Source organism: Myotis davidii, unplaced genomic scaffold, assembly GCF_000327345.1.
Source record: "Myotis davidii unplaced genomic scaffold, ASM32734v1 scaffold167, whole genome shotgun sequence".
NCBI classification, from domain to species: domain Eukaryota; kingdom Metazoa; phylum Chordata; class Mammalia; order Chiroptera; family Vespertilionidae; genus Myotis; species Myotis davidii.
This window is the reverse complement of record NW_006300048.1, coordinates 2,672,080-2,738,324: the sequence shown is the minus strand read 5'-3', so window position 1 is coordinate 2,738,324 and position 66,245 is coordinate 2,672,080. Positions and strand designations below refer to the sequence as shown.

The 66,245-nt window shown below is 52.8% G+C and overlaps 1 protein-coding gene and 1 long non-coding RNA gene across 3 annotated transcripts; one reads left to right on the top strand and one right to left on the bottom strand.

Moving 5' to 3' along the window:
• Nucleotides 1-6,257: 6,257 nt before the first annotated feature.
• Nucleotides 6,258-35,317, bottom strand: PTK7 (protein tyrosine kinase 7 (inactive)). 2 transcript variants are annotated; one of them, XM_015572240.1, is made up of 19 exons: nucleotides 34,232-35,313; nucleotides 33,664-33,766; nucleotides 33,098-33,288; nucleotides 32,852-33,002; nucleotides 31,266-31,414; nucleotides 30,760-31,026; nucleotides 26,627-26,760; nucleotides 26,357-26,492; nucleotides 26,107-26,226; nucleotides 24,684-24,833; nucleotides 24,415-24,565; nucleotides 24,190-24,317; nucleotides 22,639-22,842; nucleotides 21,741-21,896; nucleotides 20,878-21,110; nucleotides 19,875-19,955; nucleotides 8,641-8,792; nucleotides 7,670-7,848; nucleotides 6,258-7,216 (listed from the first exon to the last, which is right to left on the bottom strand). In XM_015572240.1, the coding sequence occupies exons 1-19, from the start codon at nucleotides 34,941-34,943 to the stop codon at nucleotides 7,056-7,058; spliced, it is 3,558 nt and encodes a 1,185-aa protein (XP_015427726.1). In that variant the 5' UTR covers nucleotides 34,944-35,313; the 3' UTR covers nucleotides 6,258-7,055. The 2 variants fall into 2 exon arrangements, with proteins under 2 accessions (XP_015427726.1, XP_015427727.1); XM_015572241.1 differs by lacking the exons at nucleotides 6,258-7,216; nucleotides 7,670-7,848; nucleotides 8,641-8,792 and adding an exon at nucleotides 16,393-16,952 and having other exon boundaries at nucleotides 34,232-35,317.
• LOC107185082 lies at nucleotides 32,953-39,077 on the top strand. The gene is made up of 2 exons (XR_001516003.1): nucleotides 32,953-33,040; nucleotides 38,445-39,077. It is a non-coding gene; the product is annotated as an uncharacterized LOC107185082 (long non-coding RNA).
• The last annotated feature ends 27,168 nt before the right edge of the window (nucleotides 39,078-66,245 follow it).

Below are 66,245 nucleotides of genomic sequence, written 5' to 3'. Positions count from 1 at the left end.
CCCCGCGCAGGCGGCGAGGGATCCCCCGACCCTTCCCCCCCATATAAAGAGATACAATGTTTCCTTTTATGGCGAGGCCGCTCCTTATATGGTGAGCCCCTAAGCCCCCGCCCCATTGGTCCATCGTTCCGGCACCTCCGCTCTCCATTGGTCCACAGGGGGCGCCTATTTGCATAAACATCCCGAACTCGCTGCAGTCCTCGGGCGTCAGACCGCGACTCCGAAAGGGGCGGAGCCGACGCCTCTTAAAGGAAAGGGAGAGGCGGTGCGACTCCACCCCCAGGACACAGTGTGGTAGGAGACTGGGCGGGGCCTGCGGAGAGGAGCCCTAGCAGGGACTGGAGCGCGGTCCTGCGGCGGAGCGGGAGCACGCTGGGAGCCCGGCCCTGGAAAGGCTGGGGACAAGCCCCGGGGTAGTTCCTGAGTGCATTGTGCGGGCCGCAGTAAAGGCTATAACAGCCCAAATTCCGCCGGGGTGCAGGGACTGGAGCATTTACCCCGCCTTCCTCAGGGAGGCAAAGGAACTGGCCGAGTAGCGGGGACTTGGGTCCCTAGTGTCCAGACTGGTCGCCCCATGGCCACTCCGTTCCAACTCTTCCCCCCCACCCTCCGACTTCCTTTTTCTTTCTCTTTTCAAGGCGACACTTTCCCACCAGGCCGGCTCTCCAGTCCTCATTCATCATCATCTATACTGGGGGAGGTCTTTGGCAGACGTACATCTGGAAAAGACCGGGGAGATAGTCTGCCTCCCCGATGGGGGCAGGGAGGAGAGATGGAGATCAGTGAAGACTTCCAGCTGCGGGATGGGATGGGGAGGGGGTGGTCCCAGGAAAAAGCCCACCCCTCAGCCAGTGCAGAGGCCTGGGAAAAAGAGTAGCCGAGAAGAAAGTTTAAGCCAGACACACACACACACACACACACACTCACGCCCTTCTCTGCAAAGCCCATAGGAGAAGAAAAGTTAGAACTAGGGTGCTGCAAGGCCAGGTCCAGGGTCTCGTTCTGGGCCTTAGCTCCAAAGAGCCGTGAAAATAGCTTCAGCTTTGCTGTTATATAAATTTTTCAAATCTGGAATCTTTCTCTTCTTAGCCGTGTGCCAGAAACAAGTGTCTGGCCTCTCCAAGCTTCCTAGTCCTCATTGTTGGTCCCCATCCCATGAGGTTCTTACTCCAGATTAAATGAGATAAAGACTAAAGCACAAAGGAAGGGGTAGTTAATAGGCGCTACCTGGGACAATCCCGGCATCCCTGAGGTGAACATCCTCTGTGTGCCATAGGGTGGGAGAGGGTGATGATTCCCACCTTAAGAAGCTGTGAGGATTAAGAGGTGATGAATGAAACCAGTTTAGTGTGCTGCAACCAGCATTTAAAGTAAATGAGTATCACAAGCAGCAAGGGTAAGATATTGCTGCATGAAACTTTTGTTCCCATTATTTGGGGGTTGAACCATATAAAATTTCCCTTTTATAGGTCAAGAAAGCGGGATAGCATCATTCATATGGTTCAACACGTGTGTGCTGGATGACGTCAACAGCTTATCTTACTGTGTCCCAGTCCCAAAATTGAGAAATACTGAGATAAGTATGTTCAAGTGTTTTTGTGAGCTATGTGTGTATATACATATACATACACACCTATTTTAAAAACATGGACTCGTTCATCGAACCTCTAAATAAAGGAATTAAGAGCCCTCCTGTTTCCCTTTTCCCAGTAGTTTTAAAGAGCGCTTTTTTCTTTTCTTAGTTTAGTCTACACAACAGGCAGTTAAACATATGGAATGTGTTAGTTCAAGAGGAAGAACAGGTCAAATAGATAAATAGGTTACAGAAGGGCTTCAGAGCCACAGATGGTGCTTGGGACTGCGATGTGAGCAACAGTTCTACAATCACAGCCCTGTGGTCCAATCCTGCCTGACTTCTAGACTGTTCTGTGTGAGACCCCTAGTTTCAACACAGCAGTGGCAGCGGCACCCCAGAAGACAACCGCTGCCGGCCATCTCCACTGGGTAGCCCACACCCACACTCTGTTGGCTTATTGCGGGTTCAGAAACTAAAACTGTTGATGTAGATGAAGTCAGTAAAAAGACTGATTCAGCCCTAGCAGGTTTGGCTCAGTGGATGGAGCGTCAGCCTGCAGATCAGGCCAAAGGGTCCCAGGTTTAATTCCGGTCAAGGGCACGTGCCCAGGTTTTAGGCTTCTCCTCAGCCCGGGGCCTGGTCAGTGCTCATGCAGGAGGCAACCAATCTATGTGTTTCTCTCATATCGATGTTTCTCTCTGTCTTTCCCTCTCTCTTTCACTCTCCTTAAAAATCAAGGGAAAAACATCCTTGGGTGAGGCTTAAACACAAACACAAACACACACTCACACACACACACACACACACACACTGGTTCATAGACGTATTTTACTTTATTTTTTAAACTAGAGGCGTGGTGCATGAAATTAATGCATGGGTAGGGTTCCTGGGCCTGGCTGGCATCAGGGCTGATCAGATTCCCCGCCTTCCCTTGCCACCCTCAGGCGGTTGTGTTCCACGCCACCCCCTGGTGGCCAGCGCACATCATAGTGTGCACTCAAACTCCCTATCTTCCGGTCGAACTCCCAAGGGGACACTTTGCATATTAGCTTTTTATATATACTAGTATAGATTACAACTTACTTTCAGTATTACTTTGTGTTAGTTTCAGGTGTACAACATAGTAGTTAGACAATCACCTACTTTACATAGTGGTCACGCCACCCCCTGGTGGCCAGCGCACATCATAGTGTGCACTCAAACTCCCTATCTTCCGGTCGAACTCCCAAGGGGACACTTTGCATATTAGCTTTTTATATATACTAGTATAGATTACAACTTACTTTCAGTATTACTTTGTGTTAGTTTCAGGTGTACAACATAGTAGTTAGACAATCACCTACTTTACATAGTGGTCCTCCCGAATCCATGTGTTTTGTTTGGGTTACATAATATTTTTAAATCAGATTTTATATAAAAATCTGAATATCCAACCTCACACAAAGATTGGAATTTTTAGCAACTCCAGGCTGACATGCCCACAGGAGCACTACAGCCTAGAGCTGAGTTGAATGGTGGCCATGGAAGAGGCATCTGCTCTCAGGCTCACTATAGACTCCATACAGCCCCCCGAGCTCAGATAAGTCCCCTCTGGCCTCTCTGGAATGTGAGTTTGGTGCTTCTCTGATAAGGTCGGAATCACAGCAGTCCCCTGGAAGGTGGGAGCTTACATCCACCCCAGACCTTGAAGTACCCCCAGAAGGGCATCAGAATTCCAGCCAGATCCCCTCATACCACACCATTCCCACCCTGCTCTTTCCTTCTCCTGATTTTTATCATTCAGATAAAAAACTAAAGAGTACTTTTAAAAATTAGTCACACAAAAAATTACTAACACTCTAAAGCTTTCCATTTGGAGTTAACCTTTACGCGTGGATTCTTCACACTGAAGAAAAGAGGTCTCAATTGTAATGGCAGCGTTAGAGGGAATGGAAACAAAAGGAGGTCATGGACAGTGTGCCTAGGAGAAGTCTGGAAAGCCATGCTCCACACACGAATGTTTACCACTGGAGAGGACGAGAGGGACTAGCAAAGCAGGCCCCTTGCTTTACACACGTCTGCACCGTTTGACTTCTTCCATGACCAATATTACTTTTATACAAATTCTTTTTTCTCTTAAAATGAAACAACAATAGAAACAGGGAAAGGGTAGAAGGAGTGGATCTTGGGGACAGGCTGCATAGGGAGGGGGGTACACAGAGAGGAGACTCATAATAGATTAAGATTGTGAATAAAATCCTCACACAGTGGTACCATTAATGGAAAGAGAACTTGGCTAGAGGACCAGGTTTGGGAGAGAGAAATTTGGTTTGGGCCCAGGGAAACAAGCAGAGGAAAATGTCCTGTAAGAAACGGGGCATGAACCCTAGCTGGTTTGGCTCAGTGTCGGCCTGTTTGACTGAAGGGTCTTGGGTTTGATTCCTGTCAAGGGCACATACCCAGGTTCTGGGCTCGATCCCCAGTAGGGGGCGGGCAGGAGGCAGCCAGTCAATAATTCTCTCTTATTGAAGTTTCTATCTCCCTCTCCCTTCCTCTCTGAAATCAATACAAATACATACATTTTTTAAATGTTAAAAAGATAGGAAATGGGTAGGTGTGTCTGAAGCTTGAGGAAGAGGCTGGAATTGCAGCTAATGCTTTGAGAACTGTCCACACTAAAGGGCCAATGAAAGCCACTTGGTGTGAGATCCTGCAGGAGAAAACAGAGAGGACGGCTAGGAACAGAATTCAGGAAAACAGTAACCTCCCGGGCAGGCAGAAGAAGGAAGCCTCAGCCAGAGCTGGAGAAGGCCGAGTCAGAAAAAGATGGCGAAGGCATGCCATCACCACAGTCGAGAGAGGGAAGTTTGGAAAGGCCATGTGGCCGACAATGTTAGCCGCTGCTGAATGGTCAAGGAAGACCAGGAGGGAGGAAAGGATTAGTGGTGAATGACCTTCAAGAGTACTTCTGAGTGTAACCCATGCTAAGAAATCATTTTCACAGCACAATCAGCAGGGAATTAGGTTTTTGCTCCCAATTTTCCACGCCCTGTGTGGGAGTTAGATAGCCCCATCCTTTGCCATGCAACTTTGCAGAACCTATTACTGCTGTTGGGTTTTGACATGTGACGTGCTTTGGCCAATAACATGTTAACAGACTTGTGGTTTCACATGCATGTGCTTGCGTGATCTGGCTTGATCTCGTGTGCTCCTGCTACTTACTACACGAGAGCATGCTCTAGGACCAGCAGATTAGACCCAAACCCGTCCTACAGCCTACAACCACGTGCAACTGAACTTAGCTAGACCCAACCAAGATGAGCTGAACCTTACCGACCTTCAGGTCTATGAGGGAGAAAAACAAATTGTTGTGACTCAGACTTGTTGTGACTGTTATTATGCAGGATCACCACCCAGTAGCTGACTAATAACATAACCCAGTATACACAAACGTCTATCAAATATTACAAACAAAATTTTGTAAAAGATAGTTTCTATCATGTTCTATATTTTTAAAATGTTAATTGTAGCCCACAGCTTGAAAAACACTGCTCCAGAGCCCAGCCGTATTGCTCAGTTGGTTGAGTGTCACCGTCCCAGGCACCAAAAAGTCACTGGTTTGATTCCGGATCAGGGGACATGCCTGGTTTCCAGTTTGCAAGCTCGATTCCCAGTCAGGGGTGTGCAAGAGCCAAGTGATCGATGTTTCTATCTCCCTCTCCCTCCCTTTCCCTAAAATCAATAAAAACATGGTGTTTTTTTAAAGGAACATGGAACAGAGTTCATGTTTTACCAAAACAAACAAACAACAAAAAAAACCCCAAAACAACAATACTGCTCTAGAGAAACTGTTCTTGGTTTTTTTTTCCCATTTCTACACATCTGTGGGATGTAACACACTGTATATCAATAAGCAAGTGGCTCAATTACCAGCCGTGTGACCTGGGGAAACTATCTGGCCTCCCTGAGCGTTTTCTAATCTGTGAAATGGGAACAGTAAGATCGGGCTAACAAAGCAGTCACAGAGATTACGTGAGATAATGCATGTTAAGTGCTTAGCCAAGTGACTGGTACAGAGCAAGTATTCAATAAATATTAGCTGTTATTCTCATTACTGAGAAGTATGGTGAGGAACAGAATGAACTAGAGCAATTTCAGAGTTAAGGACTCATTTCTTTAGGATGGGCACAGGCGAAGTCACTGGAATAAGGAAGAAAATAACTGATGACACGGGTCTATGTAAAGAAGAGGCAGGATCAAATCAGCTGAGGGCTCTGGAGCTTCGGGGCATCAAGCATCATCTTTGCTCAATACTCTCCACCCCATCTCCCTCCTAAAGCCTTAGAGGTATTGAGATACTTGAATCTGTCATTAACTCCTCCTCCAAACCACTCTAACTGTCCGCCCTCACTCTTCCACCACACCCCCCCGCCCCCGCCGCCCACCACCACCTAAACATGAGTGGTAGGCTAGCCGGCAGAGAACAGGTGGTTGGCAGTCAGAGGAGCCCACGGACAGAGGTGGTCTTGCCTCCTAAGCCCACATTCTTAACTGCTCCACGAAGATCAGCAAGAAGGACCAGTGTCTGCCAGTTATTCCCGTCCGAGCCTCACTAGGCTCCACAAAGGCACACGGCCCTGCCGAGAAGCCAGGGAAGATGGGACACGATTCACGGGCAGCGGCAGAGAACGAGCGTCAGAAACAGGCTGTAAAAAAGGCTTCTTTATTGAGAACAGTGAGTGTAAAAAAACAACAAACACACAACAACAACAAAAGTGTGAGGCAGGGGTGGTCCCCGTCCCCATCTCCTCCAAGGCGCACCCCTCCCTCCCATGCCCACCCACCCTACGCTGCGAGTACGGTACATACAAAAGCCGCCCGTGGTGCATACAAAAAGGGCGGGTTATATAATGTCAAAAGCTCCTGAAACTCCTTCATCTGCCAGGCACTTAGGATGAGGAAAGGAGAGAAGGGTGGGGAGGAGACACAGGTCAGGGTCGGCGTGCACAAGTCCATGTGGGAGGACGCACTGGCTGTGTCCACCCCGATTCTGGCGCAGACCCCAAGGTGGGCCCTGAGGGCCCGAACTACCCAGGAATTTGAGTATATTAAGGAACGGCCCTCCAAGCCTCGCCTGCCCTGGGCAACGTTAGCAGGTGAGTGGCAGAATTGCACCTGGCCAAGGGGCAGAGACCCAGGCCAGAAATGGGTGTTACCTGAGGCACCCACACTGCCCCTGATGGGGGAAGGGGTTGCGGAAAAAGCTGCCCAGCCCAAGGTCCTAGTCACCAGTCAGGGTCCGAGTCAACCCCCCCAAGGGCTGAGGGTAAGAGAGGAGGAAATCGCAGGCCCAGCCCAAACCTCAGCAGTGCCTGTGGTGCCAGGTGGGGCCCGTAGGGCCGAGGAGGACAGGGATCTTGCCCATCATGCTGCAGGCACCTGTCAGGGGGTCCTCCCGTGCCCACGCCGGCCTGAGGCACAGCCTGCCTGGGCTCCCTCCTCATGGCTTGCTGTCTGCGGGGCTGTCTCCCAGGGCGTTGGCAATCTCGCTGAAGGAGGGCCTGTCCTTGGGGCTGAGGGCCCAGCAGCGCTGCATCAGCCGGTAGAGCTTGGAAGGGCAGCCCTCAGGCTGTGGGAGTCTGGTCTTCCCAGCCTGCAAGTCTGCAGGAAAATGAGAGTTAGGCAAACTTTTAACCTCCTGTCCAACACTCTGTGGAGCCGGCAGTACCCACAAGCAGCCACTGGAGGGCGACCTGGGGTGGGGGCCACTGGCCAGTGGCTGGTGGGCACTGACTCAAGGAGTACAGGGGAAGTATCTTGCAACCAAAGGGGTAACTCCCCTGGCCCCAGCTCTGCCGGGCTGGTGGGTCAGGGTCCACACAGCACAGGAGGCAACCAATGCATGGGGGCAGGTGTCAGTGGCTGGAGTGGTCACTGTGGGCGAGGGCTGTTACCAGCCAACATGAAGGTATTTCAACACCTGGAGTGGCCCTATCTGTGTACCTGCTATGACCACCGCTGAGGGGAGGCAGGCTGAGCTGCCCCCAGGATCCTGAGCAAACTCTCCACCTGGAAAAACCTGTGGAATGGTCCCTTGGAAACACAGCTGCCTACCTGCTAGCACCTCGTCGTCGGCCTGCCCACCATGGGGCATCTCTCCATGGGTGAACACTTCCCACATCAGCACACCAAAGGCCCAGACATCAGACTTGGTGGAGAAGTCACCCTCCAGGATGGCCTCGGGGGACATCCAGCGCAGAGGCACCCAAGCCTGGCGGAAGTGGTAGTACTCGCTGCAGAAGAAAACCACACGTGGGGGTGGGGGAGGGGCCTCCGTGGCTCACAGCGTCGGTGGGTTGTGGTGAGGGACGACAGATCCCTCATCCCAGGTCTGAGTCTCATACGCAAGCTAGAACCCAACTCTTCTACCTCAAGGCACTCAAGAGAAACTGGCAACATAGGGGTACACGGAATGAAATCTGGGGGCATCCACATGGGGTTGATGGTTAAAAATTCCTTTAAAACCAAATTTTGCCTACATTTTAATATAAAAAGCTAATAATCATACATACTTTTGGCACTGGTCTTAAAACTGTGAAAAAGGAGAACATGTTAAGTGGAAAGAACATTTAAGAAGCTTTAATGACTAAAGCATGACTGATGTATGACTGGGCACTGGGGTGACGGGAGGGGAGTCCCCAGGCGCCCCTGGGCGCTCTGCAGTGTGGATGGGTGTCCCAGAGCACCTCTGGCCCTGGCGCTGAGCTCCAAGTCTTAGGATTCAAAACAGTAATTGGTGAATTCAGGAAGGTACGGAGGGAACCGTACAAACAGTTAAGTTACATACACACTGTTATAAAACCTGCTAGGTACTTTTTAAAGGTCTGTAGTATTTTATCACTAGAGAAAAATCTATGAGCGACAGGGACCTGTGTCCCAATGGCGAAGACGCCTGCTGCACCCTTGGAGAGAGGATAGGAAGCCACTGTCCCTTCCTGGGCTCTCCGCTTTAGACTAAGCAGCCCTCCCCCACACCTCCCACACCTCCCCTCTACCCCTCACCCCACCCACCCACGTCCTTCTACCTGTTGTACACGTCCTTGCTGAGCCCCAGGGCCGACACCTTCACCTGTCTCTGGGCGCTGACCAGGCAGTTCCGAGCGGCCAGGTCCTTGTGCACAAAGCGGTTGTTGGACAGGTGCTCCATGCCCAGGGCCACCTGGGTGCACAGGGCCACCTGGAGCAAGAAAGGGACTCACTCATCAAAGCGCCCATGTCTCGGGGATCCAAGTGACCACGCCCCACACAACCCTTGGTGGGTCTCCATGCCATCGGTGTGACGCTCAGGAGGCCCGAGGCAAAGCCACACCCGCTTAGCTTCCTTCTCTGTTAACCGGGATAACAGTGCCCGCCTCGCGGGGCTGCTGGAAGAACAGAACCCAATGAGATGAGCACTGGGACCACCTGGACACGCAGCAGGTGCTGGACAGGTGAGCAGCACGTGGGTGGGGAGAGCACATAGTAACCACGTGAGAAAAATAACTGGCAGTGAGCATAGCTCACATCCTAATGGGTTGTTTCTTTTCCTTTGAACTTCAAAATTACGTATTTTCTACTAGTTGTATATAAAAAACAAAACAAAGGATATATATTTTGACACATACACAAAACACATATGCCTCCAAGGCGGGGAGCTGGGGACTAGAGAGGAGAAAGGTAGAAAAACTTTCTGATTTGTATCTTTTAAGTGGTAAACTATATCTAGAAAAGCTCATCAAATACATGTGCACTTCCACAAATAATTATAAAGCTCAGACCCAGGTCACGATCACTAAGTGAAAAACACAAAACCAACAATGCTAGCACCCCAGAGCGTACACACTCGGTATGCTTCCAGCCTTATCTGGTTCCAAAAGGGGAAACTGAACTGTATTGTTTAGGAACGTTGTGAGTAAAGGTAAAACCAGAAAGAACAGCCAAGAAATTAGGACCATAAAGGCAGGACAGCGGTTACCTCTGGAGGGGAGGGAGAGAGCATGATGAGGAAGGAGCCCTTAGGTTTTACCATTACACACACGTTCCTAAGCAATATAATTCAGTTTTCCCGTTTTGGAACCAGATAAGGCTGGAAGCATACAAAGTGTGTATGTTTTTTTGCCTGATTTGTTCACTCAGCATTGTGAGGGTCATCCTTTGGGATGTGATGCAGGGACTAGTTTACTGCGTTTTCATCCTTGAATATCCTATATTTAATCATTTTAATGCCAATGGATATTTGGATCCCCCCCCCCCAGCGTTGTGCTATTAAGAACAGTGCTGCTATGACCGTTCTTATGGGTGCGCACACATGAATTTCTTTAAGATATCTAGGTATGAGTCAAGGACTATGAGTAGCTCTACAAAATAAGAACAAACTCTTTTCCAAAGGGTAGGAGTTAAAAATATATTTCACTAATTCCCTTTTAAAATTGTTGAGCCATGTGACTGTATTATATAGAACTAGTGCCCCCGTGCATGGATTCATGCACATTGAAAGGAAATTAATTAGAAGGTGGACGGTGGGGCAGGACTGGGTGAGACGGGCTGGACACACCCTGGAGCCAACCTCCCACGGTCCCTCTCTGGCTGACTAAACCTGGGGTGGCACCGCAGCTCGAAGGTGGTCTGCGGAGTGAGCAGGGTCCCTCCACAGGTGGGGTCCCTCGGCCTGGCCTGTGGGGATTGGGCTGAAACTGGCTCTCCAACATCCGGAGGGGTCCCGGATTGCGAGACTGTGGTCCTCAGGTGACGCACCCCGAAATCGAGCTCCCTCCTCTCCAGTTCTGGGTATGTAACCCGAGAACCTCTGCTGCCAAGTCACCGCAGCTCGGCAGCTCCTGTGTTGAGCATCTGTCCCCTGGTGGTCAGTGTGCATCATACCTACCAGCTGGTCAGATGGTCGCTTAGCCTTTTATACTAGTGGCCTGGTGCAGGAAATTCGTGCACAGGAGCAGGGGGAGGGGCGGGAGGAGGGCTGTCCCTCAGCCCAGCCTGCACCCTCTCCAATCTGGGATCCCTCTCACAATCCGGGACCACTGGCTCCTAACTGCTCACCTGCCTGCCTGCCTAATCGCCCCTAACCACTCTGCCTGCCGGCCTGATTGCCCCCAACTGCTCTCCCTTCTGGCCTGATCACCCTTAACTGCCTCTGCCTCAGCCCCGCCACCATGGCTTTGTCCGGCAGGACGTCCAGAAGGTCTCCTGGTCTAATTAACGTATTACCCTTTTATAAGTACAGATAAATACCTTATAGAACATTCTAAATAGAACTATATTGTTATATTAACATTTTAAAAGTATATGCCAATAGACTGAACAAATATTAATTGAGCATCTACTGTACACCATACACAGCTGGGTGCTGGTGGAATACAACAGAAATGGCAAGACAGGGCTCCGGGTGAGAGGACAGTCTAGAAGGCAGACAAACACTATCCCCGCAGAAGGCTGCCACCCCCGGGAGAAGGTGCTCCACGCCGAACAGAGCGCCAGGTCAGCGTCTGTAAAGACCCATGGCGCCTAGGCCTCTGTCACCTTATCCAAACCTTGGGAGCACCACTGAGGGACACGTGGCCCCTGTAGTGTTTCTCTGCATATAAAAACAAGGAAACAGAAATGCACAGAGATCCCTGTGGAATATTACTGAACAAGTTACAGCCAGCCATGTGGTTCTGCCATACAGACTCATTCTCTCAGGATCCACAAGGGGGGAGTCACCCATCACATAAATGCAGTCATGGAGGGATGAAGGTAAGAATGGGGCCAAAAGCCACGATCATTGGTGATCAAGGAAATATAAGCCACATCCCAATGAGATGCCATTTTATACACGTCTGATGTCAAAAAGTCAAAAGTCTGCCTCCAGCTTATCGCTAATGATAAAAACACATAATTCACATACATATTAAGAGAATGAGAAAGCAAATATGAACAAACAAATCTGGGTAAAGGGTCTGTAGGAGTTCCTTGAACTTTTCTTAACACTCTTTTAAAAAAATATATTTTAATTGATTTCAGAAAGAGGAAGGAAGAGAAACATCCATGATGAGAGAGAATCACTGATCGGCTGCCTCCTGCACACCCTCTACTGAGGATTGCGTCACCAACCCGGGCATGTGCCCTTGACTGGAATCAAATATGGGACCCTTTAGTCTGCAGACGCTCTATCCACTGAGCCAAACCAGCGAGGGCCTTAACACTCTTTTAAGTTCAAAATATCAAAATAAAAATTTACCAAACACACACACACACACACACACACACACACTCACTCATGCACATTAAAAAATAACTAAATAAAAGCAGCCCATGTATGGACCAATAATGAGTATGTCATAAATTATCCAAAGATGATGGTTCATGTAATTCTGTGTTCCTGAAATTCAAAGAGGAATGAAGTGAATGGGAGTGACAGAGGGGCTGTTGCCAATTTACCTAGTGCGAGAAGACCACCCAATCTGAGAGGAGACAGGAACACTTGTGAGTACCTACTGTGCGCTGGCCCCTGAGCGAGGTGGCTGCCCCTCTTATTTGCACTGTGAGGCGGGCTCATCCTCAGCCCGGCCCAGGGTCCCATCTGAAGCTTTCCCCCTGGCTCTTGCCTCAGTACCACAGCTGCCTCTCTGGTCACATCAGTGGTGCTGGGGGCACGGGAGGGGCCATCTGCTCAGCAGTGAGCCCAGAGGTGGGGTGCTGGCTTCAGCCTGGCCCTTCAGCAGCTCCCCCAGCCTGGCTTCCAGAGGAGCTGACCAGACGCTGGCAGAGGGGTCACTCCACAGACAAATCCCGGCCGGTGTGCACTGGCCAGTGACATCCTGAGGGCCAACTGCCTCCAATGGTGGTTTGCTAACTGTGGGTACAACCTATTAGTATGTCTTGAAACCAACTTAGTTCATCTTAAGCAGCGTTAAAAAAACTGAGCATCGCCGAAACCGGTTTGGCTCAGTGGATAGAGCATCGGCCTGCGGACTGAAAGGTCCCAGGTTCGATTCCGGTCAAGGGCATGTACCTGGGTTGCGGGCACATCCCCAGTAGGAGATGTGCAGGAGGCAGCTGATCGATGTTTCTCTCTCATCGATGTTTCTAGCTCTCTATCTCTTTCCGTTCCTCTCTGTAAAAAATCAATAAAATATATTTTAAAAAAACAACAAAAAAACTGAGCATTGCCCTGACCATGTGGCTCAGTTGGTTGAGCGTCATCCCATGCACCGAAAGTTTGCCAGTTTGATTCCTGATCAGGGCAAATGCCCAGGTTGTGAGTTCAGTCTCCGTTGGGGTAGAGGAGGCAACTGATGGATGTTTCTCTCTCACATCTAGGCAATGTTTTTCTCGCTCTCTCCCCCCGTCCCTTTCTCTCTCTCTCTCTCAAAACCAATAAAAACATATTTTTTTAAATCAGAACAGAAAATATGAGAGTGCATTACTTAGTAAGAGTATCATTCATAACATTTTTCATTTTTAAAATATATAACCATGCCAATGTTGTTGGGTTGTGATGCAAAATGTACCTTTTTTTGCTACTGTGGGTTTCAGTCAAAACAGTTTAAGAAACAACAGTCTAAATCTGTGCTGTCCGAAACAGTCATCCCGAGCCCTGCGTGACTATGTTAACTAAAACCTAATAAACATTAAAAACTCGGCTTCTCTGTGGCCTTAGCCACATTCTCTGGGCTCAGTAGCCACCTGGGGCGAGTGACTACCGCACTGCACAGCAGCAGATACGGGATGTTTCCACCCCTGCAGGGAGTTCTGTGAGCACCGATCCAAACCACCACCAAGCAGGCCCATCGACACAGCCAACATACTGACAGACGCCGCATACGCAGAGGCGCTCACCGAACAAGCACCATCAAGCGCTGGGGAGAGTCTCATCTTCTTGGTGCATTTTCTTTACAAAAGTGAAGACACAGCCCTGGCCGGTGTCTCAGCCGTTAGAGCGCCGGCCCGTGCCCCAGAGGGTCACAAGTTTGCTCCCTGCCCCACGTCTGGGCATGCGCGGAGGCAACCAGTCAACAGTCAATGTATGTCTCTCTCTCCTGTTAATGTTTTCTCCCTCCTCCCTCCCACTCTCTCAAAAGCAATGGAAAAAAATATCCTCGGGTGAGGATGAAAGAAAAAAAAAGTAATGACACAAAATCTCTGGGTAGCTTCCAACCAAACGGGTGTGCCAGTGAGGAGGGTTGAGAAGAGATCCCAGGATCACTGGGCTCTCCCTGGGCACAGAGCCTGCACTGCATCTCCACAGAAAACCAGAGGCCACATGCCCCAAACAGTCCCCAGACTGCCGTCCTCAGAACACCCCAAGTGCCACTGGTGCTAAAAGGGCCAGATGACCACTGACGTGGGCATCGTAAGTGAACGGACTCCACTTCAGGCTTCAAAACCCCAGGGCATTGCTCAGCCTTGCCTGGCCATCTGTAAGGGGCAGACAAAGGCTTCTGTGATGTGCCCGCATCACACCTGCCCTTCCCCCAGTCTGCTCTCAATCTGCTGCTCAAGAGAAACAAGAGAGTGGGCTTGGCATGGCGACTAACTTGCTATCTTCCCAGAGAGGCAGTGCTTCGGGAAACGCTGGCTACGTGAGGACGGCAAAAGGGAATTCTGTTAGACCCAAGCCAATGAAGTGTTTCCTTACTGCTGGGCAAGCCGCCACCAGAAGGCCACAGGATCAATGTTCAAATGCTGTTATAAAGACCAGACCCACCCCTTCCTTTCCAAGGTTCAACAGGTCCCAGCTAACCCACTGTGACTCCACTGTGCTCGCCTCACAACAGGCTTTCTGTGTACACCACAGGTCCTGGCATCTGGCTGCATAAGGCTCTGTCCACCAGGTGCTAAGCGACCCTACATCTCGTCCTGTCATTGGCTTGAAGGTGATGCATAGAGAAACCACAGGTTACAGTTCTCCAACTTTTTTTTTTTTTAAATATATATTTTATTGATTTTTCACAGAGAAGATGGGAGAGAGAGATAGAGAGTTAGAAACATCGATGAGAGAGAGACATCGATCAGCTGCTTCCTGCACATCTCCTACTGGGGATGTGCCCGCAACCAAGGCACATGCCCTTGACCGGAATCGAACCTGGGACCTTTCAGTCTGCAGGCCAATGCTCTATCCACTGAGCCAAACCGGTTTCGGCAGTTCTCCAACTTTAAAATCCCCATCATCTTATCAGCTACTTAACAAGCATTATCTACAATTTTGCCACCACCCAAGGCCAGGGTCTTTGACCTTTTTTCTTTTAATCTTTATTGTTGAAAGTATTACATATGCCCCCTTCCCCCCACATGGCCCCCTCCAGCTTGCCCCCACCTCCCTGACTTCTATCACTATCCCACTGCTATCCTGAAATCCTCCTGGGGACCCCACCACCACCACCACCACCACCCATACCACGTATGGCACCCTGGTTCCAGCTCTGGCTGGCCAGGGAGCAGCCTGCCTACCTCTCCAGCTCCCCTTAAAAACACAACTCTTGCCCAGCCAGTGTTGCTCAGTGGTTGAGTGTCGACCTATGAACCAGGTCATGGTTCGATTTCCGGTCAGGGCACATGCCCCGGTTGCAGCCTCAATCCCAAGTGGGAGGTGTGCAGGAGGCAGCCAATCAATGACTCTCTCATCGTTGATGTTTCTATCTCTCTATTCCTCTCCCTTTCTCTCTGAAATTAATAAAAATAATTTTTAAAAAAACTTAACTCTTTCTGCTTCCATTCCCAGGACTCCTGGGCATATGAAGTTAACAGAGTAACTCACTAAATTACTAGCACAAGGAAGTATCTACAGGTTTTAATACGTATTTTCTAAGAATTATCATTTTCATGGAATCCCTCCAAAGCAGTATTTTTAAAACTACTGACTGAGACCCACATAGGTCTCGAAACCACTGGGAAGGACTCCTCAAACTTTGATGGGCTTACGAATCAGCTGAAAAGGTGGCTGGAAAATTGCAGTTCCTCAGACCCTACCCTCAGGTTCTCTGATTCCCGCAGTCTGAGTGAGGTATGGTCCAGAAATCTTTTTTTTTTTTAAGCAATCCCACCCCCACCAGATGCTGAGTACTGTCCTTAGAGAGCATGGAACCAACTCACTGAAGCTCCGCCATCAAATTTAAGATGCTCTTTCAAAAAAGTGTGGGAGAGATCTTCAGCGAAGGCGGTGATGACTTTCGGTAAAATACCGTCCCTCAGGCCACGTGACAGAGGTAACCAACGTCCTGCCAGCCTGTGTCCCTGTCCCCATGTCCCAGCCACAGAGACCTACCTGGTGCCCCTCTCTCCTGAATCCGTCCCTTCCTGCCGTTCAACTCCTTCCTGTCCTTGAGAACTGAACTCAAGTGGCTTTCTCACCAGGAAGCCTTCTTTGTGAACCACAACTGTCTGTCCACCTGAGGAAGTGGAGTCTCCACCATCTCTTAGTGAACGCCTCTCCCTTGCTTTCTGTGGGGCACGTGGAGTCTGTGTGGCACATGCATCCTCTTTTACTGAAGCTCCCCCGCTTGATCCTCAGTGCCCCAGCGATGCCCGGCAGTTTCCGTTTTACATCCCCAAGGGCCCTCAGGCTCCATGCATGTCCCGATTTGTGAGCTCTGGGGTCCCCACGTGCCACCAGCTGGAGCAGCGTGCCCTGTCCTATGGCTTCTCAGAGTTATGTTTTTAAGGGGAGCTGGAGTGGTGGGCAGGCTGCTCCCTGGCCAGCCAGAGCTGGAACCAGGGTGCCATACGTGGTATGGGTGGTGGTGGTGGTGGGGGGTCCCCAGAAGGATTTCAGGAAAGCAGTGGAATAGTGATAGAAGTCAAGGAGGCAGGCGCGAGGTGTCAAAAGGCCCACTCTAGCTGACCTGGGGCCAGGTCGCCTACCCTACCTGGGCCTAGTAAACTCACCTGTAACGGGAGGCCAGCCTGAAGGGCACAGGACCTCTTCCCCAGAGAGATGAGGGGCAGCCAGGGTCCCCACGCACCTGACTAATCAGCCAGCACACCTTCCTGCCCTGCCTGAGTCCGCAACCTGAGTCAGCCTACAAGGCAGGGGGTGGCCACCTGGAGGGGCCTGGCGGTCAGTTTCTGCCCACCTGCCCTGAGCTGATCGGTTTATGAGGTGACTTTGCTGTCAGCTTAGAAACAGTGCCAGGCACATGAGGGAGGCGGGTCAGCTCAGAGGAGAGGGAGCCGGCTGCGGACAGGGAGAGCCGGGCTGCAGAAGCGATCATCTGCTGTGGGCAGGGGAGCAGGCGAGCTTCCCTTCTTCACTGCCTCAGCCCAGGCCTGCTCCACCACGGGCTCCAGCCAGGGCTCTGTGCCCACAGAGCCCTCTGCCCTGAAGGCAGGAGGAGGACAGGAAGGAAAGGCTGCACAGCTACAGCTAAAGTGAGAGTTAAAGTGTAAAAACCACAGTAGGTGAAACATGGGCAGCCCACTCACAGAAGTTTCCACACTCGGAGCCGAAAGAAACATACTCAGGGACACACCCAGCCAGCAGGCCCCTAAAACTCAGGCAGCTCACTGTTCCTCATCTCAGGGCTCCCCACGGCTCCTCTATCTTACTGCTCCCCGCTGCTCCTCCACCTCAGTGCTCCTCACCTCACTGGACCCCGCTGCTCCTCCACCTCAGTGCTCCCTGCTGCTCCTCCACCTCACTGGTCCCCACTGCTCCTCACCTCACTGCTCCCCACTGCTCCTCGCCTCACTGCTCCCCACTGCTCCTCGCCTCACTGCTCCCCACTGCTCCTCGCCTCACTGCTCCCCACTGCTCCTCGCCTCACTGCTCCCCACTGCTCCTCGCCTCACTGCTCCCCACTGCTCCTCGCCTCACTGCTCCCCACTGCTCCTCGCCTCACTGCTCCCCACTGCTCCTCGCCTCACTGCTCCCCACTGCTCCTCGCCTCACTGCTCCCCACTGCTCCTCGCCTCACTGCTCCCCACTGCTCCTCGCCTCACTGCTCCCCACTGCTCCTCGCCTCACTGCTCCCCACTGCTCCTCGCCTCACTGCTCCCCACTGCTCCTCGCCTCACTGCTCCCCACTGCTCCTCGCCTCACTGCTCCCCACTGCTCCTCGCCTCACTGCTCCCCACTGCTCCTCGCCTCACTGCTCCCCACTGCTCCTCGCCTCACTGCTCCCCACTGCTCCTCGCCTCACTGCTCCCCACTGCTCCTCGCCTCACTGCTCCCCACTGCTCCTCGCCTCACTGCTCCCCACTGCTCCTCGCCTCACTGCTCCCCACTGCTCCTCGCCTCACTGCTCCCCACTGCTCCTCGCCTCACTGCTCCCCACTGCTCCTCGCCTCACTGCTCCCCACTGCTCCTCGCCTCACTGCTCCCCACTGCTCCTCGCCTCACTGCTCCCCACTGCTCCTCGCCTCACTGCTCCCCACTGCTCCTCGCCTCACTGCTCCCCACTGCTCCTCGCCTCACTGCTCCCCACTGCTCCTCGCCTCACTGCTCCCCACTGCTCCTCGCCTCACTGCTCCCCACTGCTCCTCGCCTCACTGCTCCCCACTGCTCCTCGCCTCACTGCTCCCCACTGCTCCTCGCCTCACTGCTCCCCACTGCTCCTCGCCTCACTGCTCCCCACTGCTCCTCGCCTCACTGCTCCCCACTGCTCCTCGCCTCACTGCTCCCCACTGCTCCTCGCCTCACTGCTCCCCACTGCTCCTCGCCTCACTGCTCCCCACTGCTCCTCGCCTCACTGCTCCCCACTGCTCCTCGCCTCACTGCTCCCCACTGCTCCTCGCCTCACTGCTCCCCACTGCTCCTCGCCTCACTGCTCCCCACTGCTCCTCGCCTCACTGCTCCCCACTGCTCCTCGCCTCACTGCTCCCCACTGCTCCTCGCCTCACTGCTCCCCACTGCTCCTCGCCTCACTGCTCCCCACTGCTCCTCGCCTCACTGCTCCCCACTGCTCCTCGCCTCACTGCTCCCCACTGCTCCTCGCCTCACTGCTCCCCACTGCTCCTCGCCTCACTGCTCCCCACTGCTCCTCGCCTCACTGCTCCCCACTGCTCCTCGCCTCACTGCTCCCCACTGCTCCTCGCCTCACTGCTCCCCACTGCTCCTCGCCTCACTGCTCCCCACTGCTCCTCGCCTCACTGCTCCCCACTGCTCCTCGCCTCACTGCTCCCCACTGCTCCTCGCCTCACTGCTCCCCACTGCTCCTCGCCTCACTGCTCCCCACTGCTCCTCGCCTCACTGCTCCCCACTGCTCCTCGCCTCACTGCTCCCCACTGCTCCTCGCCTCACTGCTCCCCACTGCTCCTCGCCTCACTGCTCCCCACTGCTCCTCGCCTCACTGCTCCCCACTGCTCCTCGCCTCACTGCTCCCCACTGCTCCTCGCCTCACTGCTCCCCACTGCTCCTCGCCTCACTGCTCCCCACTGCTCCTCGCCTCACTGCTCCCCACTGCTCCTCGCCTCACTGCTCCCCACTGCTCCTCGCCTCACTGCTCCCCACTGCTCCTCGCCTCACTGCTCCCCACTGCTCCTCGCCTCACTGCTCCCCACTGCTCCTCGCCTCACTGCTCCCCACTGCTCCTCGCCTCACTGCTCCCCACTGCTCCTCGCCTCACTGCTCCCCACTGCTCCTCGCCTCACTGCTCCCCACTGCTCCTCGCCTCACTGCTCCCCACTGCTCCTCGCCTCACTGCTCCCCACTGCTCCTCGCCTCACTGCTCCCCACTGCTCCTCGCCTCACTGCTCCCCACTGCTCCTCGCCTCACTGCTCCCCACTGCTCCTCGCCTCACTGCTCCCCACTGCTCCTCGCCTCACTGCTCCCCACTGCTCCCCTCCTCACTGGTCCCCGCTGCTCCTCACCTCACTGGTCCCTGCTGCCCCTCTCCTCACTGCTCCCCGCTGCTCCTCCGCCTCACTGCTCCCTGCTGCTCCTCCACCTCACTACTCCCTGTTCTTCCACCTCAATGCTCCCTGCTGCTCCAGCTCAGTGCTCCCAGCTGCTCCTCCAGTTAAATGCCCCCTGAGGGAGCTAATGTCTTGCTCCAGTGGCAAAGGCGAAGAGCAGCTCTTCTATATGAAAACAACAGGGCAATACAAAGCCACTTTCAGGTTATGTGATTTGGACAAGTCACTTAACCTCTTAAACCACAGTTTCTTCACCCACAAAATGTGGATGGCAACACATTAAGATGATGATTGCAATCACTGAGAAACACATGCACCGTACTTACCACAGCGCCTGGCCCACAGGGAGCACTGCTAGCAGACCTGTTGTGAGGACTGCCCTTGCTCCTGGCCCACCCCGGGGACTGCTCTCTTCTCCCTCCCTGTCCTCACCTTCTGCTTAGTGCTGAGGGGCTGTGACTTCAATTTTTCATCCTTGCTCTTGGAAATCCTCAGAAACTGTTTGAGGTCTCCCTGAGGGAAAAGCAAAAGTCTGTCATGTCAGAGCCCAGCCACTATATCCCTGGCATCAAAGCAAGCAGGTGCTCACAGGTGCCTGCCCGGCAGATGGCGAGCAGTCCTGACCTGAGCGCCCACCGGACTGGACCCCCCTCCCGTGAGGGAAGTCCAGTGGGAATGAAAGAATACATGGCAGGCGCCTCCCAGAAGCTGTCAGTCCGAGAGAGAGGACTGTCCTAGCTACCCTCAGAGGAGCCTCAGACAGGCGGTGTGGAAGCCCCTGCCTTCAAGGTGCCAAGAAAAAAACTGCACCCCACTGACCCCCGCCCTCTAGGGGTTGATCATCTTGGACATAAACAGGGGGTGACCCCAGCAGCAGAAACGTACACAAAGCAAACACTTCTGATGGGAGCAGAAAGGGTTACTCCTCCCCTTCCTGCCCCAGAGCTGGGGGCGGGGAGAGGGGCTGATAAGCAGCCTTTTGAGGACTGGAGGAGTGAGGTCTAGGTCAGTCAGCAAATGAAGAGCAAGGGCCAGATCTGGGCATGCAACCAGGGTGGAAAGAAAAGGCTGGTGACTGGGCTAACACTGGTGCCTCACATGGGAATGGCGGGAAGGAGGGAAAGCCGGGTTCTGTTAAGTTTATTCTCAAGGGGTGACAAGCCCTCGGAAAACCGGAGTCAGAGAAGAAGGCCTGGAAGGTACCCATGTGGGGTGCACTGAAGCCGGGAGAAACTTGGTACCCGACACAGGGCTGGCAGAGGAGGTGCTGGTCAGGGGAAGGCAGGTGTCAGAGCTGGGGGCAGAGGGGAGGGGTAGGAGGTAAACCCGAGGTCTCAGCTGAGACCACAAGAGGGGAGGTTCCTATGGTGCACCCCCCAACCACCGTGAGGACACTGCCCTGCCCGAGACCCGAGGTCCCCTGCCAGCAGCATACCAGGTCCACATACTCCAGCACCATGTAGTGGGGCTCGGCCTCCCGACACAGCCCCAGGAGCCGCACGACGTTGGCGTGGTTCAGCTTCCCAAACATCTCGAACTCCCTCCGGAAGTCCAGCTGCTGCTGCTCGTCCCGGCTCTGCAGGCTCTTCACTAGCACCAGGGTCTCTGCCACCCCCTCCTCCAAGCCCTGTGCCTTCGCCAGGAACACCTCTCCAAACTCGCTTTTCCCTGTGGGGACAGATCTGAGTCCACCAGCTGCCTGCACCCAAGTGGGGAAGCCTCTGGCCTGGGAAGGGCCCGGCCTCTCAGGCAGGCGGTGGGGAGTCTCTGCTGCGCCCACCCACCTGCACTGGGCAGTGGCCAAGTTCGGCCATGTGACCCTGAGCACACCTTTCCTCTCCCACCTGGAGAGGCTTCAAGTCCCCGGTAGTAAAATAAAGGGGTGGGATTAACATTCCGGGTTTTCCAAAGGGTGGCTTGTATGAGAATGGCAGGTGGCTCATGATAAACATGTCTTAAAAGTTGTATGTTTAACGCACACTCAGAAAAATTTAACTGGCACAGATCCCTAATTTCTCACATATTCCCCTAGAACAGAGCTAACTTTAGTTACTTTTTTTTTTTAAAGGAATCAATCTAAAGAAAACATCAGCAGTAACACACAGGAATGATACAAGCTGTGAGGTGGGGTGTGAACCGCAATGGGGACACCCTGGACGAGATCTCCCCTGTGGCCCCCCCGCCTCCCCATCTCCAGGTTCTGGGTGTCAGAGACTTCAGAGCCACAGCCATGACTTAGCCTCGGACAGAACCGGTGGCCTGTGGCCAGGCAGGGGAGCTGTGGCCAAGGCAGCCTACCCAGTGTGGTGATGGGCTGCAGGCTGGCCCGCGGAAAGTGCATCTTGTCGCTCGTACTGTGGCGTTTGTTGGTGGCTGCGGGGCCAGAGCCCAAGCTGGTCAAAGCCACTTCCTCTTGGATCTCCGCTGAGGGCTGCCCGTTCTGCAAGGGCCCGCCTGGGAGGAGGAGCACAGGGAAGTGCCAAGATGAGACCGGTCACTCAGGTCACTATGGGGCCTCAGTCCCCCCCCACCAACCCTCTACTTCTACCAAATGGGTCCAATCTCAACTGATGAACGGAGGGGATGAGGCAAGGATGACAGCCTCTAACATGGACCAAGCTGCACAAGTCTCATCCGAATCACTGGTCCCTGCACACCAGACAGACATATGGGTTTTGGCTTCCGCGGGGCCATCTATAGGCAAAGCCCAAAACAGGCACAAAGGGGAAACCACAAGGGAGACCCAGGCCCTGCGTCTGAACACCTCAGCTTATAGGGGAGACGCAAAAATGCCCCTAGGGCGGTCCCAGTTGGAGGAGAGAAACAGATTGTCTTTGGGGCACTCAAAGACTAATAATGGGGGGTGGGGGTGGGGGGCAGGAGAGACAGACAAGATGGGGACCAGCAACATGAGCATATATAGTAGTTACATCTGGCTCAATGCCACAGGAAACATAGGAAGCTGGCACAGAGGCTCCAGTGAGGAAGTCTTAAGCCAGGTTCCTCAGAAGCCCAGGCCCTGGGAATGGGCCAGCTCCAGGCTTCCAGCTGGGGTGGGAAGCTCTGCTCTGGCTGCAGGACAAGGGCAAGCCCCAGACAGACATCCTCCAGTGCTGCAGCTCCGCCCACCGTGGCCACCAGAGGGCGCTCGGCACCTGCACTCGGCACCGCCTCCCGCCTCCAGGGGACCCCTCACCATTGAGGCACTCCATCTCTGGCTCCTCGCCCTCTGGCTGCTTCTGAAGCCGCTTTGCCTTGCAGCGCTTCTTGCAGTAGAACATGAGGCCCAGGACGGCAATGATGTAGGCCACGGCGGCGCCCACCGACAGCCCAATGGTCTGGATCATCTTGTAGGGGGGAGGGCTGCCCGGGCCCTCGGACTCCTCCTGCGGGGGCTTGTCTTGAGAGACACACAGAGAGGTCTGTGCAGGGAGCTGAAGCAAACCCAGCCTGCTTCTCTACCAGCCCCTCCACGCCCCACACAGGTGACAACCTCCCAGACACTCGATGGCCTGGTCAAGCCAGAGAGACCCGGGAGGGTCGCCACCGGCACCGGCTTTAACCAGGGCCGTCTTCAGGCCCTGCGGAGGCCCAGGGAGCGATCCTCTGGCTGACTGCATCTGAACACCAGGCCACGTGGCTCTTTGGCCCCTTGAGTGTGGCTCTTCCACAAAATACCGACTTCTGCACATGAGCCACGAAGTTTCAATCGCACTGTACATGCGCGCCCGCACGTGGTATTTTGTGGAAGAGCCACACTCAAGGGGCCAAAGAATCGCGTGTGGCTCTTGAGCTGCAGTTTGCCAACCACGGGCCTAGGGTCTCGTGGAGAAACTGACAGAGACTCACGATGCAGAAGCCCCCAACTCCCACACATACCCACGGGCTCCAACCGAGGGGCCTGTCACTTCGCTGTGTTCCAGTTCAAGCCCCACTTCCTACTTCGTCTAGAAAAGTAATTCTGCTGCTAAACCAAAAAGTTTGAGACCTTCTCATTTACGCCACTCCCATTCTAGATGCAGAAACAAGCCGCGAAGAGGAAACAACACCTGCCGCTAAGGCAGTGGTTCTCAACCTTCTGGCCCTTTAAATACAGTTCCTCATGTTGTGACCCAACCATAACATTATTTCCGTTGCTACCTCATCACTGTCATGTTGCTACTGTTATGAATCGTCATGTAAATATCTGATATGCAGGATGGTCTTAGGCGACCCCTGTGAAAGGGTCGTTCGACCGCCAAAGGGGTCGTGACCCACAGGTTGAGAACCGCTGCTCTAAGGGCATACAGATGGTTAGCAGCAGGAGCGGCCAGACCCAAACCCCATGTCCCTGAGCCTAGTCAGGGCCTTTTACCTGACGCATCTTCCTCTCTGGGCCTCCAGGACAGACACAGGAACCTTGCCCTGATGCATCCTGACCTGACCCCCTCCCCGCCCACCCAGGGAGACACGTGGCTACTGCAGGAGACCTGAGAGAAAGCTCTACAGGACAAGCACACCCCCACCACACACACACACACACACACACACACACAAACACACGCACACCAGCTGTGGGCTATTAAGAAAAGGACACGCAGCTCTAAGCAAGGACACAGACTGTGACATGGCCCCGCAGACCCCCCCCCCCCCCCAAAAAGTGGCTGAAGTGCCTTCCGTGTACAAGGGTCCGATTAGTAAAGATGACAAAGTCGTATAAAGATGAGAAAGACGTCGGGCCCCAGAGCTTCTCGTCCCCAGCCCATACCCACGACCAAGAGGGGGGCCTCCGTGTGCTTGATGTTGCAGCTGTTGCCCGCAATGCAGGTGTAGCGCCCCGAGTCTTCGGGGGCCACGTCATGGATCACCAGGGAGCCGTTCTGGAAGATGTGCATCCTGCCAGGGGAGAAGCCACAGCACTGCCCACCTCGCCGGCTGCCGGGAGACCGGGCGGTGGAGAGGAGGGGTGAGTGTGGGAGGGAGACGGCCCTACCGAGGTCCCAGCTTGGTCGGGTCCAGGATGCGGTCTTTGCCCTTCCACTGGATGAGCGGCTTGGGGTCCCCCTGGGCCTCGCACCGCAGCAGAGCTGTGTGGCCCTGGTACACAGTTGTGCGCTCCGGCTCCACCTTGAAGGTGATGAAAACTGGATGGGAAGAGCCCGGCGACGGGCAGAGAGCCGTGAGCACTGGGGCTGGCAGGACGCAGGCTGCTGCCACACGGGGCCTGTCGGCCCCAGCCCCAAGGCCCTGCCATCGTCGCACCTGCCACAGTAAGCTGGACGTGGGCACGGATCTGGCCCTGCAGCCCGTTGGAGGCGATACAAGTGTAGTTGCCGGCATCATCGCGGGTCACCCTGGAGAAGTGCAGCGTCCCAGCGTTGTCGGTCACCCACTCTGGGAGGCTGCTCCCATCTGCAGGGGCAACAAAGGGAGGTTATGGGATTGACCAGAGTTACATGGTGGCAATGCCCTCAGTCACTCGCATCTACTCAAAAACACGTCATCACTCCTGAGTACCTACAGACAAAGCCCAAACTCGAGCCAGGCATCGAGAATCCCCCGTTATTTATTCCTTTTTCAATTTTTCATCCTCACCTCCATCTGTTGCCTGTTTAACATTCCACTTCTGCCAAACTGCACTTCTGATTGGGCATCGGATTTGCCTTGTCACCTCGCTGCGTGCCACTCCTCCCACCTGGAGCCCACTCCTGCTCTCTGCCACCACCCCAGGCTTCAGATCCATCGTGAGCCACACGTCCCACAGAAAAGGCCCCCAGACCACCTGAACAGAGACCCGCTTCGTCCTCAAAACCGACACCCTCCTCTCTAACTCTCACTGTTCATGGGAATGTGAAAACTGGTCCAGCCCTTGAAAAAACAATTTGGCAACAGGCACCAAGGGTTGTAAAAATGTGCATACCCTTTTATACATAATTATTCCATTTCTGGGAATCTTTCCCAAAGGAAATAAACCCAAATCCAGAAAAAACTCTGGCTTAAAGATGTTTATTGCAGCAATAAAAAGAGAAAGAGAAAGACAGAGAGGGAGGAGGGGTGGAGGAAGGATGATTAGCAACCCAAATCTCCAACATTTAGAGAATATTTAAGTAAATTATAGTGAATCCAATTATTGGAATATTATCGCACTCATCAAAGCCAATGTTCACGTATGAAACGATGGGGCGATGCGTCCTACTGCTAGTTAAAAAGGAATACAAGGTTGCATAGTTATTTGCATCTTCTATTTTTACGTAGTATGACAAGTTTAATAAGTGAATAAAATAGCTTTGTGAAAACGAAGATACGCACAGACAAAGAAGGAGGGCACACACCCACAGATGGGTGGTGGGACTGTGTATTTTTTTTCTCCTGACATTTTCTAAAGGAGACCAGGCTTTTATGTCAAAAAGGATGACTATTTTGAAAAGGGACAAGGAAGGGCATGACAGTGCTGTCTGTCCCAATCAATCACTGTCCTGACGCGTCTCAGGAGCTAACAGTATAATCTGACCTCTTTCGTGTCTGGCTTTTCTCTTCCTAACGGGACTACAACCTGCCCTACATTGCTTGTCTGTCCCCACCGTTCCCGACATGATGCTGGGCCCTCAGCTGGCCCTCAGACATCATCACATCCGACCACCAGACAGTCCTGCCTGCTCACCCCCCAGGCTCACACGGTACTGACCTGCTCGTACCCACTTAATCGTGGGCTTCTCTCTGCCTGTGGCTGAGCAGGGCACCGTGGCCTCCTTGTCAAACTCCATGCACTGCTGCGGCCGGGGCGGTGGTGTGAACTTGAGCTTTTCTGTTTCAGTAGAGGGAGGGCAGGTGGGTGGGAAGGAGGCATTGAGGCAGCTAGACAGGCTGGGGCAGGCCTGAAGGTCCTAGACCGGCTGCTCCCTCCCTTTCTTCTCCCGCCCACCAGGCCAGCTCACCCAGCACTTGCACACGGGCTTGGGCCTCAATGCTGCCAGCCGGGGTGCTGCTCACGCAGCGGTACCAGGTCCCATCGTACACCTCCACGCTGTTGATGCGCAAGGTCCCGTTCTTGGAGACCTCGAACCGAGAGTCCTGCAACGCAAGTCTTGGCCTGAACCCCCACCAACGCCGCCCCGAGGAGAGCCTCGGGAAAGAGCAACGTGGAGGGGAGCAGCAGGGAGCGGCGGGAGGGGATCCACCCCACCCCCCGAGTCAGCCTCTCTCACCTCCGAGATGAGCATCTGGTTTCTGTACCAGATGACTGTGGGCTTCGGTGTGGCCTGAGTCAGGCAATGCAAGTAGCCTGGCTTGCCCTCCTCCAGCTGGCTGTCCTCGGGCTTCTTCAGCCACGTGGGCACAGCTACAGGGACAGGGAGGAAACAGCGAAGGCTGATGACCTCATGTCCGCAAAACCAAAGGCTCCAACCCCAAGAAATCCTACCACCACATCAGGCCCTGAGTTCAGTGCCCCCGCCTATTAACTGCAGCACTTATCCTTAGCGGTGGCCGACATGCCAGCACTTTTTGAACATTGTCCTGGTTAACGATCACAATAAACGCCCAAGGTATGTATTTCTTTACCCATTTACAGCTAAGAAGGCAGGGGTTCAGGGCACTAACGGTGATTTGCTGAAACACGACAGAAACAGGAATGAAAACTCTTGTCTGTATGACTCCAAAGTCCTTGCTCTCTGTGACACTAGAACGCCTCAGCTCTCTGTTCTGTTGGAGCCATACTCACTCCCTGAATGATCTCATCCAGTCCACGGCCTTCAACACCCTATGAGCGGATGACTCTCACACGTGTACCCTGACTGCCTGACCCCCACCCCCCATGAACTTCAGACTTGCAAAGCCAAACTTGAGATGTGCAAAGAAACCTGACTGCCCCCAAAACCTGCTCAACCCCGTTTCCCCACCTCAGTAAATACAGCCACTCTCCAGCAACTGCAGAAGTCAAAACTAGCCTTGACTTCTCTCCACGCCCACCCCCGCACGCTTGTTCTACACAGCCCATTCTACCTTAGCTCCGAAATGCTGAGTTTGACCTCACCTCCACCACCTCTGTTCCAGCCCCTTTGGCCCGTCCCCTAGACAATTACAGCCATCTAACTGGTCTGCCGGCTTTGACTCTTGTCCCTAACACTGAGCCTTCTCAGAACAGCCAGTGTGACCTTTTGAAAATGTCACTCTCCAACTCGACACCCTGCAAGGACTTCCCGCCCTGACGTGGTGTGAGAGACTTTGCAGAGATGGGTGTAAACAGCCCTCCCACCCCTCGGTCTCTTTGTACCGTCATGTTGCCACTTCCCCCCCTGCCTGTTCCCCTACTTCCTGGAGTCTGGGTGGCCTGCCTTGTCCATCAGTGGGAGTGACACTGTGCGCCTTCTGAGCCCAGCCTTCCTGCGAGGAAGCCCGAGCCAGCCTGCCGGAGCCCCGAGGGGAAGAGAACGGACATGCCCTGTGCAATACCACCTGCCAGACAGGTGAGCCAGCCGCCAGCTGACCCATCCGCTGATTGCCAATGCCAGCGAGCCCAGCCAGCGGCACTGGGGCTGATGAGCGTCCCAGTTGAACCCTGTCCAGAGGATCTTAAGTGCAACAATGTCTACTGTTTCAAGCCACTGGTTATGGAGTCACCTGTTAGGCAGCAATAGATAACTGATAGACTTGGAATACAAGCCTATATTCTTTTTTTATGTTTTATTAACTTTAGAGGGCAAGGAAGGGAGAGGGAGAGATAGAAGCATCAATTGGTTGCCCCCTGCACACCCCCTACTGGGGATCAAGCCTGCAACCCAGGCATACGGCCTGACTCGGAGTTGAAGCGGCCACCTCCTGGTGCAGGCATCAATGCTCAGCCACTGAGCCACACGGGCCCGGCACAAGCCTATATTCTTGCATGGCCCCACGTGACCTAGTCTCCATCTCCCAACCTCAACCACACTCACCACCACTTACTTATTCAACTCCAGCCACGCAGGCTGCTGCTGTCCCTCCAACATTCAAGCCCATTTCTGTCTCAGGACCTATCCACGTGGCTCCCTCCTTAATTTAAGTATCAGCTCAAATGTCACCCTCTGGAGTTCTCCCTAAACTCCCCCTGGCCCTCGTGTCTCTCTGTCACCCTATTTTATTTTTCTTCATGGCTCCACTGCCGCCTAAAATGACATATTTGCCCATTCAATTGTTTTTCTTGTTTGCTTTGTTGCTTCTATCAGACTATGAGCTCCAGGAGGGGGAATTTTGTCTGCTTTGTTCATTGCTGCATTCCCAGGACTGGGAACAGTGCCTAGCACGATGAACACACTCAATAAATCTGTTGACGGAATGCAGTCACGGAGCTCTCCCGTCTCCCAACCCTAGCCTCCACCCTCCCCACCTCACCCAGCCCTGCGTGTGTCACACACTTCTCACTGCACAGGCCTCCTCCTCAGAGTGCAGCGCAGGACTCAAGGCCTGGCTCAGGCAGTGCCTGCCGAATGGCTGATCAAAGCCGGCCTCCCCACCTGCCGCATGCTACCAGCACCTGCAGCGCCTGTTAAACTCTCCACCTGGGCCCACCCCCACAGTCTGGGTCAGGAGATCTGGGATAGGCTCCCAGATTCTGCATTTTTTTTAATGTATTTTATTGATTTGAGAAAGGGAGAGGGGGGGGAGAGAGAGAGAGAGAGAGAGAAACATCCATCATCTGCCTTCTTCTTGCCCCCTATTAGGAATCAAGCTGGCCACCTGGGCATGTGCCCTGACCGGAAATCAAACCAGCAACCACTTGCTGCATGGGACATGCTCAGTCATCTGAGCCACACCAGACAGGGCTGCATTTCTTTTTCTGTTTTTTTAAAAATATATTTTATTGATTTTTTACAGAGAGGAAGGGAGAGGGATAGAGAGTTAGAAACATCAATGAGAGAGAAGCATCGATCAGCTGCCTCCTGCACGCCCCCTACTGGGGTTGTGCCCACAACCGAGGTACATGCCCTTGACCGGAATCGAACCCGGGACCCTTCAGTCCGCAGGCCGACACTCTATCCACTGAGCCAAACCAGCTAGGGAAAGGCTGCATTTCCTAAAGTGCCCCAGCCCTAACTGGTCTGGCTCAGTGGGCAGAGCATCGGCCTGCGGACTGAAGGGTCCTGGGTTCAGTTCTGATCAAGAGCACATGCCTGGATTGTGGGCTCAATCTCCCGCAAGAGCACATGCCTGGGTTGCGGGCTCAATCTCCCGCAGGGAGCGTGCAGGAGGCAGCCTATCAATGATTCTCTCTCATCATGGATGTTTCTACCTCTCTCCCCTTCTCCCTTCCTCTCTGAAATCAATAAAAATGTTTTTTAAAAAAAGTGCCTCCAGAGAAAAACATGACCAAGACCCAGACTGGAGAAAGGCTGGCTGCAGCTGCTCGCATGTGTCTGCACGCCGCTGGAGTGTCCTGAGCGCCCTCCGTGCTGCACGCGTTACCTGTGTGCGGCGGCTTCCCCCTGAACCAGGTACTTGAGCACGGGACAGCGGACTCTGAAGTTTCCGTATTTTAACTGGATTAGTGTTGTGACAACTTCAAATTATCGAAGTACTTTCCATATTCAAAATCTTTTTGAATTTTTGAAATTTACTCACTTAAAACGATGTAGAAATAAGTGGAAGCAGCAGGTTGTGTGTATGTGTATGTACATAAGAGTTTGTCTTGTGTATCCTTTTATACTATCACAAAGGTTTGGAACAGGCATGATATGAAGGAAAAAGTAGACAAATAAATCTCTATGCCTGTAGCAAGGGCATCTCGGTCTTTTTCATATGCACTTTCAGCCTGTTCAGGGTAAGAGTTAACGCTATTCCCTACTCTTATTTTATAAGTACTACGCTCATTGTAGAAATCTGGAAAGTATAACAACAAATAAAATAATTGTCACAAAGGTTTGTTCACCATCACCTTCCCAAAAAGGAAATTATTTTTCCATCTATTTCATGCATCTTTCCGAACATCTTGTAGGGCAGGTGAGTTATGAGCCCCATTTTATGGATTAGGAGACTGAGCCCTGGCAAGGTGGGTGACTCGCTGCTCATGGTTACTCCATGCACCGGGGACAGAATGGGACCTGGGTCTCTAGGACTCCATTCCATTGCTCTTTCCTCTGGAGCCAGGGGACCACTTTTCTGTGGGGCGGTTGGGGTGACAGCCCAACCTCCGTTCCTGGCTCCAACATCACCTCCCAGCAGCTGAGTGATTTCCAAGCCTGCAGGGCCCAGAGCTGAGAGGGCCTTGGGTGAGCACCAACGAAGCTATCCAACACACCCAGAGCCCAAGAGCCCCTCGGTCCTGGGCCCTCCACCTCCCGTCCGCCTTCAAGGCACGGGTGCTCACTGGCCACGGTGATGTTGACATCCTGTCGCCGCTGACCAGCCAGGTTGGCTGCGTGGCAGGTGTAGACACCGGAATCACTCTCGGCGATACTGGCAAACACCAGCTCGCGGCCCTTCTGGTAGACTCTGCCATGCGTGGGCAGCCGGACTCCTACGTGCTCCCACCACATGCTGGGCTCCGGCAGACCCTGGGGGGGCAGGCAGGCCACACGCTCCTCGCTGCCAGCTGTGAACACCCGGGGTTCAAATGGAGGCATGTCTTCAATTTCTGTAGGAATGTGCACAGGAGGGAAACAGCCCTGTTACAGTGGGTCTTAGGGTACCTGGTGTTCTCCCACCGCAAACTTTGGCCCTTTCCCGCACAAATTCTCCCCATAATAATCTTCAGCATGCTCGTCCTCCCTCTGTCCTCCGAGCTGTTCTCCGAATGGAAACAGGAACCTAAATCTCTACATGCCAACCACTTTGAAGGCAGCCCCCACCTCAGCACCCCAGACTGAGACCCACCTGCCAGGTGAAGTGTGGCCTCCAGGACGACGGGCGGGCCCCTCTGGCCCTGGCCTATGCAGCGGTACACCCCGGCATTGCGCGGCCGGACCTGGGTCAGCAGTAGGGACCCGTTGGCAAACACCGTGGCTCTGCGGAGGTTTTGCGGGCTGCGGGGAGAGAGTGCTGACTGGAGAAGTGGCCCACAGGCCGCCTTCTAGAGGGCAAGGTGATGGTTGGAGATGTAGGAAGGTATCAGCCAGGAACAGGGCATCCCTTCCTCCCAACACATCATGTGAGTGAGTGAGTGAGTGAGTGAGTGTGTGTGTGTGTGTGTGTGTGTACATGTGCATGTGTGTACCCATTCATGTACATGTGCAGGCGTGTGCTCCAGCTACAGGAGACTTGGCTTTCAGAGTGGCAATGCAAGCAGCAGTGTTTAAGTGAGAGAGAGCAATGGCAGCGTGCAACTGTGAGGACAGAGGGGCCGCCTTGCTGCGGGGTCAGGATAAGCTGCCACACCCTAGTCGGTTTGGCTCACTGGATAGAGCATTGGCCTGGGGACTGAAGGGTCCCAGGTTCGATTCCAGTCAAGGGCATGTACCTTGGTTGCAGGCACATCCCCAGTGGGGGGTGTGCAGGATGCAGCTGATCGAAGCTTCTCTCTCATCGATGTTTCTAACTCTCTATCCCTCTCCCTGCCTCGCTGTAAAAAATCAATAAAGCCAAAGCCGGTTTGGCTCAGTGGATAGAGCGTCGGCCCGCGGACTGGAGGGTCCCGGGTTCGATTCCGGTCGGGGGCATGTGCCTGGGTTGCGGGCACGTCCCCAGTGGGAGATGTGCAGGAGGCAGCTGGTCAATGTTTCTCTCTCATAGATGTTTCTGGCTCTCTATCTCTCTCCCTTCCTCTCTGTAAAAAATCAATAAAATATTTTTTTAAAAAAATCAATAAAAAAACATTTTTTTTAAAAGATAAGCTGCCAGTAAGGCACCCAGTCCAGCAGCAGAAGCCCCTCGGCCACACCAGATGAACTGATGATGTGCTCACGGCTGAAGCCAGGTGGTATCCAAGTCCCTAGCCTGGGGAGCCACACCCTAAGAACCATGGCTACACCTGGCACCACAAAGGTGCTTTCTGTTTTCACGGGGCCTGGGTGAGGGCACAAGTCCCTATAAAAGAGCTGGCCTCTCCCAGCACCTTCTAGAAGTGTTTGCTTCCTCCAAAACACACGCATGTGTGTCCTGTAGGTATGTGAGTGTGTAAAGGTGCCTTTGCCATCCTATCCAGGCTGGGATCACCCAGGTCCCCTGTGTCCCTCCATCCCTGGGTCTCCACCCCTGATGGGGAAGACCCACATGGGTCGAAGCAGAGCCACTGCTAGCTCAGCTCATACACTGCCCTTGTGGGAACTAGAAAAAGACGCTCATTCCCGAGACTTCCCTTGGTTGGACTCTTTTAGTGACTACAGGACACTGTGCTGCCACCTGCCGGAATTCTGGAGTAACACATGTACTGAAGCATGACGTCTGTGATGCGTTCCGCATCCCCTTTTAGAGCACGCCCTGTGCAGTACGCACCCTGCACCACCGTTCCGGAGGCCCCTTACCGGCTGCGGTTAGTGATGGGGGTGTCATCCTCAAAGACCCACTGCAGGCTCGGGGGTGGCTCGGCTGAGAACTGACAGTGGAACATTGCCTCTTCGTTCCTCGCCACCACCACGTCCTGGGGCGCCAGCACCACCCTGGCAAAGCTCTCATCTTGGGGGGGAGAGGCACAGGCAGCACGTGAACAGCAGGTGAGTCGGCCCCTCCCATCCCGGCCCCACACCTCTCCATCCCCAGCCCAGGCGCACCAGCAATGCTCAAGGTAAAGTTCTGGCTGCTGCAGGTCTGGCCGAAGGCATTGTGGGCGCAGCAGGAGTAGACGCCACTGTGCTCAGGGCCGGCCGGCCGGAGGCTCAGGTTCCGCTCCTTGCTGCTGACCGTGTGGTTGCTCTGACCCTCGGAGAGGGGGCTCCCATCTCGGAACCACTGGTAGGTGGGCCTGTGGGGCGAGGGGGTCAGCAACAGGGAGGCAGGGGTATTCGGGGGCCCAGGGGGTGGGATACAGAATCAGAGGGTCAGGGCGAGACCCCTCAATTTGCCAGTGGGGAAACAGGCCTGGGCACACAGCCCAAGGGCACACAGCAATTTAGGGGCAGAATCATGTTGAGATTCCAGGTCTCTCAGCTCCCAGAACCCAGGATCGCTCCGCACACCATGATGCCCTTTGGGTCACCAGGGGCTGGTGTGGAGCAGCGCAGGGGCAGGGGTTGTTCCAGAATGAAGAGAAATGCATCTGAATCGAGTCTGAGATTTGGGGGAACACCCCTGTCTAGAATAACCCTCCCCACCCCCATCCCCAGAGTCGGCTCCTTACCGGGGGTGCCCGTCAATGTGACAACGCAGAGTGACCTGGGTCTGGGGCTGGATCTCAGCTTCCGAGGCCGGGTGCTTCAGGACCACAGGGCCAGTCTCAATCCCTGCGGCAGAGGCCATGGTGGCACGGTGAGGGGCAGAGCAGAGCAAGCGTGGGAGGGTAGAGGGAGGGAGGACAAGCAGAAAACGGTGGAGCCCGGAGGCTTTGAGCCAAAGGACAGTGCCAGGAAGCCCTGTGATGCTGAGGCTGGGGCTGCAGGCGGGCCACTGGAGACCAGCGCCTGCTAGTCCCTGGCAGGTCAAGCCTGACACTTGGCCACTCTGCCTCACTGCTCTTGCCATTTGTAAAAGTGTCCACCAGATCAATGGTCCAAGACACCGGGGCGTGGGGGTGGGGGACTTGGAAAAATTAGAGTTTTTATCTTCTCGGGTCCATGGAGCAGAAAGAGCTGACCGCTGTCATCGGCCTGCCCTATTCAGCTGGAAATGGGAGAAGCTTAAGGCAAGGAGGGTCCTGCAGGGCTCAGGAGTTGAGGGCCTGGCGGGGGCGGGCACAGCCCGGCTCTCACATTTGATGTTGAAGGAGGCGTTGGCACTGCGGGCCTCCTCTCCGGTGGCCTTGTCCTGAGCCACGCACTGGAAGGCTCCCGAGTCCTGCAGCCGGTCCACAGCCGCGAAGCTCAGGCTGCTGCCCTGGGCGAAACGCCGCTCGGTGTCCTGGACAGGGGCCCCGTCCAGCAGCCAGTACACGTGCACCGAGCCTGAGGCCTCGACCTCGCAGCGGAGCAGCGCCCGGCGCCCCTGCAGGGCATCCTGGGAGGTCGGCTCCTTGATGAAGACGATGGCCGCCTGGGCGCCTGCAGAGGGGGACAAGGGACAGGCAGGGTCAAGAGGAGCGGCGGCCACTGTCCTCACACAGGTCACCCCCTCGCCCTTATGCACAGGAGGGAAAAGGGGCTGTGCACACAGGCGGCGTCCAACGTCCAATGGGTGCAGGTGGGAAGGCTCATGAGACCACAATTCCCAAGGGTCCAATGAGGAGCTTTTAAACTGTGCTGGGTGCTGCACGGGAGGCCAGCTGAAGGGGGACACAGGGCCATTCCACAGGCCACGGCGAGATTCACGACGAGCGGTGTGGGCAGGCAGGGGCTCCAGAGCACCGGAGAGGGAGGAAGCCCAAGGTTGGGGTGGGGGTGCTAATGGCCACCCAGAGGAAGGGGCCCCGGACCTGGGGACCAGACCACAGGAGGTCTCGATGCTGGGCTGGGAAACAAGGGACATTAGCAGGCAGCCCTCCTCACTGCCTTCAACATCCAGGATGCTGAGCAAATTTAAATTAAATCATGATCCAAAGAGCATCTTCCAAGGATGACTGGGGGTCCACGGGTCAGGGAGGGAGCTCTGAACCTCACCCACAGGACTCCGCAGCCCAGTGTCCCGGGGGCTTCTCCGGGAGAACCCGCCCCATCACAGGAGAAGCCAATACTCTCTAGAACTCGGGCTATTCCCAAAGACATGCCAGGGCCACCCCCACACTCCCACTCTACCCCCAAGAACCCATGTGTGACCAAGGCTGGATTTCCCGTGCTAAGCTGAGAGCAGAGCCAAGTGGGTCCAGGCTTTCACTGGAATCCATTCCCCTTCCTGCACAGCTACAGCTCAGTGCTGGCCCCGGGCCCCTCAGAGAAGGGGGGCCCTGCCACCCAGGTGAACCACGGCCAGTGAGAACAAAGGGAAGAGTGAGGAGCCTGTGCTGAGCAGCAGATGGGTCTGCGAGGCGGAGGGCAGGCCAGGCAGGCGGCATGGTTACAGCAGCAGGAACAACACACTGCGCTTTGTTCCTGGCCCACGTGCGCTCCCTGCAGAGGCCCAAAGCTGCTGGCCGGGAAGACCAGCCGGGGTGGGTGACAGCTGCCCCTCCAGGAAGAGGGAGTGGACCACTGGGGCTGCTACCTGAAGCAGCAGGCTCTGCCTCTGGCCAAGCTGGGCCCCACAAAGAGCCTAGTGAGCCCTGCCCATTCCCTCCCGAACAGCTAGAAGCTGATTTCAGGCCCCACAGGGCTGGGTCCAGGTGAGCAGCTGCCCCTGGTGTTGGTCTTTCCTTCCCCCAACATTCTCAGAGGGGCCGGGCCACACGATGCCCGGGGCTGGAACGGCTCAGAGCACCCGCATGACTTCTCAAAGGGGTCCTGCTGGCTCTCTACATGGGACAATCCCCACCATGCTGGGCTATCACACCCTCTTTTGCAACTTAACCAATCGGCTCCCTGGGCCCTGCTAAGCCCCCCCACGCACCCTGACAACCCAACACCCCCCACTCACTTCCAAACACTGCATGGGAGTGTGGCCCTCCCTCTGCTGGCCAACTTGGTACAACCCCTTTGTAGTACAGATGGGTAAACTGAGGTCAAGGGAGATAAAGGCGCTTACCCAAGATCAAACAGGTAATTGTGGCAGAGCCAGGACCAGGACGGAGCCCCACACTTTGCCCAGCCCCGCCCAGGAACTGTAAACTAACCCTGGAAGTATCTGATCCCACAACGATCCTCTCACTCCCCTCGGCCAGGGAGGGGTGGACACACCTCTTGCAGACAAATGCCAGGCACACAAAGGCGCTCAGCTGACTACTGGCTGAACTGAGGTGACCTCAAAGGAAGAGATGGCAAACACGGGGCACCTGAGCCTCCCTGACCGCCTCTCGTGACACAAAGGCCCACTGGGGCCTCTTCGAGCGTGACTCACCACAACCTTGGGACCACAGACCCCGAACTCCAGGATGCTTGTCAAAGGCCAAAGAGAGATGACCTTAGGTGAACCCCCACTTCCACACGCAGCTACGCCAGACACCGTGGGGAGCCCGGAGTCTCACCACACAGGGGAGCCGAGGAAGGAGCGTTAGTTAAGGTTTGGAATCACACAGGTGCAGCTCAAAGCCTGACCCTCACACTTTGTGTGTCTTTCCTGGCGCAGAAGTGCCTTGGACAGAGCCAACTTGGTAAGTGGCAGCTGCCGTTATTACTACCGCGATCACCCTTCCTGCCCAAGGTCTTGCATTTCAAGAACATGAGAAAGCTCCCCCACTACAAGGCCCAGGGCCACTCCCAGATCCTGGAAGGGCCGGAGCGGCCACAGCAGAGAAGCTGGATGGGTGGGATGCAGGCAAAGGGGCCATGGGCTGCAGGAACCACAGACCAGTGGCCACAGAAACCTGAGCTGGGAGAAGAAATGGCCTGACTCAGAGGGGACCCAGCCCGGCCTCCAGTACCCCCTCCTGGGGCTGGGCTGTCCCGTGCCTGTGGTGAGAGATGCTGCATTCCCAGACTGCCACTCAGAGCCCCCTGCGCCCCCTCGATAGGGCCTGGGAAACATCAAAGCCGGCCCCGCGGGGCCCTCTGTCCTGACGTCAGCTCACAGCAGGTCCTGGTTAGCGCTTGGCTGGGGCAGACTTTAGATGTTACAAAAGGCAGGGAGAGCAGCCACCAGGCCTTCTCCAAGCCCCAGGGCCCGCTCTGAGCCCACAGCTGGGCCACGAGGCTCCGCGTGCAGGAGGCTGGCCCGGTGCTGTGGCATCACATGTGCTGAGAAGGCAGTGTGAGGTGTGCCTGGTCTGGCCACTCACACGGCTTTCAGGAGAGGTCAGCCGTTCTGTCGGGGGAAAGAGGCAGGAGACTTAAGAGGCAGACCAAGGGCCCGGGCAGAAACACCAGGCTCCCGAAAAAGCAGGGCTGGGAAGTGAAGACCTCTTCAGAAGCTTCGGCTGAAATGAAGGACAGCCATGACGGTGGAGGAGGAAGGCTTTGGGGGATGAGGTGGTACCGGCCTCAAGGTGGTACAGTCACCAGCACATTCCTGTCCCGGGACTACCTCTAGCCTGAGGATGCCCCCCGAGCTGTGGTCGGGGGAAGACCTTTGGTGGAACACGGTCATGGGCTTCCCAAAGCCGCCTCCTCTTCCCTGGTCCGGCCACACCATCTACGAATCTCGCCTTCTACACACAGGACCTCACAGAACACACAGCGATGGGCTCCCTGAGGCGCCTCGCTCAGGGTAGCAGCTGTGATGCTGCCCAACAGCCCTTCCACCCCTTCACAATGCCAACTTCGCCCGGCTTCTCCCCTTGCATTGAAATGGGGACCCGGCCCTACCACTCAGACGGTGAGGCTAAGTGGATGCACACAGTCAAAAGCCCATAGCACAGCGCGGAGCACACAGAGAAGGTAGGGGTGCAAGCAGCCCCCACCCCCGCCCCGCCATGACAGGCAGCAGAGCCAGCTGCCCACACGTGGCGCTGACCCCAGCGAGGCTGGAGCGGCAAATACCCAATAAGGACATTTTCCAAGCGGCTTTCTCGGCTCCCCAACAGCCATCGATATGCCGACACTCACTCTGCCGGAGCCCTGGCCCCAGCCCCCTGAGAAAGGGCTGTGTGGGCAGCAGCCCAACTCCCGCTCCCGCCCCCAGCACGCATCTGGTCTGGTGCCTGCCCTCGCTGCTGCTCTCTGGGCTCCAGGCCCAGTCCACCCATGTGTGTATACGTGTGCGTGTGCGCGCACACATATGTGTAAACATGATTTTATAGAGAGCAGAGAGCAGCAGGAAGTTTTTCTGCTCTGAAGTAATTTTAGCTTTAGTCCAAGTATCCATCTGGGCTACTCAGCGACCCATGTCTCGGGCTGTCCTCCGAGCCTGAGGAAAACACCCCGGCCCCCAGGACACTGCAGAGGCCCAGGACCTGCCAACTTGACCAGCTGATCTTATCTGCCCTCTCTCTGTCCCTCTTAGGAAAGAAACCCCATGCTTTAAACAGATGCCTTAGCACCAGGCTGAGATACCAAGATGACCCTGGTTGGCCCTGGAACAGGCATTTTGCAGATTCTGTGCAATCAAGTGAGTGACCGTGACCTCTCCCACGCACGAGGCCAGCCGGCCACAGGACAGTGGCTGACCCCTCCACACCTCGGACTCGTCCTGGCTGCAGGGCCCGGGGCCCCATGAGGTACTTCCTGATGCCTGGCTGCCCCCGAGAGCTCCGGCCTCAGTGGCTCCTAGTGGGGCATGCAGATCCCTGAGGGAGAGGCTGGCCAACTTCCTGTGCCCTGTCTGGGGCGGAGCATCAGGACACAGGCCAGGAGAGGCTGCCCTCAACCAGAGGCACAAATGCGCCAGTCAGCAGAGGGGCCCCCAGGACCCCCACCCACAGGAGGACAGCCCTCCTCACAAGTCCACTCCAGCTGGAAACTCCAGGGGCGCCGAGTGAGAGCCCCAGGAGTACCCTGCCCACTCGTCCTCCCCGAGGGACCCGTGCACGTGGCACAGACCCGTGGCCTTCAGGGGTCTAGCCGGCACACTTTCAGGGGCTCTGGAGCCACTCACAGGTCCGTGGCTGAGGCATTTGGAAGTTTCTGGAGAAACAAATCACGGCAGGAACAAGTCCCCCGGATGGACACCAGGCCCAGTCATCCCCCACGTTTACCCAGGTCGACAGAAACACAAATGCTGGATGGGATCGGCGGGTTCGGGCACCCGGAACGTGCCCCTCCGTTACCCCAGCACCGACACTGCCTGTGGCTCAGGCACCTGCAAACACACAGAGAAGCCCAGAGCATCAGGTTCAGAGGGTCGCTGAGAACCAACCCCAGCTGGCCCCACGACCCAGAGCGGAGCAGGAGCTCTGTTCCCCTCTGTCTCCCCAGCGTCTACAAAAGGCCCCGGGTCTGCTGACAGACGCCCCCGCAGCCTCCGCACACTGTACAGCCCTGGCTCTGAGCGACGCAGGAGGGAGCAGAGCCAGGGGCCCAGCTGAGTGTTCCTGTCCTGGGACTTAACTGTAAATATCTGGAGAGGCTCCCACATCCGGATTAGAGGAACAGAACAAAGTCACCAGGGATTAGGGCAGAAACAAGCTAGTGGGCCAGCTCTCCACCTTAGATGAAAACCACAGGTCAGGCCTGGCCTGCTCACTCCTGGGAGGCCCTGGAGGCGGAGACCTACCTCTAAGGCAGGAGGGTGACCTGGTATCCAACGGCACCTGGGCCCAGAGGGACACACATGCCAGCCGGCAGCCATACTACCCGACCCCAGCAGAGCCAGCCTGTCTTCTAGGGGGCGAGAGGGCCATGCCCGGGACACACCTCTCACCCTCAGGAACCCTGCCATGGCTGCCAGGCCTCCGAGGAAGCAGCAATGAATGAAAAACGCAGCCAGAAAGTAAGAAAGAAAGAAAGAACCCAGCCAGGGTGAGGCTGTGTGATCTTGCAGAAGGAACACGGGGAAGGGGGACCTGGATTCCAGTCTCAACGCAACCACTAACAAATGGAGTGGCCCTGGCATCAGCACCCCCTGCCCCCACCAGCCAGGCAGTTTTATTATCTGTAAAATCAGAGAAATAAGAGGGTGAGACTGGACAGCCACCAAGACCTAACACTGCTTCATTGCAACGATCCTCAGAGGCAGTCACAGAAACAAAGGGCTTACTCCCCTGAGTCCCCTCCCTGCCCCCCGCCCTGTCCCAAGAGCCCAGGCAACCACCCCCGGAAGGGATTAAAGGGATGCTATAAATGGCAGGTGTGCGGGTTGGAGGCAGCTGGGGCTTGCAGACGGGGACCCAGCACAAGCTGCTCCCATTCCTGTGGCTCCCCCGGAGATGCTGCCTCTTCCTTGGCCACACACTTGCACGGACAGCTCACGGCCTGCGCCATCCAGAATGTCCCGACCTGTGCCGTGACTGCGCTGTATCCCCCAAGCTGGACTGTGGGCTTGAGGGAGAGCAGATAATCGTGCCCAGCATGGTACGGCTGTGCTCTTCAGAGTGCCTGGGCCACAGAGCGGGCACCTGCAAGCCTTCCGGGGGGAATAAAGTCACGATGTGACCTCAATTCACAACAGCTAAGATTCAGAAACAGCCTAAGTGCCCATCAGCAGATGAGTGGGTTAGAAAACTGTGGAACATCTACACAATGGAATACTATGCTGCTGTAAAAGAGAAGGAACTCTTACCATTTGCAACAGCATGGATGGACCTGGAAAGCACCTGGGAGGTGGGGTAAGAGATCAACCAAAGGACTTGCATGCATGCATATGAACATGACCAATGGACACAGACCAGGAGCATGAGGGCATGTGCTGGTGTGTGGGGGGGTGGGGGAGGTGGCCAGGGATAGGTCAATAGGGGGAAAAGGACTTATGTAATACTTTAAATAATAAAGGATTTAAATTTTTTTAAAAAAGAGTCCATGTGACCTGAAATCTTGTTCTACATCCTTAACTGTCCTCTCTGGGTCTCAGTTTCCGCACCTGGAAATGGCAGCCTTGAAACTGACTTTAATGATTCTTTCTCAGGCCCCTAACCGTGGTCGACAAACCGCGGCTCGTGAGCCACATGTGGCTCTTTGGCCCCTTGAGTGTGGCTCTTCCACAAAATACCACGTGCGGGTGCGCACGTACAGTGCGACTGAAACTTCGTGGCCCATGCGCAGAAGTCGGTATTTTGTGGAAGGGCCGGTATTCTGTGGAAGAGCCACACTCAAGGGGCCAAGGAGCCAAATGTGGCTCACGAGCCATGGTTTGCCGACCACTGCCCTAAGATATTCAAATGAAACGCACATTCGGTACAGACCATAAAAGTCTGCATGGTTTTGAGGGAAGTAAAAACCCCCAGAAGTTCCAGGGGGGAATGGACCTCAGATGGAAATGTCCTTCGACAGGTGATCCCCGAGGTGTCCAAAGGCCTGGTGTGGAGGGCCGGGGAGTGGCTCTGGACTAGAACCGCCGGGGAGAACCAGTTCTCGCCACACTCTATGCCTTGGGGTAGATCCATCCTCAGCCCCGAGAAGGAGGGACAGACAGAGAGACAGAGACAGCAGCCAGCTGTCTCCTGAAGACGCCAGCACATCGTAGACAAACCGATGGGGCTGCTGGGCTGCGACTGGGAACGGAGCCAGCAGCTCAACCCCAGGACGACCTCAGGACGCTCAGGGGGAGCGCTCAGGGAGCCCAAAGGGGGCGAGGGGTCACCCAGAGAAGGTGGAAGGGGGTTTCCTGTGGGCTCCACTGTCTTTCATTATAGGGGTCCAGATGCAGGGCCCAACCAGGCCTGACTCCCAGGTGCCGTGGCGAGGGCTCTGGGAGACCACAGGGAGAACAGCAGGGCACTCAGGCCCCGCGCCAGCTTCCCATGGTCCTTCCTGTGGAGGCTGAGGGCAAACTAAACGACAGCCGGGGGTCCACTACCTTGGTCCAGTACTGGCTGGGCCAAGTCTTAGTTTATTAATTTTCATGACAAGCTCAGAAAACTCTGTGAGACCCCATTTTCTGAGCTCCTGTTACCCATACTTGCATCACCACCGCTCGGAGACTGATAAGACAGTGAGCACAGACCCCAGACCTAACCAGAGTGGTCACAGACGTTCACCCCAAATTCCCTGTGGAAGGGACAATATGGCTTCCTGCCCTTTAGAGGGAGTGGCCTCACCTACATTTAATGAGGAAAGTTCCCCCCTGGACCCGCTCTGTCCAAAATGGTAGCCACTGGCCACGTGGGGCTATTTAAATTCAACAATTAAAATGAAACAAAACTGCCCTAACCGGTTTGGCTCAGTGGGGTCCCAGTTTCGATTCCGGTCAAGGGCATGTACCTTGGCTGTGGGCACATCCCCAGTGGGGGGTGTGCAGGAGGCAGCTGATCGATGTTTCTCTCATTGATGTTTCTAACTCTCTCTCTCCCTCCCTCTCTGTAAAAAATCAATAAAATATATTTTTTAAAAAACGAAACAAAACTGAAGGTTCATCTCCTCGGTCACACGAGCCACCCCGCAGGTGCTCAGGCCCCGTACTGAGCAGTGCAGACACGGGACACTTTCCACTCTGCAGAGTCCTCCCGGACCGGCTGCCCCAGCTCCTCTGACCACGTGCCTGTCGCCGGCACCTGACTTCTCATCCAAAGAACCCTCGCCACGGGCCAGCCTCATTCGACAGAGGGCACTGGAGTCGAGGCAGGGCCAGTCAACGCAGGGCCAGGAACTGTCGCTGGTCTGGCCGGCTCCTGCGAATACTGAGGCCACACTGGCTGCTTCTCAGCGCTTTCCCTGACTCTCCCCCAACAGGTCTGTCGGGTTTAATGTAAAACCTCCCCTTGCGTGTGCTCTGGCAAAGTGTGATTGTGGTTCACCTGCAGGTCTCCTGACCTACGTCCATCGTCTTGTATTCTCTCTCCCTCTGCTTCTCACTGTCACCCGTTGGGCACTACCCTTCCCTGTGGCCGTCACCTACATGCCGCTCTCCCCGCAAATGAACGAACACACTGCTGGGCTTGGGAGGGTGGGGAAGGAACACATGAATCTTTTACACACAAGGACGTGGCTGAACATGGCTGTCCACAGTCTGAACATCTGTCTTTGCGCCCCAGCCTCCTCTCTGTGCCCCCAGCACCCTGCCGGGGCCTCCAGAGCACACCTCGCCCCACAGCCCGTTTCCCCCACGCATCTGGTATCGTCAGAGACTGGTGAGACACACACACACACACACACACACACACACACACACACACCCGTTCTCCTGTTCTCCTCCCTCCTCCCCACAAGCCCCAGAAAGTCACTGAAGAGGCTGGACCTCAGCTGGTTTCAAAGGGATGAGAGAGAAAAAGCCAGCCTCATACTTTTAAGTTTAGAAGTTGCTGTGCAAACCACTTCCTGAGCAGACAAGAGTGGGGAATGTGAGGAAATCACTCTGCTATGTGTGATGTGGGAGCACCAGCCACTCCGGGCCTGTGGCAGCCACACACCCAGTGACACGCGGCGATGCTCAGCACATGTGCAGGAGACCGACAGTGCCCCCTGGCAGCCGGGGGGGGGGGGGACCCCCTCGGACAACACGCTCAACGGCCTGGCTGTCTGTCCCTCCCTTCAGGGCCAGAAATGAGGCAGGGCCCAGGAGTGAGAACTAGACCCCATCTTCAAAGTGCCCAGCCCCCAACCTTCCTTTCTTTCCTTCTCCACCTGTCTCACCAACAGCTGCTTCTGGAAACCAACCCTGCTCTCCAGGGAGGGATCTTAGAAAGGGATGCTCTAGGCTTTAGGGCTCAGCCTGAGACACAAAGATAAGGATCCAGAGACAAGGGTGCTCTCCTGGACGCTAGTCTGCTGGGGCTGGGGGATGAGGGAGGGGGAAGATATCCTGTGGTTGATATCCAACTACCGCAGCCATGATCACTGCTCAAATATTACTCAGATGTACTGGAGTCTGGCCCGGTGTCGCGGGGTGAGGGGGCGCCAGTGGAGAGAGGAGGAGGTGGAAGGCAGGCCAGATGCTTACGTAGAGTCAAACCATCAGACGCTTCCTAGACCCTTATAAACCTCATTTTATTGCTTAAAATATAAACTTCCTAATAAGGCAAAACTAACTTCATTCTTTTGTTTAATCTTTTAATTGCAGTACTAATGATTTGTCCCTTTGTTTTGTTTTTTTTTTAAAGGAAATAACCAAAAAAAGAGTCACGTGTTTTTTTTTTAAAAAAGATCAGCTGTTTAGAAAAAGCACTCTGGATAAAAAGATGCCAAAGTAAGTATTTCAACCTCCAAATCAATAACAAAGATGAAAAAAAAAAACACACACCAATTGATGAATAACAGAAACGATTTCTTGTAAGTTATTTTTAAAAGCACCAAAAACTTGCAACTCATCACCAGATGCTTAAAGCCTAGGGATACTGACTCTGGGGGGTTAAATGTTATAAAACATAAAGCACAAATAGCTGCAGGGGGAAAAAGCCCCTCCGAGCGGCTGATGTAATACTGAATGGAATAGCCAAACAGAAAAAAAGACAAAGACCTAAAGTTTATTTCATGCCTATTCCGCGATCTTTAAGTCAGGATCTGGAAGGCAACAAACAAGATCTGACTTCACTTAAGTCTGGAACGGGCTGTCCCTCCAACTCAAGAGGTGCCTCTGACAGACCTTAAAGTCCGGGGTGCAGGGGAAGGACACAGACAGGCAGACTACGTGATACAAAGGGACACACAGACTGAGTGACTGACTGCATGGCCAACAGAGAGACAGAGAGATCTACAGAGAGACGGCCACAACAGACAGAGGAAGACTACCAACGGACAGAGACAGGGGGAGATCAAGAGACTAAGAAAGAGATACCAGCAGAGAAGGACCGGATCTGACAGAGGGAGAATGTGAGAGATCAACAGGCAGAGACACAGAGATAAACTGAGAGACAGAGATAGAGCAACATAGAGTCATAGAAACCCAGAGAAAGGGTTAAGAAAGACAATGAGAACCCTAGCCGGTTTGGCTCAGTGGATAGTGCGCCAGCCTATGGACCGAACGGTCCTGGGTTCAATCCCGGTCAAGGGCACGTACCTAGGTTGCAGGCTCCTCCCCGCCCAGGCCTTGGTCAGGGTGCATGCAGGAGGCAACCAATCGATGTGTTTCTCTCACATCGATATTTCTCTCTGCCTTTCCCTCTCTCTGAAAATCAATGGAAAAATATCCTCGGGTGAGGATTAAAAAAAGAAACAGAAAAAGACAATGACATAGAGGACAAATGACTTATGTGCACGTACGGCTCCCAAGCCTGCAGAGCAGGCACCAGCCCATACTGGTCCCGGCTTCCCCAGCAGATCTGTCCCCGTGTCTTCAGTAAGGAGTCCTCCCTCCATCCCCTCCCACCACCCTCTCCAGCAGCCGCAGGGGCTCAAAATTCAGACAGTTCCTGGCCACAGGCAACAAGGCTGCCCAGTGTAACACCAGAAACAAAAGGTTAGAGCTAGCCTGCAGGTGGGAGACCTGGGGGAGCAAGAGGAGAGGGGAGGGGGCTCTACAGATACCAAATTCAGACCATCAGTAATGGAGAGCCCTCAAATTAGAGGCTCCTGGTAAATAATTCACCAGGAAAAGTACAGTACCTTCCCCAGGCTCATCCATTATTCACCAAGATAAATGTACCATATTGTTATACTTCCTGACATCTAAAAATGGTCTGAGCCATTAGGCCAGGAGCAAGAAGACAGCGGGGCAATTTCCACCCAACTTGTCCAGAACCCCTGACCCAGCAGTCCTGCGCCTTTTGGAGCTCAGTCTTGCTCCTCACACAAGAGCAAAGCATTCACCTTCCAGCAAGGGCCAGGCCTGGGCTCGACCGTAAGGACCTTGAGGAGGCCCCCACACAGCCCCCAAGAGCCCAGCGCCAGGTCAGAGCCGTGTCCAGAAAAATCCTGAACAAAACCCCCATGGGCACCAAACCCCAGAGGTTCTGGTCCTCTCAGTGAGAAGAGAAGTGGCACACACTTTGCACCTGTCTAGGGCAATTCTGTTCCTAGAGGGCTCAAAGAGTTTGACTTTGATGCCACATGAGTGACAGCTACCAAAGGCAGGAAGAACGGCATCCTCGACCCGGCTCTGTACAAGTCACTCTGTCCTTCAGGCCTTCCTTTCCCACAGGTAATACCTGCTCGCTGCTCTTCACCCTGCGGGGCTTTGACAAGGATGAGGTGCCCTCTAGGGAGCTGGAAGAGCTACACCCGGTGAAGGCCCTGGCCCACATCATTCAGGCAGGATGGAGATGGGACCAGAGCTCAGGGCCCAGTCTGACCACCTGCACGCACAGTCTACCCTCCCACTTACCAACCTGGGCAGGTTGTTTATCCCTTTGGTGCTTCCATTTCTGCACCTGTGAAATAGTGCCAATGACAGCATCTACCAAGCAGGCTTGTGGAAAGCAAATACACAAGTTGACAAATGTAGCATGCTTGGAAAGGGCCTGGCACGTATTCAGGACTACGGGAGTGGACTCTTAGCCATTATTTACTGTCATTGCTACATTTGGAGCTGCTTTTTTTTTTTAAATCTTTTATGAACTACATCTCATCACAGCCACCTGTTACCCAATAAAGGGCTTTGCTGGCATTCCTCTCATGCAGGCCATTCAGAGCTGCAAAGAGGCCTGTTTGATTTGCCACTCACCTTATCTTTCCCATCTTGGTGTAGTGGTTCTCTCGGAACAGACCCTCAGGTCTAAACTTCGTCGCACTGCTGCCGACAGAGCCTCAGAGCCACCGGTCACTGGATGTACCTAACGGGGGGGCTGCACAGCTCCAGGGTTGCTACCCCGTGCTGGTGAAGCTCTGCGGGTGGCTGCTGAAGGCTGGGAGCTTTGCATGCTGCTGCCCACTGCCCTAATGTCCCCCAGCAGCGCCCAGATTAGCAGTGGCTCGTACTTCCATTCACTCCCCTCCAAAAGCTTCTCCAATCACCTTCAATATGAACAAGAGTCAGAGCGAGTGTCTGGTGACAATGGATCCAGACCATCCTGGTATGAGGCAGGCCTCTCTCTGGCCGCACGGAACACAACTGTAGGGGGAAGGGAGGGGAGTCCAGCGGATGTTCACGTACCAACTCACATCTGGAGATAACCATTAGGCTTCAGCTTTCTGACCCTGTAAGACCCCCAACAAGAGACAACTGGGAAATTCTGCGCTTTGTAAAGGAAAATTCTCAGCGGTAAACGACAAATTAGGAAAATTATTCCCAGCAATTGACAGAAGTGAGGTTGCTGGCCTTCCTATCTAGTTACAAATCCATCATAATAACTACTAAATTCTAGCAGTAACATGATCTAAACAACATGACGAGTCCTCAAAACAAATGTAAATGATTAATAAATATAAGAAAATGTTCTGATGCATTAGTAACACAAGCAATGCAAATTAGAACAAGCTATTCTGCCTGTCCGATGAACGCCAAGAATTTAAAAATAACTCAACACTGGCAAGTCTACGGAGAAAACGGTCCTCAAGCTTTGCTGATGGGGGTGTAAATTCTAACAGTTCCCTTCTAGAAAGTGGTTTAGTAAAATTGTACCAATATCTTAAAAATTCATGCCCTTCCTCCCTGGAGAAGTGCCTGAGTCCAGGTCTGCGGCAGGAAATGAGATGAGCCTGGGACATCGTATCCTACGAGGAAATGAGCAAAGACTAGCAGGGTCACGTCAAAGGTTCAGGGCCAGCGTAAAGAGGCTCCCATGGGCCCAAGGCAGGGCCACTTAAGCATCCACGAGGATAATACCACACCAACTTAAACACATCAAGAAAGTTTAAAGTCCATGGCATTCACAATGATGATGCGTTTTGTGTTTTTCAATCCTCACCCAACGATATGTTTGTTGGTTTTATAGAGAGGAAAGGAGAGGGAGAGAGAAACAGAGATGGAGAGAGAAACATCGACATGAGAAAGAAACACGGATTGGTTGCCGACCCTACCCGCTCTGTGGATCAAACCTGTAACCTTTTGGTGTAAGGGATGACACTCCAACCAACCGAGCTACGCGGCCAGGGCAATGGTATTAGTTTTCTTTAAATATGTGTGTGTGTGTTTATTGATTTTAGAGGGAGGAGGGAGCAGGAAGGAGAAGGAGAGAGAAACATCGATGAGAGACAACCATCGATCGGCTGCCCCCCGCATGCCCACTCCTGGGGGCCGAGCCCAAAATCCGCAGACCCTGACCAGGAATCGAACTGGTCACCTCTCGGTGCATCAGACGACACTCAACCAACTGAGCCACACCAGCCAGGGAAATAATGTTTTTCTAAATTTAAAAAAAAAATGCCGAAAGTCTTCCATTGGTCACCACTGAAGGCGGCTAGAAAACCAGCTCATTATTTTAAAAACTGGAAAAGAATCAGGCACTTATTTTCCTTTTCGTGCGCAGCTATACCTCATGGTAACAAACAGTGCGTGAGGGGAGGCTTGTCTTCATAGAAGTCTCCTCGCTGATAAACAGGAACATCACCATTTTACAACCCCTAATGAAACAGTGCGTCTAGCAATGGTTGTTTATGGCTGCTAATTCCAGAGAGAACCAGATGTGTGTCTACTGAGGGATGCACACATGGAGGGGAAATCAACTCTGAGCCTCATGAAGTCTCTGCATCTAAGTCTCATTATTAAAAAGTTTAAGAAGCTTTCCAGAACAAACTTGGAAAACAAGGAAGAAGCTAGATAACAACATGCCACCAACTAAAACAAGTGTGAATACAGACTCTGTGTCTTCTATTGCTCCCTCAGTTACTAAAACCGAGTGTTTATCATTTCATGTACTTACAACCTGCCTTCCTGACTAGAGTCTAAGCTCCCTGAGGACAGGGCTAGTCTCACACTCATCCCCCCACTGCAGGTGCTCGGGAAACACCAGCGGGTCTGCAGAGGTTTTACTGAGCCAGATACACGGCCCCGTTACCCCTGCAAGATGTGGAATGAGCCCTAGCCGGCTTGGCTCAGTGGATAGAGCGTCAGTCTGCGGATGAAGGGTCGTGGTTTCGATTGTGGTCAAGGGCATACGCCTGGGTGGTGGGCTCGATCCCCAGTAGGGGGCGTGCAGGAGGCAGCTGATCGATGTTTCTCTCTCATCATTGATGTTTCTAACTCTCTATCTCTCTCCCTTTCTCTCTGTAAAAAATCAATAAAATATATTAAAAAAAAAAAAAGATGTGGAATGAGCAGAGGGTCACAAAGCCCAATATGGGATCCCGATAGGCACTTACGTTAATTATCATTATTAATTCAACAAACATTTATTTAGCGCCTACTACTGCCAAGTACTCTGCAAGACACTGGAAATGGAGAGAGAAAAACACACAATTACTATCTTTAAGCACCTCAGTTTAGTGGGGGGGGGGGGGTTAGATATATAAACATATACAGGATTATTATAATAATTAACACTTACTGACCACTTAACTAGTCACCAGACACTATTCAAAGAGACTTAACCATATTAGCTTGTTAATGCATCTAAACACCCAGTTAAGTAGGTACCATGGTCCCCAGTATACAGATGAGGAAACTGAGGCACAGAGAGGTGAAGCTACCTGCTCACACAGCTGGTAAGCGACAAATGCAGGATTCAACCCTCTGGCTCCAGAGGAAAGCTATGGCAATCATCAGGCTTTACCACTTCATCACTCAGTGTGGTGGTGGGTGCACAAGACAAAATCGGGGGCGGGGGCAAGGAAGCATCCTGGGAGAAGGCCCTTCAAAACAAGGGTTTAAGAATGAATGGGGCTTCCGGGTAGAACAAGACAGACGCAAGAAGATAAAGCATGGTGAGAGAATGCCAGGTATTCAGGATGCTCAGAGTTTCAGGGGTGATGAGGGGAAACACAGCAAAAGGCAAAGGAGGGGGAGACAAAGGAGGTGAGATACAAACTTAATCTGACAAACTGTCCCCTGACAAAAAAAAAAATTCCCCAGGAGGTGGCTGTTAGGGTAGAAAGTGGACTAAAGAAGCTTTGCCGTGCAGAGAACAGCGGCCAATCACAGATGCATTATTATGGGAAACTGACATACCTGTTCTATTCGTTTCCTAGAGCTGCTCCAACAAACTACCATAACTGGTGGGAATAAAACAACAGAAGTGTATTCTCTCACGGTTCTGGAGGCCGGAAGCTGGAAATCAAGGCATCAGCCGGCTTCGTTCCTACAGAGGCTCCGAGGGACAGTCTGTTTCATGCCTCTCCTCCCTGATCCTGGCGGTTGCCAGCAATCCTTGGGGATTCATGGCTTGTAGAGACATCATTGCGATCTCTGCTTCCACCCTCACAAGGTCACCTTCCCTGTGTGTGTCTGTGTCTCTTCTTGTAATGACACCCCCCATCGATGACATATGCTTAGCACCCACCTTCATGACCTAAGGATTACATCTGCAAAGTCCCTATTTCCAAATAAGGTCAAATAGACTGGCAACAGGACTTAGGGCTGCAACATAACCTTTTGGGGGACACCATTCAACCCATTACACCTGCTATTCTGCAGCTTGCTTTTTTCACAGCACAGTTAACTGCAGCTATCTTTCCAAGTCTGGCCATGTGGTTCTAGCCTATTCATTTCAACTGCAGTGCATTACTGCACTGTATCAGTGACCCATAACTATTTGTCAAACACCCTAATGGACATTCAGATAGTTTTAAATATTCTGCCATTACAAACAATGCTCCAACGAAACCTCTCTGTACAGGAACTTATGCACATGGGTAATGAAAGTGTTTCTGTAGGATGACTTCCTAGAAACAGAATTCCCCCTGGACCAAATACAATTTCAAGTTTGTTTTTGTGTTTTTTTAAATATATTTTATTGATTTTTTACAGAGAGGAAGGGAGAATAGAGAGTTAGAAACATTGATGAGAGAGAAACATCAACCAGCTGCCTCCTGCACACTCTCTACTGGGGATGTGCCCACAACCAAGGTACATGCCCTTGACCGGAATCAAACCTGGGACCCTTCAGTCCACAGGCTGACGCTCTATCCACTGAGCCAAACCAGTTAGGGCCAATTTCAAGTTTTTGGTAAGTGATAAATTGCTCTTTATAAAGGTTGCGCCAATTTATGTTTCCTTACCAACACGGGTATTTATTAACCTTTGTCAATCTGAAAGACATAAAATAATACTTTGCTTTAATGTGGTTTGAGACATTTAGTTTGCCCTTTAACAAGATAAAGCAATCTCATATTTTTACTGGTTAGCTGAATTCCTTATCGTCCGTTTTCTGTTCAACTTCCTTGCCTATCATTTCCTTGTTTATTTTTATTGTTTATCTTATTAGTTTGTAATCAACAAGATCAGGAATATAAAGCCTTTTCTGCATTACATGCAATTTCCTCCGAGAATGATCGTTAAGTTACTGAATTCAGCCTACTATGTGCCAGGTACAGCTCTAAGTGCTGGAATACAGCAGTGAACGGCCTTGAAGGCTCCTGTTCTCAACTGTTATTTAACCTCTCACAAGAAAATGTAATTGCACATGATTTAGGGCAACAGATAGGAAGCAAATTTCCCCCTTGGGTGCAGAATTGCCTTAAAATTAATTTAAATACCGTCTTCTTTGGATCCATTTGAGAGTCTTCTGGGGGAAACCTACTCTATGTTCCAGCTGTCCTGGAAGCATCTACAAAGGAGCAGTGTGGTTCCGGAAGGTGGGACTAGGAATAGCTGCCAGGCAGCTGCTCCTTTCCCTGCAGCCACACCCCCAAAAACCACACCCCCAGATGTCCAGGGTCTTCAGCGATTAAGACCTTGGAGTTCAGAGAGCAAAGGAAGTTTTAAGAAGCAGTAAGTCTTCCCCATTCCAGTAGAGGAGCCTCACTCCATCTCTTCCACAAGCCCCTGGGAGGGGTGATGTCTGATTGGGCATTTTGGCTCTGACCCTACTCCCCCCCCTCCGCAAATACTTAGGGTGCAGATAGAACACATTTTATACAGGTAGCCTACACACACACACACACACACACACACACACACACACAGGGATGATCAGACCAATTTATCCTCTTCAGATTAAAACTTTGTTCCTCGCCCTACTCAGTTTGGCTCAGTGGATAGAGCATCAGCCTGTGGACTGAAGGGTCCCGGGTTTGAATCCAGTCAAGGGCACATGCCCGGGTGGCAGGCTTGATCCCCAATAGGGGGGGTGCAGGAGGCAATTGATCAATGATTCTCTATCATTGATGTTTCTATATCTCTCTCTCCCTTCCTCTCTGAAATCAATAAAAATATATATTTAAAAAATAAAATAAAAAAACTTTATTCCTCAACCGCCTTTATTTCTATCTCACTCTGCTTCTCCCTTTCTCTCTGAAATCCCTAAAAATATATATTTAAAAAATAAAATAAAAAAACTTTATTCCTCAACCTAGCCTTTATTTTTTTAAATATATTTTACTGATTTTTTTACAGAGAGGAAGGGAAAGGAATAGAGAGTAAGAAACATCAATGAGAGAGAAACATCGATCAGCTGCCTCCTGCACACCTGCGACTGGGGATGTGCCCACAACCAAGGTACATGCCCCCTTGACTGGAATCGAACCTGGGACCCTTCAGTCAGCAGGCCGACGTTCTATCCACTGAGCCAAACCAGTCAGGGCTCAACCTAGCCTTTATTAATAATAAAGGTGACACATCGATCTCCATCTGTCCAATTCCTGTATGTCTGTTTTCTTTCCTCTCTGCCTCCATCAGTTTCAAATTCAGAGTGAAGGGTGATACTGACTGGCTCCCTCCACATAATTTCCATTATATTGCATTAGGTCTGAGTATTTTATGGCTTTTTGCTGATTTTGTGAAGGGGATAAATGTTTCCATTGTATTTTCTAAAAGGTTAATTGCTGATAGATATTGATCCTTCTGGGTTTTGTGTAGTTTTTTATTTGGCCAAATGACTCCACTGTCTTATTGATTCTAGTGTTTTTCAGTTGATATTTGGGCTTCATGTGTCAAAAAAAATTATACCATCAGCAAAGAACAATAACTTTATTTTGATTTTTGTTTCTTATAGTATTATTTCAGCTACAATTTCCAGAATGTTATATTGTAGTAACTTGATTGTTTTTTAAGATATGTTTTTATTGATTTTAAGAGAGGAAAGGTGAGGGAGAGAAACATCAATGTGAGAAAGAAACATTGATCGGTTGCTTCCCGAATGAGTCATGCTGGCCAGCATATGACTTGATTATTTTAATGAGAACAGTACATTTTCATCTTTAAATATAATATTAGCTGTGGTTTGAGATTTTTTTAAATCAAGATGTTGCTGCCCAGTATATATCTATATTATAAAAAGCCAGTGGCCATAACGCCTGAACAACCAAACAACCGGTCACCAGGAGGTGCACTGATGGGTCTCGCAGCGCAGCGGCTCTTGGTCTTGTGGTGCGGCAGGAGGGAGTCTGGGTCCCACGTGATTTTGAGCACTGAGCCTTTAGTGTATATGTATATATGTATGTGTATATATATAGATATAGATATAGATATAGATAGATGTTGCCCAGTTTTGCTCAATGGTTAGAGCACTGGCCCAAGGACTGAAGGGTCACGTGTTTGATTCCAGTCAAGAGCACATACCTCAGTTGCAAACTGAAAGAACATACCTAGCCCTGACCAGTTTGGTTCAGTGGCTAGAGCGTCGGCCTGCGGACTGAAGAGTCCCAGGTTCGATTCCGGTCAAGGATGTGTACCTGGGTTGCGGGCACATCCCCAGTAGGGGTGTGCAGGAGGCCAGCTGATCGATGTTTCTCTCCCATCGATGTTTCTAACTTTCTATCCCAACTTTACCCCCTCCCTTCCTTTCTGAAATCAAATAAAATATATTTTTTTTAAAAAAGAAAAGAAGAGAAAGAGCACACCTAGTGTCCCAAGGAGATCCTGGGAAAAAGTTGAATATTCTGTTGAGACCCTCCCCTGAGACCTCTCCTAAAATTTCCACCTCCAAGAAAGAGATAAATACACCCGGGACAAGGAACCCAGTGCCAGGACAAAGGGCCCAGTGTCGCTCTCCCTCCAAGGAGCATGCCACTGTCACTCCCTCCCTCTCTTTCCCCGACAGACACACATCCCCTAACCTCTCAGGGACCCAGTGAGATTTGCAACCAGGGGAGCAATGGGCAGCGGCGGCTCTTCCCGGGCTAACCCCCCGAACCTGTCCCATGGCCCCCTTTTCTCTGACTTCTCAGGGAGCCAGAGCAGCCCAGTCTGTGCTCTCCTGTTGCTTCTCCAATGCCCTTCCTTGTTTCACTGTCCTAAGTACATTTTTGCTGCCATCATGGACCCAATACCCTCTGGTTCAGTGCTGTTAAAATATATTTTTTTTAAAAAAGAAAAGAAGAGAAAGAGCACACCTAGTGTCCCAAGGAGATCCTGGGAAAAAGTTGAATATTCTGTTGAGACCCTCCCCTGAGACCTCTCCTAAAATTTTTAAACTTTATTCTTTTTTAAAAATATATCTTATTGATTTTTTACAGAGAGGAAGGGAGAATAGAGAGTTAGAAACATCGATGAGAGAGAAACATCAATCAGCTGCCTCCTGCACACCTCCCTACTGGGGATATGCCCACAACCCAGGTACATGCCCTTGACCGGAATCGAACCTGGGACCTTTCAGTCCGCAGGCCGACGCTCTATCTACTGAGCCAAACCGGTCTCAGCAATTCAATTCTTCTTTATTCACGGTCTGAGATGGCTATTTAGCCTGTCCACGCACCACTGACTTTAACCTTTCAAAACGGAATTCAGAAAAGTTAAACTACTTCTAGGACTCGAATTCTGGTCTTGGGAATCCAAGAAATTCCTGAGCAACCCCTGAGCAGCTGGGACCAGGTTAGGCTTTGTGGGAAAAGAGGACCAGAACTCAACCCACCCTACCAAGCTCATCATCAAGAGGTGGGGGCGAGCCCTGGCTGGTTTGGCTCAGTGGATAGAGCATCAGCCTGCGGACTGAAGGGTCCCGGGTTCAATTCCGGTCAGGGACATGTACCTTGGTTGCAGGCACATCCCCAGTAGGTGTGCAGGAGGCAGCTGATCGATGTTTCTCTCTCATCGATGTTTCTAACTCTCTATTCCTCTCTGTAAAAAAATGGATTAAAAAAAAAAGGTGGGGGCAGGGTGGCCACAAAAAGCACACCTCTGATAGGATGGAAAGTAAAAAGGAGCAGCTAATTCAGAGAGAGCGCCAAGGGAAAACATACGTGGCCTCGGAGATCACGAACATGATCCTTGGTGGGCCCTGGGCTACCGAACCCCAAGTGACAGGGAACAACCCTGGCCTCCGTTGGTTGTCCTGGCATAATCATTAACAGTGTCTGGTCCAGATGCTAAATACCTCTGGCTCCTCGTGAGGTAAATGCCCCCCACTTGAGCCATGCTGACCAGTTTTCCCACAGTAACATTCCGTGTGATTTTCACAGGCCACTGTACAGCAGTGACTACGAAATTTCTCCCTCCCCAGAAAACCTGTTCCCCAGAAAAATGATGACATTTTTAAATATAAAAATTTTAACACAGATTTGATATGTTCATATCCTTTGACAGAACAGCTCCACTCCTGGGAATTTATCCTGCAGATAGACAAGGACCAGGGCAAAGCTAGGCACAAGGGTATCTGCAGTGGCTCTGTCTAAAATAGCAAACCCTCACAACAGCCCCGAAGGCTCTCAGCAAAGATGGTGTGAAACAGCCTGGGAGGAGAGGGGGCGTGGGATGGGGTAGGGTGAAGGCAGACAGCACTTGCTTTAGGCCAACCTTCCTTTTAAAATAGGTACGAAGGGGCCTTCCTGCCCGCCCCCGCCCCAAACTCAGCAGGTCCCAGGGGAGGAAGAGATGGGGAGCAAGCACGCAGGAGGCGGCTAAATAATGAATTGTAAGTGTGTGTTTTCTTTGGCCAGGGCAGTCTGACCAAGCTCTGGGGGCTGCTGGGCAAACATTTTTCATATTTGAGTAGCTGGCCGATGCCCAAGGCAGTCAGAAGTTAAGTAAGCTCTGAATGAGCTGCACCCATCTTCTCCCCAGCCCCAAGAATTCTTAATGAGGTTCTAAGGCAGCAGCTTCCAGCAAAACCGTCTTGTTGCCTTAAATATCACTCACCCTTCACTACTTTTAATGAATGCAAATGATTCAGCAACAAAACACTTAGCCTGGAGTGAAATCCGTCTTTGTGTGGCTGGGTGTACAGCCCAACTCGGGCAGGGCCCTACTGGGCGGGTGGCCCAGTGGAGCCCGAGGTGCCCAGGCTCGCCCAGGCAGACCCCTGGGCAGTAGGAGCAGACTACAGGAAGTGCTGGCTCCCCACTCCTGCCCCCAGATGCAGACCCTCACAACTCCACCTCTTTACAACTCTGGCTCCAGGGCAGAGGAAAGTGTGAGAGGGAAAACAAAAGGTATTTCTTTGATCTAATGGAAGAGGCTGGTCCCAGGCACCTCAAAGGCCGGTCTGGTCACCACACATCCTGCATTCAAGGGCACTTCACCCCAACACGCCCACCTCTCCTCCTCTTCTTCGCCTGATGCCAGGGACCTGAGCAACCAGAACCTGAAAAGCTCCCTTGGACCGGCGCCCTCCCTCACCTACTTCATGGAAGCAACAAAAACAGAGACAGTATAAATAACCCAATTTACACCCTGTTTTCAGAGTTCTCTTTGGCAGCAAACACTGAAAGCAATTTGTCAGGAGTCTAAGAGCAACTTTTAACAAATTTACTTCCAACTTGGGGCTCAGGGGGGATTTGTTGCCCGTCAGCCTGATCAACACCTCTCCGGAGGGCTGAGGCCGCAGCCCGGCGAACAGGCAGCTGTTAACTCAGCTGCCACCGTCCTCTCCCCCAAGGCCGGCAGCTGGCAGCGGGTCCTTGCAAGTCCTGTCCAGGCTTTTCCAGTCATGGATGCAGCAAGGAGTCGGGAGGCTGTGGCTCAAACTGGGCAACTGGCTATAATGTGAGGACAACGGAGGGCCCATAGGTATCACTCGGGGTGCCTGAGGCATAAAGGGGCGTTAAAGTATTTGTTGGCTTGGTTTGGAAAGAACCCCACTGCCTCGTTGCTGTTGTTTTTTAAATCCTCACCTGAGGATGTTTGTATTGACTTTCAGAGAGGAACGGAGAAAGAAACATTGATGTGTACGGGCCCAACTGGGGATGGAACCCGCAACGCAGGCACGTTCCCTGACCAGGAATTGAACCCACAGCCTTTACTGGCATATGAGAGGCCCAGTGCACAAAATTCACCCACGGGCAGGGTCCCTAGGGGCTGCCGGCGGAGGCCTCCCGTCCCCTGCCTGCCTGTCACCGGAGGAGCCACGGGTGGTTGGCCAGCCACCCCCGCCCCCTGAGAAACTCCTGGTCAAACTCCCAGTCCTAAATTTTCAGGTTAGGCTTTTATTGTATAGAATGAGATGACGCTCCAACCAATAGAACTAACCACTGCCTCCTTCAACCCTCACGAAGGTCGAGTGCCCCAGGAGAAAATTTCACATTGAATTTCAGAAGGCCTCCAAAAATAAGTTCTATGTCATGAAAAATGCCCTTCCCATTACAGCAAAGGCTTCCCGGGAGAGAGCACTGGAATTACCTTAGCTCCTCAATGGTGTTCTTCCTGACTGTTCACAGCCCGCCATCTATCTGCACCATATTCTTCAAAACACTGCCCAGGGAAGGGAAGAGAGGCTCTCACTCCATAGAAGGGATGGGCCTCATAGACCTCGGACCTGAGTTCCTGCCTTCCTGGTGGATCCATTAATCAGCCCCTTTCCTAGCTGGGTACTAAGGGTTAAGATTCTGGGCAAGAATACAGAAAGAATCCTGCATTCTGAAACCCCTATAAGGCAGAGACGTGCCTAAGCCCACAAAAGTGAACATCTAGAAGGTTTGAAACAAATCCATTAAAAAAGAAAAAAGCCCTAGCCTGTGTGGCTCAGCGGTAGAGCCTCAGCCCTCCCACCAAAGGGTCTCAGGTTCAATTCCTGGTCCAAGGGCACATTGGGAGGCGGCCAGTTGATGTATCTCTCACACATCAATGTTTCTCTCTCCTCCTCCTCCTCCCCTCCCTCCGCTCTCTCTAAAAATCAATGGAAAAAATATCCTCCGGTGAGGATTAACAAAAAATTAATAATTTTTTTGAAAATAAAAAAGAAAGCTTTGCTCTTGACATTCACTAATACATACATCTGACACCTAAACCCCGACCCCACAACCAATCCATTCTACCAGCACATGAACCAGAACTCAACCAAATGCAGAACCCTCTGGCCTTTGGGCCTCCTGAGTCCAGGGGAGGAAAAGGCGCCATTCAGCAGCAAGTGCTCGGGCAGCACCAAGCAGAATGCACAGCACAAAGCAGAATGGACACCACCAGTTGCCTCCACAAAGCGTGAGTCAACCCACACAACGGTGCCTCCTGGGAGCGGAGGAGAAGGCCAGCACCTCCTGTCTGCCTCCTGCCTGCCCCACTCAGGTCTCCATCCCCTGGCCTGCATCCTCTGTGGTACTTCTCTGCGTCCTTAATTACTCTCCTCTGGTTCTGTCTTAATTTGCCTACCAGACAATCCATTCTTGGAGCGTGTCTCCAGTGTCCCGGAGGAATCGCCCAGCCTTTTAAAGGGAGACTCTACCATCAGAGAGGAATTTTCTTTCCGTAATAGACTCTTTACCCTCTTAGGGACATCTACCTCCTTTCTCTTGTGGGTATCTCTTGCCTTCTAAGGAATTAAAAGTCCCCCTGCCATACCTCCCGCCCTGAAACACTCACCACACACACACACACACACACACACACACACACACACACACCATGATGCTGCCTTAAGCATCATTAGTTATTTATGTGCCAGACTAAAAAAACACACACAAAAACAGTTTCTATTCAAAGTTACTGGTGGATGAGAAACAAAAACAAGCCTGTAAGTAAATCGCCCTCACCGCACTGCAGCTATCTTTTGTTGAGCATTCGCTGTATGACAGACTAAGTCCTTCATATACACGGAATCTCAAAGGTGTCGCTTAGTTTAAGTTGTGCCATTATTTAGGTTCCACGGAACGGCACCAATGAAACTAAAAACAATGCTGTGTAACTGATGTCACAACCTGTTTCAAAAGATGTAAAACCGGAGGGCGGAAAAGAGCACCTTATACTACTAGTAGAGCAGCAATTTTTAACCTTCTTCATCTCATGGCACACGTAAACTAATTACTAAAATTCTGCAGCACACCAAAATATATATATATATGTTTTTTGCAGATCTGGCACACACACCAAAAGGTATAATTTTGATTCATTCCCACCAGACGGCTATTGTTGTGTTGGCTGTTGTTATTATTATTATTATTATTATTATTATTGACAATCTAAGAGAAAACAGGTCAGTGCCCCCAGACTAGCCTGGTGTTGCATGTTTTAAAAATTCTTGTGGTACGCCTGTCGAATATGTTGTGTTGTAAATGAAATATAGTACTCTCTCTCTTACGATCTAATTCTCACACGATCTCTAATGGGATTGGTATGATTGTGCCCATCTTACCAATGAGGAAACTGGGGCTCAGAGAAGTCAAGTGAACTAAGGTGTCTCAGGGAGCAAACTGTGAAGCTGAGGTCGGTCCCAAAACAGATTTCTGAATTTGCCTGGGGTGGCAGAGGGGGGTGGCCCGGCCTCAGGCCGCCTAGGTTAAGCTGCCCCTTCAAAGGTACAGACACTTGCTTGGCCGATCCCTAAAATCATGGCCTGTGTGCCATTGCAGCATCACAGATCCTGCTCCCAGAAACAACAACAAAGGAAAACAGGTTTCCCTGGCTCCTTCCTCACAAACTGGCTGGAAGCGAGGGGGCACCTCTCAGCCAACTTGTTACATGTAAAGCACATTTAATGAGCCTCTCAAGCCCTGGGAGTGGGAGAAGGAAGGGTTCATTGGAAATCTGATACTTCGGCAGCCAGGCAGAGGGAGGACAGGGCCCTCTGCATCAGCCCTGGGGGATAAACAGCATCCAAACCCCTTTGTCTGACAGAAGGAGATACTTCCTGGCGGGGGCAGGAGGCAGCTATATTTTTTTATGACAAAGCCCACCTAACAACAACCCTCCACCAGAGACCTGGCCGGGCCCTGTACAAGCCACCTCACCATAAACCGTGTGTCCGTCCCCGAACCGGCTGGGGTCCTGCTTCCCACAAATACCTGTGACTGCCATAAATGCCCCTCAACAGCCCCGTTTACTGCCCAGCCTGCCTGCTGCTAAATGAGGGCATTTGTTTCAAATTTGCAAATACCGAGCGCAGTGGAAACCTAAGTCCACTCCTGAAATGAAATGTTCTGCATTCCTCCAGGCCTGAAGCCCGCGCTTCAAAAGCTGCAAGAGGCCTGGCTGTTTACTCACTGGTGGGGCTATTGGGAGAGGTATTTCCCTGTTCCCCGAGGAGGCTGCTTTGATCCCTGCCGGTGGGAAGGGGACAGAGGGGTGCCACCCAAGCCCAGGCCAGGCTGGCCCCGGGTCCTCTGTCCCCTTTCTGGGTCTGGGCAGCAGCTTCAGGGGGCCTGGGAAAGTGAGTCTCGTGGGGAGGCTCAAGTAGAGACTCGCCTAAAATTGCTGCCAGAGCCAGCAGGCCAGCTCGACAGGACCGCTCAGACCATCTTCTAAAAGCCTTTGAAACAAGGTAAAGAGACAGCATCCCAGCCTCTTACACAGAAATAAAGGACAATAAGCCCTGGTCGGGGAGCTCAGCTGGTTAGAGTCGTCCTGACACACCAAGGTTATGGGTTCGATCCCCAGTCAGGGCGCATACAAGGAACGACCAATGAATGCATAAGTAAGTGGAACAACAAATTGATCTCTCTCTCCCCTCCCTCTTTCCGTCTCTAAAAATCAATAAATAACATTTAAAATAAATAAAGGGACACACACACACACACACTCTCTACACCAAGGAAATCAGGTTTCTTTATCAAGGCAGGGGCGTGTGTTTACTAAATAAAAGCTTTCTGTGTTAAGGAGTTTTCAGAAACTGGGGAAAGGGGAATAAAAGACAGAGATCCTCCTGCAGGCCCCCCCAGGGCGGTTGCAGGACCCACACCATTCCACCCCTCACCCCCAGCCCGCCTTCTCTCAAAGCTCCTCTGGCCAGGACTCCTGGGTTGGAGGAGACCAGATCACAGGTGACAATACGGCCAGCAAGTTGGACATATTTTAAATGGGTCAGTTCGACAATTAGTTTAACCTGCTGAAGTAACCAACCAGGGAGAATGACTTGCTCTTTGTAGCTGGAGCTCCAAGACCAACAGCGTTTCCTTGTATTTTCCCGCCTAAGGCTGCATGACAACCGTTTTCTCTGTGACCTGTTTTGTTTTTCAGGAAATGAAGGTGGGATCTCAAATGCCACCCTGGCACATCACCTTTCTAAGGACCTGCTGGCATGACAGGGTCCTTCTCACTCGTCTCCCAGCCAGGACACAGCTCAGCGTGGTGCTTTTTACTAGATGAGCTAAACAGAGTCAGAACACCGAAGTGTCACTTTGCACCCTTCCATGAGAGAACGTAAGTTCCCACGTTGGAATCTGAGAACTTCAGGGGCAGAACAAACTCAGCAGGACTGCCAAGAGCAGTCACAGCTCCGCTAAAGGGAGACAGACCTGGCCCCAAAAAAGCCTCCATCTCCTGCAACGTCAGAGGTCATTGTCCCACCTCTCTGGAACCTCTTGAGAATTCAAAGACTTCACCTCCAGCCCAGCTGGTGTGGCTCAGTGGTGACTGTCGACCTAGGAACCAGGAGATCACGGTTCGATTCCCAGTGAGGGCACAGGCCCGGGTTTCGGGCTCGATCCCCACTGTGGGGTGTGCAGGGGGCAGCCGATCAATGATTCTCTGTCATCACTGATGTTTCTATCTCTCTCTCTCCCTCTTCCTTCCTCTCTGAAATCAATAAAAATAAATAAAAAAAGACTTTGCCTCCAAAGTCAGAAATGAAAGGGAAACCTATATCCATTGTATCCCTGCTGTGTGCCAGGGTCTTTACCACTAAACTCAGGCACATCTATCCAGACAAAAGCAGTTAGAGACGGCAAACTAGTAATAACCACAGCAGGGATGACTCTCTACCACCTACGTGGTCTGCACCAGGCATCACCCAGTGTGCAGCTCCCAGCAGGCACACTGGTCTGGAATGTGGCAGCTCACCTGCAAGCTGGGGCCTGTCACTGCCCGTGACCTTCTAGAAGCACCAGGCGAAGAGTCTAAAAACCCGTGGGTTCATGAGAAAACCTCACATCTTGGGGATTTGGGCACAGTACATCCTGGACTTCTAGATTACATACAGTCTGACTGTAACTCTAAAAATGTAAAGATGTATACAAACTTCAGAATGGGCCATTGGAAACCTTAACCTGACTGTTCTGTAACAAAAACAGGGGAGAAAAATGCTCTGTGGCCCTAAAGATCTCTCCAAATATGTTATTGATACACTCCTTATGCAGAAAGAACGAAGGTTACTCCTCCCTACGATTCTGGCTGGACGGCTCCTAAACCTACTCAGAGAGCGAGTTATCTCATCTGCAAAATCCACTCCCCAGAGACGACCCGGTTCCAAGGCATATGCGTTCGACATTCCATAGCTTCTAGTGAGGACACATTACCGGGACATGTGAGCACTGGGAATCGGCTCTATTATCAGCTCCGCAGTCCTGAGCAGATCACACTCTGCCTTGGTTTCTGTGCCTGTCAAATGCCTCCCACCCCCTCCCCCTCCAAAACAAAACAAAACAAAAAACCCTGCATCCTCATCCTGCCCTCTGAGCTGCATTGATAGGATCAAATGTCAGTGTGAGTGAAAGCGGTTCCTAAACTGCAAAGCTGGGTACAGTCGCTGGTGATTACACAGGAGCCTCTCCCAAAGCACACCCAGTCCCTGCTTCCCAACATTAAGCCTCCCTTCGGTGGCCTCCTATCTGTGCAAAAGGCAGTAGTCTCTCAGGTACCTGAGAGGACTAACCAGGTAAGTATTTCTGCCTTCTCTTACTCGGATAAGAAATCTCTCTTTCTCTCTCTCTCCTCTATCCCGCCCCCCCACTCCCAAATTTACTCAAGCCTTTCCATTCTCCTTTGCACCCAGGGAATTACACCCACAGCACCAGTTGATCAAGTCTAAACGCATCTTTGCCCACGCACTAGAGATTCCAGAATAAAATGCAGCCCTCCGATTAAAGCGCTCTCCCCAGACCAAAGGCCAGGAGGGGGCCTGTAAGTGTGGCAGAAACACAGCTGGAGGGTGTCCATGGCAATCCTGGGTCAGGTCAGTCTCAAAGGTCAGGGTCACAGTAAAGGGTCCTCCAAGGTCTTCTGCTCTCAAGTTGAGGCCCAGGCGGTGGGTGGGACTTGCCCAACATCATTCGAACAGTCTGGGGCAAATGTGGGGTAGGGTCCATGTCTCCTCAACTCCCAGCCTGGTCAGTGTTCCTTCCGTGCCTCCTCAGGCTGAGAGGGATGTACACCCCCAGGGTACACTGAACAAGAGCCCATCCAGACCGAGGCCGTCTCTGTGACAGACGTCATTTCCACTACAGGACTTCCTCTAAGTCAGAAATGCCCCAACGCGTTCTGTGGGGCCACGGGAGGCCCAGGGGTGCCCAGGCAGAGGGGCAAGCCTGAAGCTCCTCATTAACTGTGAAATAAACACTGAGCAGCCCTGCCCCTCTGACCCAAAGACACAGCCAGCCTTCTCCACCAATGATCACAGAGGCTAAAAGCCTCCATCTGCAAGGCAGCAAAATCCTCTGGCCGGGAGAGGAGCCCAGACACAGGCTGAGACCTCAGCAGCTACAGGCACCTACTGCGGAGCGGGCGCAGCCAGGGCCCCCACCTCCCAGGCTTCTACCACCACAGGAGGCAGGACAGCCGTGAAAAGCGTTCACCTGAAACATTCTTAGAAGTCACCGATCTCACCGTGGTCCATGGGGCGCAAAGAGCCGCGGGTTGCAAAGCCCTCATTGCAACGGGACGGTCACATATGACTGTGCGGGATGGGCACGGCCCTAGGTGCCCGGCCAGTCGCGACACGGCCTGTGCTCCATGAGCCACGGGCCCGTGTCCTGGTGCAGGGCTGCGCACACTTGGAGGAACGGTGCCTCGCTCTCCTTTGCACAAAGGCACTGTGTGAGCTAGTGGCTGAGACACCTCGGCCGTCCCCAAAGCAGCCAAGCATCCTCCTCCTCCCTGCCCACCACCCCAAGAAGCAGACAGAGGAGAGCCAGTGTATGCTAGTGCCCACTCTGACCACCGTCACCACCCCAGGGAGACCACACAGCAGCTCAGGAACCTCCCATGGCGCTGACAGAAGTTCCCACAAGTTACACAGAGTGACCGACCGGGGAAACCCCCACAGCCACCCCGTGAGGACAGAAACCCCTCCCCAGGCTGCGAGAAGCCGGCACTGCCAGCTCCCTGGAAGAAGTCAGCATGCCGGGGAGATGGTGGCCCTGCGCCAGCACTGACCACCTGGGGAGGAGCGGCCGTTGGGACAGACGGAGGGAGAATTCCCACCAGGAAATGCACAGTGGCTGTGCCCACATTTCTGGACTGCTGTTAGAATACTGAGACCCATTGAGAAAAATCTGTGCTCTCGAACGAGGAAACCATTTCTAGAGCTGCCTGTCAAGAGCGACTTTGTTGAGCCCCTGCAAACCATTCTAGAGTCGGAGGACTGGCAAGAAAAGCTGACACCGTGCGTAAAGGGATGCAAAGGGTCAGGGCAGTCTCCGGGAAGGGACATCAGGGCTGGCCAGGGGGGCGGCTTCGCTGGGCAACCATCTCCACAGCCAGGAGCACCAGCCTGCAAGGCAGGGATCAGCCTCATTTGCATTTTGCAGAAGAGGAAACTAAGGCTGGGAAAGGTGAATGAAGCCGCTTAGGGTTGTGTGGGGAGGCAGCAACTGAGCCAGGACCAGAACAGACAAAAGCAAGTGTCATAGGATCGTAGATGTCACCACTCTTCCTTTATCGTGCCTGGATGTTGACGAATTATAACAAGGACCACCCAAGTTTTCAGGCTCCTGGTCCAATGCCCTTATGCAGCCTACAGCTACTAGCTAGCAACCCTCTCTCCTCTCTGAAGCCCTTCCCATTTGCACCTGCGTTGTTGACTTACCATCCTACACATTCTGGAATGTTCTTGTATTCCATTGAGCACAATTCCAAATGGTGTCTGTCTTTATACTTCAACTGATTCACATCTCTCCATCTTGTCTCCTTGCCTCCTACCCCACCTGAGAGCGTCACCCATAGAAGAGCCTCCAACACTTTTAACTGACTTGCTCCTGAGCCCCTTGACATTAACACCAACCTTTCTCATCACCACACCTCCTCCTTAGACGGACAAATTCTCCTCAGGGCCACCCAGTGGGTCTCAAACTTGAGTGAAGGTGAGAATCTCCTGGGAAGCTCCTGTAAAATGCAGTTTCCTTTTGAGATCTGAACTATGTAACTGGATTAGCTATTCAAAAAATACAACATAATTTAAAGAAACTGAAATGCACCTTCTACTCCTGCCCCAAACAATTCTGATGGGCAAGTCTGCAGGAAATCCCAGGCAACCCAAATGTTAATCAGTACCTATGGTTACCTGCCCTCCACCATATTCACAGATGGTCTCTGGACCATGTTTTTGAGAGAAACAAGTCTACACTCTACTTCCTTACCTGTGGCTCATCATCCACACCCCAGGATTCAGGAGCCAATCACATATACACCTAAACCAGCAGGTGCATATCCTACTCGTCATGATGGTCGAAGCGTCTGGCAGGGACTTGGGATCTGCAGGACCCCAGGTAGACTGCACTCCACTCAGCTGTGCATTCATTCCGTGTTAATGCGCCCAGGGACACAAGAGCGTGGAGAACCCAAACCAAGCAGCAAGAGGGGAAAGGCGCCTTTGTATGTCTATTCTTCCAACAAAGCTCCCTCCCTGCCCCACTGCTGCTGGCAGGAAAACGGCCCAAATCCAGAGAAGAAAAGAGGATGGAAAAAGTGACATACTACAGAGGGCTTCCTCAAACCGCTGATTAGCTGCAGCAGCTCCTGTGCCAGCTCCACCAAAGCGCCAGGGGGCTCGGCAGGGCCAAGTGTGCACTCAGCAGTGAACTCAGAGAACCCCAAGACAGGACTCTAACCCAGCCGCCACGGCAGAACTTCCACCCACAAAAAAGGACCAGGCAGTGGGGGGCCAGAGCAGGGAGTGAAGAAAGAGGCAGGCCGGCAGCTGGAGGGCAAGGCTAGAGCCCTCACCAGCAGCCA

Coding starts and splice junctions, on each gene's coding strand:
- PTK7 (XM_015572240.1), bottom strand. CDS start 34,943: ATGTCCCTTGTTTCCCAGCCCAGCATCGAGACCTCCTGTGGTCTGGTC. Junction 31,027..31,265: donor GGCCACACTTCACCTGGCAG/GTGGGTCTCAGT, acceptor ACATTCCTACAG/AAATTGAAGACATGCCTCCA. Junction 21,111..21,740: donor GCAGCCCATCACCACACTGG/GTAGGCTGCCTT, acceptor CTGTCCCCACAG/GGAAAAGCGAGTTTGGAGAG.